The 72,089-nt window shown below is 37.3% G+C and overlaps 3 protein-coding genes, 1 long non-coding RNA gene and 1 pseudogene across 4 annotated transcripts; 4 read left to right on the top strand and 1 right to left on the bottom strand.

Annotated features, from left to right (window-relative positions):
- The first annotated feature begins 17,519 nt into the window (after positions 1-17,519).
- Positions 17,520-20,419, top strand: LOC141594350 (cytochrome P450 76AD1-like). Its single transcript, XM_074414427.1, has 2 exons — positions 17,520-18,380; positions 19,614-20,419. The coding sequence occupies exons 1-2, from the start codon at positions 17,520-17,522 to the stop codon at positions 20,220-20,222; spliced, it is 1,470 nt and encodes a 489-aa protein (XP_074270528.1). The 3' UTR covers positions 20,223-20,419.
- Positions 20,420-32,772: 12,353 nt separating this feature from the next.
- Positions 32,773-33,670, top strand: LOC141596828 (two-component response regulator ORR9-like). The gene is made up of 2 exons (XM_074417080.1): positions 32,773-32,972; positions 33,100-33,670. Exons 1-2 carry the CDS (start codon positions 32,882-32,884, stop codon positions 33,435-33,437), a joined length of 429 nt encoding a protein of 142 aa, XP_074273181.1. The 5' UTR covers positions 32,773-32,881; the 3' UTR covers positions 33,438-33,670.
- Positions 33,671-34,900: 1,230 nt separating this feature from the next.
- On the top strand, positions 34,901-37,344 carry LOC141596829 (GDSL esterase/lipase At1g28590-like; annotated as a pseudogene).
- Positions 37,345-41,040: 3,696 nt separating this feature from the next.
- LOC141596827 (cytochrome P450 76AD1-like) lies at positions 41,041-57,365 on the top strand. The gene is made up of 2 exons (XM_074417079.1): positions 41,041-41,981; positions 56,468-57,365. Exons 1-2 carry the CDS (start codon positions 41,115-41,117, stop codon positions 57,074-57,076), a joined length of 1,476 nt encoding a protein of 491 aa, XP_074273180.1. The 5' UTR covers positions 41,041-41,114; the 3' UTR covers positions 57,077-57,365.
- Positions 48,866-52,099, bottom strand: LOC141596830 (uncharacterized). Its single transcript, XR_012522608.1, has 2 exons — positions 51,586-52,099; positions 48,866-51,502 (listed from the first exon to the last, which is right to left on the bottom strand). It is a non-coding gene; the product is annotated as an uncharacterized LOC141596830 (long non-coding RNA).
- Positions 57,366-72,089: the final 14,724 nt, after the last annotated feature.

Genomic DNA, 72,089 nt, shown 5'->3' with positions numbered 1-72,089 from the left:
GGGATTTATAATCGTGTTTTGGTAAAACCACAAATCATTTCCGCCTCTTCCCGAAACCTAAATGTCGTCTATCATTCTTCCCTTCACCATAGTTCCTTCCTTGGAGGTCCTTGAGGATGCTTATGCCATGGGGGATAGGTTGCTTGAGTCGGGTAGCGGTCTTAACGCCGGAAAGCTATGCGTAGGTATGTCATCGTCATCATCATTGTCGTTGTTGTTTTCAGTTAGGGTTGTAGTGGTTGTGATAGATTATTGTACTGTTTGCATAGGTGTGTTGCGTGGTTGTTTGACACCTTGTGATCGGAAGAGGAATCGTTGCGGTGCGCTAAAGGTAGGTTCGCCTAATCAGTACTGTTGGTAGTCTAGAGTGTGTCCTTTGATGTGGTTGTGTTGTTGTGTCGGTATGGCTGATTGGTAATGTGATTTTATTTGATTATCGTTGTTGTAGTACAGCTGATTGTGGTTGTTTGTCTCTGGTTCTCGAGGTGCGTCCTTGGCTGAGTGGGGTCACTTGCGGGAGTGGCTTCACACCCTAATTTCGACCTCTATGGAACCCGCCACGGGAGGGGATGTTCACATTAATGAGACAAGGTTATCGCTCGGTATGATGAGCGGGGATTTGGTGGGTACGACTCCGGTCCCCCACTGGTAGGGCTGGTCCAGTGGACAGTCGGTGACGGAGTTTGGTTGGAGGTGATGTGATGTGTGTGTATGTTCTGTTGTGCCTGTGTTATATCTGTGGCGGCTAGTGTGCTTCTTCAGATACTGACCTTTTGTAGTTGTTTTGTTGTTTGTTTCTGTTGTGTCTGCCGTGATCCCTTATGGTGAGCAGTCAGTCTTAGCAGGTAATGATCTAGATGTTAGCAGTTTGTTAATCGCTTGTAATGTAACTTAAATGTTCTTTTATCGACTTTTGATTATTACTGTCCTCGGGCAACCGAGATGGTGATGCCTTTATATGATAGGGAAGGTCTTGTTAAGGCTCCTTGGTATATGGGGGTGTCACAAAGTGGTATCAGAGCGACGATTTTGGAACCTGTAACAAATGAGCCTAATGAACGTAGTGAGTCTAATAAAATGAACCTGGTGTATTTGTATTGGGAGCCCCAGCTGATGCTAGATTTTGGGTGGGTAGGCGCCCTCATTTCAAAATCATGGCCCCATTATGCTTAAGCCAGTCACCGGGTATGGGAATGTTGTGTCGGAAAAGTATGTGCCTAGTGTGTATAATAGTGATGTAGGGACATTTGTGATGGAGTCCTTTATGTATGCTAGTGTGTATAATTGTAGTTAGAATTGTGAGAATCTATAGTTGAGTGGCCATGGAAGTGGTGATATGTTTATAACACGTGACAACGTGTATGAGGTAGTGTTGGTAATGTTTGTTTCAAATAGTTGGAATTAATGTTTGACATGAAAGAAATTATGAGTATGGTATGTGGTAATAATGATAGTTGGTAAGTTTTGAATTTGTCGTGATGGCTATCAAAATAGCATTGGAGTGGATGTGATAGATGCATGAATGAACGCTTCCGCAATGTGACAATTAAATTGAGTAAGCTATTTGTTAATTGTTGTGACAAGGTTAGATTATTGGTATGCTTGACTGATAAAGAATGGTTGAATGTTAGCTGTATGATTAGAGTGATGTGATTAGAAGTTATTTTGTCAAAGTTACAAATATGTGATCATAAGTAAAGAAACGTGTTGAAAGTATACGTGAGAAGCTAAAAGTGTAGTCTTCTGGTTGTGCAATGATTGTTATAGAATAAAAAGAAAGGGTTGAATGAAGTAATGTGTTTGTTAGAATTGATACGTTGTATTTGTATGGTAGTAACTGTCATGAATGAGTATAATAATCTGTGACGATTTCTGAATTTACTTTGGAATCGACACAGGTTGCTGTTTTGCAGGATTTCTTAATTGAACTCATAACTTTCGATCATATTCTTAGCCTTACTTGACCGGGTACGAGTGCCTACTAGACCGAGTAGACCTCATTCGATCTAGTTAGGAAGCTGTGATGTCGAAAAAGTTGGAATTGCCAGCGAAGACTCTACCGAGTAGCTCCAACTCGATCGAGTGGAGGCCACTCGATCGAGTAAGTCGCTACAGTGCCGCTGGAACACAGGTCTTATGCCCTTTTTCCTAATTCTTTCCATTCTTTTCTTCTTCATCCTTCAATCAACCAAAACCCTAATCTTCTATATCTCTCTTTTGTGCTTCCAAACATGGTGATTTTGTGCTTAAATCTTGGTATTTTATTTGCTTAATCCGTTCTTTTGCTTATCCATCAATCAAGGTATGAATGCTTATTCTACTTTAATGTTTGCCATTAATTAGAAGCATGTAGGATGTTAGAAATCACTGAAAAATCGGTTTATATGTGCCAAATCTTGTTTATAATAGTTGTAATATGATCTAGATGCTTTCTTTTGTTGATTATTGTGGTTAGCTATGCATAAATCGAATCAAATTGGGGGTTTATATGACTCGAAATTTTTAGGGTTTGAGATTTTGAATTGAATTTTGGTTGTCTTTTGTGTGCACAAAGGAGAAAATTGAGTAATATATGTTGTACATATCATGCTTAGAGTTGATTTTAATGGTTTTCACTCAAAAATTTGTCTTAAAACTCCGTCTTAAAAGTGTCCCAAACTGAAATTCGTTTTATATTATTGTGAAATTTGGTTATGTATGAAGTCATTTTGAAGGTATACTTTTCAGAAGTGATAGTAATGATGTTAATTGGTGCTTTACGTGTCAAAATTTTTACAGCTGTGAGATCGTCTGATAGTAAAAATTGAGAGTTTATGCTCATAATTTCTGGTTTGTTGGTGAAAGTGCGTATTTAGTAGTTCTTTTCCATGACCATCTATGATTGTTTTACATGTTTTCAAGTATATGTGGTTTGTGTATTTAAGTTATGTGTTGAAAACAGATGCCGAGACCAACCGTGGGAACCCGACAAAGTAAGAGGGGAAGGGCTTCTGAGCCCGAGGTAGGAGAGGGGAGTGGACCTACGGTCCCGGAAATTTCCGAGTACCCGTCGGTAGTCTTTGTGGACTTTACACAAAAGGATAACTTTGTGGCCTTGCAGAACCGGAAGATGAGACCTACCCGGTGTATATACACCACTCTCTTGACTGACCTAGGAATTGAAACAGATGTTAGGCATATCTTTGAGACTCTGGGGATGACTGGGTTATACCGACTCCGGAAACATTCGTATGCTTTCTTGACCCTTGAATTCATGAGTTCGTTTAAATACGATGCAGTGGAACAAACTGTGGAGTTCCGCCTTATGAACAAAAGTTTTCTGTTGACAATGGATATGTTTGCAACTCACCTTGGCTTGGCTAAACCCGCCAAGGGAGCTCTCCGTGATATTCCTTCTAAGTGTGGGGTTAGTAGCCTCATGCCATGCCTCACCAGTAAACCAACTCCTACTTCGAGCAACATGTTGATCAATGATATTCAACATGTCACTTTGAAGATCTTTCTCCATGTTATGACATGTCTGCTCTACGAGGGGAAGGATGTGAGTAAGCTGAACTCACATGAGTTGATGCTCCTAGTGTATTATCTTAACCCCGCCCAGTCACAGCCTGTCATCTTTAGTGCCCCTGCTTTTATGTGTGCTAGTTTAGCTCTTATGGCCTCGTTTGACACCCGATTTCTGAGTTGTGGTGCCATTGCCACTCGTTTGGCAGAGAGGTTGACATCCTTTGAGGCCTCGTCGGCCTATACTCCTTTGACCACCACGGTACCTACCCTGGACCGTGATTACTTCCTTGACCAGAAATGGTTGAGAAACTTGGGGGATGGTAGTTTGGCATAGAGGGTATGGGGTTGTTGGGTCACACTTGTGGGGTAATATCCGTATAAAACCCTTAAATTATAGGACTATAACGTAAATTTAATATGCGGTTTATTGTCATAAACGAAAAACAACAAAGAAACGATAAAGCATAAGAATTAACCTCGGGTCCTTTGAGATGCGGCCTAAGAACAGAAATCAATAGAGATTTCCTCCTAATCGTTGCACCCAAGGCCGTCTGAGACTATGCCCTTGTGCTAGAATGTATTCTCTAATTGCCTTGCAATATTGAGAGAATTGTTGTGAGGTTTTGCTAGATGTGAGATCTAGGTTTTGAGAGGAAATGTTCTCCAAAACCCTAATAATTTTTGCAAAATTAATTGATTCCGTCACAAAAGGAGAGGAGCTCTCCTTTTCTTCCTCACTCGGCAAACCGTGAGCATAGGGGGGGAAATGGGCTTTCCATTTTCTCCTCATTTAACTCGTGGTCCGACTCGAAATTCGCTAAATGTATATGACACGATTTTATTATAAATCGTCTTCGGTTATCGGTTATTAAAAATATCAACTAGTAACGTGACTCAGTCGATATATTAATACTTGTCCGACAATGACAATATTGTATAATTATATTCAATATACATTAATTAAATATAATCGTTTATATTTAATTTATGAATTAACCGCTTAATTCGTCTTAGCCATTATTATTTAATCCGTATTAAATAATCATCTCAACATCGGGTTTGACTAATTATTAGTCAATGACTCCGACTAACTGCTTAGTCAACTTTGGCATCAACATGACTGTATTTTCATACCGTCACATCTCTCAAACGTATCCTATAGGTGTGACTTTTAGGGACCAGTTGATCACCGCCATCTGTATGACAATAACGTCAAACTTATCTATCAAGCCAACCGTTATTGATAAACGTGGACCAACTGATAATAATACAAAAGTATACCCTTTGATCCTTTTAGAGATTTAAATGTTATTGCACTACTTGTAGAGGACACCAGCCCCAACAAGCTCCCACTTGTCCGTACAAGTGTATGTGTAATAACGTTATCCGCACTAACTGGAGGACACAGCTCCAACAAACTCCCACTTGTCCGTACAAGTGTATGTGCGATAACCGATTCTCATATTCATTTAAAATTTCTCCCACTCAATGTAAAACAATTTGCAGATCCGGATCCGCAAAGGTCGTATTTTACAATCGATCTGTATCAAGAGTGGTTTCCCCGACTAGAGAGTAACTTAACTGATAAAACGAATCCGCATTCGAGCATGGCCATGCATTTCGATTCTGACTCCTCGAGTGGCCCTGAGAAATATCGAGTACCTGATAAAGGCTGAATATTTCCTTCAACTCGACTCCTTTCGATCTAAGCACAGCATGAAATGACCCAGAAAAAATCTACTTGGCCCCCTGTTATGGATGACCGTGAGAAAGAAACCAAAGTCACCCAAAATCTGCCTTAGTCTCAAGAGACAGTCGATAGTCAAAAGAATCGACTCTTAGGATCACCATGGAGGTCCTATCCACGACCTGGCACCGAATGTTATAAAACATTTAGGACTCCACGTCGATGTCACAATTGTGTCCTACGAGATATCCGTATAAATCGCCTCTGTGATTGGTCAGTCAACTGGTTGACTTATGGCTCGTTGAACCCACCATCAACCAACGTCACAAAATAATTGCCAGAGTTATCAGCTCATGTGGGCAATTAAGGACCAAAAATATAATGTTTGTTCAGTTCACTTTGTGGTGTTCAAAATTGTCGTACAATTCAACATGAAAAACAAAATATATATAAATATCAAAACGATGATGTCGTATAGAGTACAAAAGAGAATGAATCTAATCCATAAAAGAGTACTACAACTCAGGAACACGTTTAATTCCCATGGAATTGACATGCCCTTCATGCTTATCTTGTCGTAATGGTTTAGTGAGAGGATCTGCTATGTTATCATCTGTAGCAATCTTTTCTATCACTACTTCCTTTTGCTCCACGTAATCTCGGATTAGATGAGCTTTCCGTTGTACATGTCTAGACTTGTTGCTAGACTTTGGCTCCTTAGCTTGGAAGATGGCACCTCTATTGTCACAATAGATGGTGATCGGGTCATTCGAACTAGGCACTACAGATAGTCCTTGTAAGAATTGACGCATCCATATCGCTTCCTTTGCAGCTTCAGACGCGGCATAGTACTCGGACTCAGTCGTAGAATCTGTTGTAACACTTTGTTTGGAACTCTTCCAGCTGACTGCAGCGCCATTAAGAGTAAAAACGAATCCAGACTGAGATTTCGAGTCATCTCGATCCGTTTGGAAGCTAGCATCTACGTAACCGGTTGCGCATAGCTTTTGTTCGCCTCCATAAGTCAATGCCCAATCTTTAGTCCTCCGTAGGTACTTAAGAATGTTCTTGACAGCCATCCAATGTGATTCACCCGGATCTTTGTTGGAATCGACTTGTCATACTCAATGCATATGCCACGTCCGGACGTGTGCATATCATGGCATACATGATTGATCCTATAGCCGAGGCATAAGGAATCCGTGTCATGCGCTCTTTCTCTTCCGGTGTCTCTGGTGCCTGAGACTTGCTCAAATGCACCCCTGGAGCCATAGGAAGAAACCCCTTTTTGGAGTTAGTCATGCTGAATCTCTCTAGTATCTTGTCTATGTAAGACTCCTGACTGAGAGATAACATCCGACGTGATCTATCTCGATAGATACGGATGCCCAAAATTCTTTGTGCCTCACCCAGATCTTTCATCTGGAAATGGTTCTTCAACCATACTTTTACCGAAGTTAAGAGAGGTATGTCATTCCCAATCAGGAGTATGTCATCAACATACAATATTAGAAAGACAATCTTGCTCCCACTCGACTTGATATAGAGACATGGTTCCTCGACCGATCGAGTGAATCCATTTTCTTTTATCACTTGGTCGAAACGATGATTCCAACTCCTAGAAGCTTGCTTAAGTCCATAAATGGAACGCTTAAGCTTGCACACTTTCTTAAGATGGTCTGGATCGATGAAACCTTCGGGTTGTACCATGTACAACTCTTCCTCCAAAAAACCGTTTAAGAAGGCGGTTTTCACATCCATCTGCCAAATTTCATAGTCATGAAAAGCGGCAATCGCTAAGATAATCCGAATGGAACGCAGCATGACTACGGGTGCAAAAATTTCATCGTAGTGCAAACCTGGCACTTGGGTGAAACCTTTAGCAACTAGTCGTGCTTTATAGATATCTTGTTGACCTTCCACAGAATGCTTTATCTTGTAAAGCCATTTGCATTGAAGGGGACGAACCTTAGCAGGTAAGTCAACAAGATTCCATACGTTGTTCTCATACATAGAGTCCATCTCGGATTGCATGGCCTCAAGGCATAGCTTTGAGTTAGAACTAGTCATGGCACCTTTATAGGTTGCGGGTTCACTACTCGTTAAGAGTAGAATGTCATCTATGTCATGTTCCTCGACCATACCAATGTATCTGTCCGGAGGAATAGAGACTCTTCCCGACCTCCTAGGTTCCTCAGGAATATTAACCGTAGCCGGGATTGAAGGAACTGGTTCCTCCAATGGTTGCTCGGTATTTGGTTCTGGAATCTCCGACAGGTCGAAGGTTCTATCACTCTTTGCATTCTCGAGAAATTCCTTCTCTAAGAATGTCGCACTAGCCGCAACAAAAACACGTTGTTCGGTTGGCGAATAGAAGTAATGACCAAGTGTTCCTTTAGGATAACCTATAAAGTATGTCTTGACCGATCGCGGGCCGAGCTTATCCTCGTGTCTTCACTTGACATAAGCCTCGCAGCCCCAAACCCATATAAAGGACAAGTTAGGGACCGTTCCCTTCCATAGTTCATATGGAGTCTTGTCAACAGCTTTAGACGGACTTCGGTTAAGTATTAGAGCAGTTGACAGAAGAGCATAACCATATCAAGTAGAGTTCGATTTCTCCGTTCGGACACACCATTCAACTGAGGTGTTCCAGGTGGTGTTAACTGTAAGGCAATCCCACAGTCTTTAAGGTGTTGATCAAACTCGTGAGAAAGATACTCGCCACCACGTGCGAGCGCGGTGTTTTAATCTTTCTACCCAAGAGGTTCCGTACCCTATTCTCGGTATTCTTTGAATTTCTCAAAGGATTCACTTTTGTGCTTCATTAAGTAGACATAGCCATATCTACTTAAATCGTCCGTGAAATTGATGAAATACCTATAGCCTTCTCGTGCGGTGATTGACATAGGTCCACATACATCCGTGTGTATGAGTCCTAATAGGTCGCAGCCGCGCATTCCAACACCTTTGAAGGAAATCCGAGTCATCTTACCGATGAGACATGATTCACACGTGCCAAATGATTGAAAATCAAAGGCCGAGATAGCTCCATTCTTGATGAGCTGTTTTACGCGTTTCTCATTAATGTGTCCCATACGGCAGTGCCATAGATACGTTTGATCTTTGTCACCAACCTTTAACTTCTTATTCATTACGTGTAATATTTCGGTGGTCTGATCTAAAACATAAATTCCGTTCATGGAGACTGCCTTGCCATAAATCATATCGTGTAATGAGAAAATGCAAGTATTATTCTCTATTACAAATGAAAAACCAAGTTTGTCAAGTGCGTAAACCGAAATAATGTTTTTCAAAGATGGGTACATAATAGCGATTATATAAAAATAACTCAAATCCGCTAGGAAGCTGGATCACGTATGTTCCCCTCGAGACGGCAGCCACTCGTGCTCCATTCCCAACACGCAGGTCCACCTCACCCTTTACGAGGGGTTCGATGTTTCGGAGCCCCTGCACATGATTACACAGATGAGAACCACAACCAGTATCTAGTACCCAAGTTCCGTAACTTGCGTGGTTAATCTCAATCATATGAATAAAAGTAGAAGAGAAAGAAGACATACCAACAGGTTTAACGCGACCTGCTTTTATGTCCTCATGGTAAACAGGACATGTACGCCTCCAATGCCCAGTCTTGTGGCAATGATGGCATTCCATGTTTTCGGTCTTGCTCTTTGTCGCGCCTGATGAGTTCCTTGCCTCACCAGGCCCACTCTTACCTGAGCCCGACTTCTTGAACTTCGGTTTACCTACTGCTAGGCCTGGCTGAACTTTGCCCTTACCCTTGCCCTTGTTTGTCACAACGAGAACATCCTGTTTAAGGCTCCCACTAAACTTCATGTCCTTCTCGGTCTGTACGAGAAGGGAGTGTAGTGCGTGAGGACTTTTCTTCAAATCATTCATATAGTAATTGGCTCTAAAGAGCGCAAAACCATCGTGGAGTGAATGAAGCATGCGGTCAATCACAATGTTCTCGCTGATTTTACAATCAAGCGTCTCCGTTTCTCGACATTCTCAATCATTTGAGAATGTGTGGGCTAACGGTTGGCCCTTTCCGAGTTTCGCCTCAAAGAAGCGTCGGTAAGCTCATAGGTCACGATTCTCGGTGCTTTCGAGAATTCCTTAGTGAGCGTAGTGAAAATCTTGTTTGCACTTTGGGCTATGAAGCGTTTCTGCAAATTGGATTCCATTGCAAAAATAAGTACGTTCTTTACCGCACCCGCTTCCATGGCGAAATCGTTATACTTGTCGATCTCGTTAATTCCAGCCGTGGAGCTGGGTTTGGCGGGATGGGCTCAATCGATATTTGAGCTTCCGTCAGCAATGGCGGCATTCCGTAATGCCGCCTCCCATCCGTGAAGTTTGATCCATCATTCTTGATCGAGTAGGCGATTCATCCGATCCATGAAGATCCGAAGCGAACTCACGGTCCAATGTGACACTTGGCATTGGGTCGTCATCACGGCCAGCCATTATGTTATTAGCAGTTTAAATGATCGTGTTCTACACTGAAAAAGGAAGAAAAACAAAAACGAAATAAGCAACTCATCGAGGTGACTTAAGTCTATTAAAAATTCATTTTAATCTTGTAGACTCATTGCACTTGCATAATTGATCTCCCTCAAGAATAATACAAGTGATCCCAAGACTCAATTTCCGTAAATTGATAAGCCAACTGTTTAGCTAGTTCTTCCGTAAGAACTCTTGGTCGATAGATTTCCGTAAATCCTATCTATAGTCCACCATAATCACAGGATCGTACGAGTGACCATGGTGTTGAGATAAAATAAGTCAATCAGTTCCAACTTACCCGACGTAGAAGGGGTCATATTATGCCTACCGACGAAGAAGGGACTCATTGGAGTTTGACCTATAAAGACTATTCTCAATTTTTGTTTATACGAGGAAGATCCCATCAACTCAGTTTTAATTCATTTTAAGTGAACGAATAACTAGCATTACGTGAATGAATTAACTTAGGTGATGGCTTAAAATCGTGTGACATAAGAATGTCATAAAAACTAACGCGTGACCCCTATATGAGTCAGTTTTCATGCAATTATTAGGTGGTTTGGTTTTAGGCGGAATATGATGCAATCTATCGTTACGATAAAATAAATAAAAGAATGCAAAAACGTGAGTAAAAATTCCTAGTGTGGCCTATCCTAGTAAAAACAACATAATACAACTTTGGAATCCACTGTTGGACCCGAGAAGCGTGTCTTGATGTTCCATCTTTGTCCATGCAGCGGGAGTGAGCATCTGATCTCCATCTTTGGTCTTCTCAAAATTACAATTAAAATTTACAAAAATAAACCTATTTACATTCTAAATAAAAACTGTAATTACAAGGGAAAAATCAAAATGGAGATACGAGATCTCAAAATACAACCAAGACCGTGTTCCATCATTACGGTAACACGTTCTACTAAGGCCACACTAAGTTACAACCGTTTGTAAAAAAAATACGTAATAAAAGCATTCAAAACATTCAAAATAACGATAAATAAAATGCATCAACTAAATAAAATTTATTCGTGACATAATTCCGTAATTATGTTAAATTTATCCAAACCACCAAAGACAATTAAAATTATGTGACAAAACCGCTTTAATCAACTTAATTTTAATTCATTACAATCCGTTACTTTAAATCGCTTTAAAATAACTAAATGGTACGTGAGTGAACCGTTTCACTATCAAGCGAATGCATAAAATCCGTATTATGCACATAATATGGCCAAAAACCCGAAATTTTTTTTTATTTTTATTTTAGCTGCTAATGCCGTGAGCAGCAAAAAGGAACAAAACAAAAAATTCTTTCTTCTCACGGTTTGACCGAGAGCAACCAAAAAAAATTTTTTTTTTTTTTATTAAGAAAGATGCTTAAACCGTGAGCAAAAAGGGCAAAAAAAAATAAAAAAATTTGTAGCTACTCAAACCGTGAGCAACAACATCCAACACCAAATCGATTTTGACAAAACCCAATTGCAATTTTAACATAATCCGGATTAAAACTAAATTACAATTGACATGATCTTAACATATTGTAATGAATTTCGATTACAAGAACAATATGCAACGAACAAATCGAAAACAAAACAAAACATACGTGTATATACATGACACGGTTTCCAAGAGAAAAGAAAAAAAAACGAGACAGCCGTGTGCAAAAAAAATTCTGCCGTGATGAATAAAAGGCTGCCGCACGTTTTTTAAGAGAAAAACAATATCGATTCAATTCCGTTTGATGAAAATCACATAGAAAAATTTACGTAACCTGGCTCTGATACCACTTGTGGGGTAATATCCGTATAATACCCTTAAATTATAGGACTATAACGTAAATTTAATATGTAATTTACTGTCATAAACGAAAAACAACAAGGAAACGATAAAGCATGAGAAATAACCTTGGGTCCTTTGAGATGTGGCCTAAGAACATAAATCAAAGTAGATTTCCTCCTAATCGATACACCCAAGACCGTCTGAGACTATGCCCTTGTGCTAGAAAAGTATTCTCTAATTGCCTTGCAATATTGAGAGAATTGTTGTGTGAGGTTTTGCTAGATGTGAGATCTAGGTTTTTCAGAGAAAAAGCTCTTCAAAACCCTAGTTTTGTTTCAAATGAATCATTAGGTTACAAAAGAGAGAGGGACTCCCTTTTGTGAGCTCGGCCAACCGTGAGCCTACATGGGGAAGTGGGCTTCCACTTCCTCTTAATTTTAACTCGTGGTCCGGCTCGAAAAATGCTAAATGTATATGACGCGGTTTTTATATTAAATCGTCATCGGTTATCGGCTATTAAAATATCAACTAATAACACGGATTAGTTAAAATATTAATACATGTCCGACAAAGACAATATTGTATAATTAATTCAATATACATCAATTAAATATGATCGTTTATATTTAATTTACGAATTAACTGCTTAATTCGCCTTAGCCCATTTTATTTAATTCGTATTAAATAAAATATCTCAACATCGCGTTTTGACTAATTATTAGTCAAATAACTCGGACTAACTGCTTAGTCAACTTTGGCATCAACATGACTGTATTTTCATACCGTCACATCTCTCAAACGTATCCTATAGGTGTGACTTTTAGGGACCAGTTGATCACCGCCATCTGTATGACAATAACGTCAAACTTATCTAGCAAGCCAACCGTTATTGATAAACGTGGACCAACTGATTATAATACAAAAGTATACCCTTTGATCCTTTTAGAGATTTATAAGTCCTTGCACTAACTGTAGAGGACACCAGCCCCAACAGAGGTATGAGTTTAATGCGCATACCAGCTTCCGAGCACCTCCCAGTTACTGAGCCCTTACCACCGACAGTTATAGCTGCCGATTCTGACGAAGATGAGGATGAGGAGCGTCCAGCGAGGCAGATGTACCTCATTGATCCAGAGATTCTACATGTGATGCCCGAGCCGAAGAAGGGGGAGAATGTGAGACCGGAGGATGCCCAGCATAGAGTAGGGAGGGGACAACGCCGAGTGAGGGAGAGGGTGGGTGAGACTCAGCCAGAGTAGCCAATACCGCTGCAGTACCAGTTTCCTGGTTATCCTTCGTTCTATAGCCCTGAGTTGAGAATGAGCGAGCTCACAGAGGGAGTGTCTTCTACCTTGACACTCCGGAACCTTCATGAGATGGCTTATGTTCATGGTATTGGGACCACGGGAGCTCAGCCGGTTTGGTGGAGAGGTGTAGGGAACGACAGTGGAGTCTTCCACTCTTATGGTGTGGATAGGTCTACATGGGGAGAGCCTCAGTCGTACCCTTATGGTTGTTTGGCCCCTTGGCGCATGTGAGTAGATGCAGATGTTGGTGGTGATGCGGGTCAGGATGCGGCTGGAGCAGGCACCTCTGGTGGAGGTGGTGATGAGTTCATGGACGAGCAGCATGGGGAGTGATGACACTCCTTTTATTCTTCTTATGTTTCATAGTTTATGGTGGATGTTATTCCGTTTTCGGTTGATACTTTTGGATCTTGGTTTGTATGGCTGGCCATAAGGTCGTACTTTGAATATTGTTAGACTTGTTATACAGGATTTTAGGGTCGGTAGGGCATCCCGACTCGTTCTTATATGATTGCTTAGTTTATGTTTGGCATAGGAGGATTTCAGACCTGTTGGCTACTCGATCGAGTGCCCTTCACTCGATCGAGTAACTACAGGTATGGCAGTATTGGAGTACTCTGATCTCAGCCTACTCGATCGAGTAGCCGATGAGCTCGATCGAGTAAGGCCAACTCGATCGAGTGCCTGACCAACTCGATCGAGTGCCACTGTTACAGGAACTTTACGAGTTAAGAATTATTTGAATCATCATATTTTTGGATACTCTTATATTAATCTTTGTTGTGTGTGTGTAGTAACATGGTTTAGCTTCACTATTGATTACATAGTTGCATGTGGTTGTATTATAGATGAAATTTTCAATTTTATGTATATATGTTGGAACGATAAACCAAATTGCTACAGGTAAGATAAAGTGCGGTGGTGTTGTTCACAGTTGCCATAATTTCTTACACATATGTATCGTATGGGTCATGTCTTTGCAATGTCAAGAAAGTATCGTTACTATCATGAGTCGAATGGTCATCTTGGTCAATTGGTATAATTCTTAGTAATACTTATCTAACTTTGTAGTCTATATTAAGTCGAACTAGATAAGTGAAATACAATGGTGGTAATGTTGTAACGCAATTTATGTGACCGAATAACAAATAATTAGCGAATTGCTGCTTGTATGTAATAATATATCTTGAGGTGTACTATCTAGTTTCAAGGGTTTTCCGTTTATACGAGTTGTAGTTGTGTAATGTCAAAGAATAGGTTAAGGCAGTATGAATCAATGTTGGTTGCGGTTTATGAGTAATGTCAATATGATATGTATCGGTTTGAGGGACAGGGAAGTTGTTTAGTAGTGAACTTCGGGGACGAAGTTCCTTTAAGAGGGGAAGAGTAATGTCGCAAAAGAAAAATGATGCAATTATAGAAATGTTACAGTATCTTTGGTATTTTTGGTAGTATTTTAAAATATATGAATGATTGTTCGAATAACTTTATATGATTGTCTGGATGGTTTCATAGTGGTTACGGTGCAATTGAGTAAGAATTCGTAATTGTTGAATGAAATAGCATGTTGTGTACTTTATTTTCCGTAGTTATGTAGTGTGAATTAGGAGCATGTGTTGCTTTGAATCTGTGATAAGACCGTTGTGTTTTATGTTTTGTAAATGGCAATCGTTGGCCGGTGATGAATGAAAGTATAGTCTCATGGTTGTGTTGGTGCATGTTTGAATAATATGATGTAGTAGTGTAAGTGATAGTCAAGTTGGTCGTCCTTATGATTGGTATGTGTTTAGTAATTTAAAAAGGAAGTTAGTGATTCGTTGATGATCGTGTGTGTGTTGTGTACTAAGGTGGTTGATGGTGATGATGTTTTATGGACATACGTAGTGGGATAGTATTTCTAAACAATCGTGGTGACCTGTGTCGGGTAAACAGTGGTGTTAACCTTGGTTTCTTTGTCGTGCGGTTCGGGAGAGGATGAGTCGAACTTCGGGAACGAAGTTCTTTTTAAGGGGGAAGACTGCAATACCCGTCCTTTTAGGGCTCTGTTGGCCGGCTTTGACCGACCTTAGTGACATGTCTTCACCTTCAGAGATAGTACGAGAGATGTCTTGTGACGGGGTAAGCGTTAATAGTGGGATACTCGATCTAGTCGAGGCTACTCGATCGAGTAGTTTGGGTACTTGATTGAGTAGGGGTCACTCGATCGAGTAAATGAGTTACTCGATCTAGTAGCGTCTTTACAGCGGGGATTTATTATCGTGTTTTGGTAAAACCGCAAATCATTTCCGCCTCTTCCCAAAACATAAATGTCGTCTCTCCTTCTTCCCTTCACCATAGTTCCTTCCTTTGAGGTCCTTGAGGATGCTTATGCCATGGGGGATAGGTTGCTTGAGTCAGGTAGCGGTCTTAATGCCGGATAGCTATGCGTAGGTATGTCATCGTCATCTTCATTGTCGTTGTTGTTTTCAGTTAGGGTTGTACTGGTTGTGATAGATTATTCTACTATTTGTATAGGTGTGTCGCGTGGTTATTTGATACCTTGTGATCGGAAGAGGAATCGATGCGGTGCGCTAAAGGTAGGTTCGCCTACTCAGTACTGTTGGTAGTCTAGAGTGTGTCCTTTGATATGGTTGTGTTGTTGTGTCGGTATGGCTGCTTGGTAATGTGGTGTTGCTTGATTATCGTTGTTGTAGTACAGCTGATTGTGGTTGTTTGTCTCTGATTCTCGAGGTGCGTCCTCGGCTGTGTGGGGCACTTGCGGGAGTGGCTTCACGCCCTATTTTCGCCCTCCGTGGAACCCGCCACGAGAGGCGATGTGCACATTAATGGGACAGGGTTATCGCTCGGTATGATGAGCGGGGATTTGGTGGGTACGACTGCGGTCCCCCACTGGCAGGGCTGGTCCAGTGGACAGTCGGTGACGGAGTTTGGTTGGAGGTGATGTGATGTGTGTGCATGTTCTGTTGTGCATGTGTTATATCTGTGGCGGCAGTGTGTTTCTTCAGTTACTGACCTTGTGTGGCTGTTTTGTTGTTTGTTTCTGTTGTGTCTGCCGTGATCCCTTATGGTGAGCAGTCAGTCTTAGCAGGTTATGATCTGGATGTTAGCTGGGTGCTTGGCGGGATGAGTCTTCCACGTTTAACGACAGGAGTAGTTCACCTAGTGGTCTTGAGTTGTATCTTTTATATATCAGCAGTTTGTTAATCGCTTGTATTGTAACTTAAATGTTCTTTTATCGACATTTGATTATTACTGTCCTCGGGCAACCGAGATGATGATGCCTTTATATGCTAGGAAAGGTCTTGTTAAGGCTCCTTGGTATATGGGGGTGTCACACTACCACGTCAAATTCTATCCAAATTTGAGAAGGTAAAATAATAATCACATCAATTATATAAGTTCCACATATATCTCACTTCAGTTACACGGGTGAAGTTTGACATATAGGAATCCTTATCATATATAATTCACATATTCTCATTTGTGATGGGTATATCCGTCACAAACTTGCGACAGGTCAAGTACTACCCATGTGTTTACTTAAGACAATTAAAACATCGTCACAGTTGAGACTTGCTGATTATAATTAGGGTACAACCTATATAAAGCCACATACTGACAAACACGATCATACATATCTAAGATGACAATAAAAATTTTCATAATATGCCAGTGAAGACTGTATAATACGGAGCAGTATATAACACAATCGTACAAAAGACTAATTGAAATTAGAGAGACTAACTGAAATGAATTCACAATGTCCACTACACTTATTTTCAAAGTCATTAGTTACTTTACGATAGCAAATTTACCGTTCTCACATTGAAGAACTTACATATTCTACCACTTCAGTTAAAAATAAAACATTATTTAGAAACCCATGCAACGCACCGGCACAAAATCTAGTATTTGTTGCCATTGAGTTATCTTCACATATTTTTATTGTACTTGAAACCTGGACTGATAAGTACCATTTTTATTTTGTTATGGAAAATTAACGAGGGAAGATTGCTAAATGAATTTTTAAATTAAATTCATGGATAAATATATTGTTAAAAAATTTAAGAATATCGTTAAAATTACGGAACTTTTAAAGACGAAACTTACATATATAGATTTGGTATGAAAAATTTTCATAAGTTTTGTTTTTTGCAGAAAAAAATCACGTATATATGAAGAAATATACGGTCAAAATATCACTCAAAGTCGAAGACCACCCAACCCAAAATCAAAGGTTACGTTTAGTATGGATCGAGTATGTAATAAGTTGTTAAGGTAGTTGACTTTAGTAGTGTCTCCTCCCACGTTGGTGAAACGTTTAAATATGTATTTTCTAATTGCAACTTGAATGATGTTAACCTTTGTCTCAATAAAATGTTTATGTATGTTAACCTACTCCTCTGTCTCCTCTCCTATAGACTATAGTCTCCGGTCAGACTCTCCTATATATCGCAAATTCTCCCTTGTGACGGGTACTATTCCGTCATAAACACTGTTTACATTTGCGACGGGTCAAATATGACCATTTTATGAGAAAATGTGACCATTTTTTTATAGGTAACATTTTATGAACAGTACTTGAATTGTTACATTTAATCAAAAACTGATCACATTTACCCGTCGCAAATTGTGACTGTCACAAAGGAGAATTGCTGCCTATATATAGTGTCAACGTTACTATTGTGATGTCCTTAATTACACCAATAATGGATTATTACACCATAACTGTTTTTCTATTTGTAATCATAGCTACTCTCTTCCTCAAATTAAAACTTGGCAAAACAAAACTTCCTCCAGGACCAAAACCATGGCCAATAATAGGTAATATTCACATGCTCGGCGACAAGCCTCATCGCTCTGTCGCCCAACTTGTGAATAAGTACGGGTCTATAATGTCTCTGAAGCTAGGAACCGTGACTACCATAGTCATATCATCCTCGGAAGTAGCCAAAGAAATGTTCCTTAAACACGACTTAGCCTTGTCTAGTAGAAAATTTCCGGACGCTTCAAGGGAAACAAACCATGATAAACATTCCATGGTTTGGCTCCCGGTGGGATCCAAATGGCGAAACCTTAGGAAGATCGTCATGGTCCGATTGTTCACTAACCAACAACTCGATGCCAGTCAAGTTATACGGCAAAAAAAGGTTAATGATTTGGTTGAACATGCACGATTGTGCTGTGAAAGAGGGTTGCCTGTTGATATAGGCAAGGCCGGGTTTACGACTTCGTTAAACTTGTTGTCCAACACGTTTTTCTCTATGGATTTGGCTAGCCATGACTCTTTATACTCGCAGGAGTTTAAGGATCTTGTTTGTCATTTAATGGAAGCAGTTGCAGTGCCAAATGTTTCGGATTTTTTCCCTGTACTTAGGCATTTTGATTTACAGGGTATAAGGAAAAAAATCAGGGTTCATTTCCACAAGATGCTTGGGATCTTTGATAAGATCATTGCTCAAAGGGTGAAAATTGAGAGGGTTGGTGCACAAAATGATGTGCTAGACAGCCTTCTTGAGCTTGTTAATGATAATGAGTTGAGTCTTGATGATGTCAAACACTTGTTATTGGTATGAATTAACCCTCTATCTCCCTCATTTGTTTACCTTTTTTTTATTCTATATACTCCCTCTTATTCACCATTTTGTTCCCCTACAAGGTTCTAGAAGAGTGGAATGGATAATTAGGAATTAAATAAGGAATTATGAGTTGGGTGGGGTTTGGTAATAGGAGAGAGGAATGAATAATTAGGAATTAAACAATAAATTGTGAGTTAGTGGGGTTTGATGATAGGAGAAAAGAATGAATAAAATAAGAGTAAAAATTTCTAAAAAAGAAAAGAGAAAAAAACCTGAATAATCCGTTTAAGAAAATAGGGAAGAAAATGACGAATAGAAGAGAGTATCTGATAAGGGTACTTTAATCAAAGATTCAAAGATAATAAAGATTAGGACAGAGGAGTATTATCTATTACAGTACCTCTCTGCTATTATATATTTCTAATTTGTTTGAAATTATCTTTGAGTCGGTGGAGTTTGCAAAATTTAATTTACAAAATCTCATTTAAGACGGGCGATATCCAAATCCTTAATACCGTTTCTTTCTCACAAAATCTTTCATTAAGAGGTGAGTGGGAAGCGTGGGGATGTCGCCCCAATTGTCACTCTCCTTTTTGTGAGAAAGTCAAACTGTCATGGAATTAGCGTCACAAGTAGTATCAAATTGAATTTAATTATTATGAAATGAATAATGGGAGTATCGTCTATTGAGAATGCGTGTTATCCATACGCGATTGGAATATTAGGTTGTTTGAAGTAGTCAATGTACATGTTACCACCAATACTCATTCGGGTTCTTTGGAATACCGCAATATGTGACAAATTCGGTCATTCATATTTATTTATTTATTTTTTTTTGTTTCAAATAAGTCGCAAGGGCAATTGTAATCTACGTAATGAGGTGTTTGAACTCGGGACCAATCATCAACAATTTTTCCACCTAACTAGAAAAATATTTGATGTAACAAGAAACAAGGCCCCATAATTTTCACGATGGTCTTCATCATAGTATGTTGCAACAATCCAAAAGTCCAAAATGGACTTCAATTAAATACTAGGGAGTATGTCCTACTTGCGTATTTTCGTTTGACTTCTTAAAATGAAGTCATGAAGTATGGCAATTGTATACTAAGGTATAGTACTTTACGTTACATTGCTCCAATTAATCGTGATTTATGTAGGGTATACCGGTATAGTACTTGATCATTGTATCACTCTTGATTTATGTGCTCTGGTGTATTTCAGGATCTATTTGTAGGCGGGACAGATACGACTTCAAATGCATTAGAATGGGCGATGACAGAATTATTACGCAACCCAGAAAAATTGGCGAAAGCTCAAAATGAACTAGACCAAGTAGTCGGCAAAAATAACGGACCAATTCAAGAATCAGATATCTCAAAATTACCATATATTCAAGCCGTGGTAAAAGAAACAATGAGATTACACCCACCAGGTCCATTCTTAATACCACATAAAGCGGATAAGGATGTCAAACTATGTGGCTATATTGTGCCGAACAATGCCCAAATATGGGTCAATATATGGTCAATTGGTCGTGATCCGAATGTGTGGCCGGATGCTCTGTCGTTTTCGCCTGAAAGATTTTTAGAAAGTGAAATTGATATGAAAGGAAGAGATTTTGAGCTAATACCCTTTGGATCAGGCAGAAGGATTTGTCCTGGGATGCCTTTGGCATATAGGATGGTACATCTAATGTTGGCCACTCTTCTTTATTCATTTAATTGGAAACATGCTAATGGCCTAAATCCTCAAGATATAGATGTTGATGAAAAATTTGGCTTGACATTGCAAAAGATTCACCCACTTCTAGCTATACCTCTCATTAGGTGATTTTATCTCATGGTTACCCAGGCAAGTTATCGTTATGGTCTCTCTACATGCATTTTTTTCTATGTAATAGCGTTATATGTACACAATAAACTTATTTATTACTCTGTATACGTGTCCTAAAATGAGCCACAGACCCCTGGATGAAACCACTGTATTACGAAAGGGTTTATTGTTTAAGCACATAATTTGATATTGGTTTATGAATGAGTTCAAATTTATGAACAATTATTCTATCAATATTTGATGTAAGGAAGATGTTAAGAGAGAGAACTTACGACATTGGATTACTATGATTAAATATTTTGAAGTTTGTCATACTCCAATAAGAATGTGACCAAAATAATGTCAATATTGTTTCATTTATTTATTTTAAATAGACAATTCATTTTTAGAGTTCGGATTCTTTATCCTATTTACTTCTTCTGCCTTATCATCATTAATTATAAAAAGAATCTCCTCCTTACTTTTAGGTGATCATGGGCCGGGCCGGGCCCATACATTAAATTAATCCCAAGGGTGCGGGTTGGGTCGTGCCGGGCTACAAGTGCGGGCTTATTTTATCAGCCCGAACCCGGCCCATGCGGGCTTAAAGCGGGCTTTTGGGCCAATTTGGGCTAGGTATTTTTCCGCTTGAAATATGTTTAGAAATCTCCATTATGAAGTTAGATACTTTGTGTATTTGTTATCAAAATTTTCGTATAGAATTATGTGATTTTTTCGGGTATCGTCAATTAAGAAGTAGTAAGCTAATGTAGCTTTTATGAACCTACTGCTTGAGGTGATTCATACAAACTAAATATACAATTTTTAGTAGTGTAATAATATATTTTACTGCGGTGCTCACTGTATGTTGTTGTAGTGTTGTAATTGATTTGATATTTGTTGTTCTTTAGGCTCAAAAACATTGACTTATCATGCCGATAATGATAAACAACTAGTTTGGACGCCCGTGCATTGCAACGGGGTAATTAACTTAGTAACAAAAAATGGTTATAAGGTCTTAATATTTACATCTTATGTCTAATCATTTATTTAGATATGATCAAAAGTCAAAACATCTTATTTAAGAGACGCAAAAGATGTTGGGTTGATACCTAAGTTCCAAGGATGCCTCATATTGATAATCATAAGACCACCAAATCTTATGGTAATCTTTCGATGTGGGACAATTCTATTATTTTTATATAACCCTACATTATTTTTCAATGTGTGACATATAACATACTAATAAGTACACAATTTTATATGTACTGATGATAGCATTTTTACCACGAATCAAATTATGTTATTTTCATAATTATCTTAACGATATTTTTTTGCCAAATGAAATGTAAAAGTTTTTATATAAAAATTAGAAACATCATTTGAATATAATATAGGAAATAAATATTATAATAATTAAAAGATTCTCCACTTTATTTTTTATATCAAAAAATATTATTTATGATCCTTTCCTAAATAATTTTTAGGATCACCCACCTTATGATAATTTTCTGTTATGGGACAATTCAATTATTTATATGTAGTATATTTACCACACCTACATTATTTTTCAATATGGGACAAATAATACACGAAAAAATACACCATCTTTTTTGCACCTATTTCGATATCCAACCCGATTTAATAATAAGAAAATATTATACTATCTATTTATATTCATACGTTTTTTTCCATTTTTTGTCATAATTAAAATATGTAAAAATAATATGATTTAAATTACATTTTTTTCCTAACACGGCTTTTAAGATGTAATTGAGGGAGCAATAAAATGTATAAACAAATGCAAAATATTTTCTTTTTATGGTGCGATTTTGATTAATGATTAAAAATTATGATGCGTTTTAGTTACTCAAATGTAATGAGGCATAATAATTACCTATATTTGAATGTTTAAAAGATTTAATTATACTATTTGTCAAAGTAAAAAAGCTCATTATTGATTTGTTTGTGGATTCAAGATCTTTCTATACAACACTTGATTATATTATAATTCATAAATTTTCTATTTTAGTGCAGAGATTATCATTATATATGACACATTAATAACTAATTTATGTATATTTAGCACCCATTTTATTTTTTAATTATGATTTTGTCTTAAATAATATTATTATACTATCGATTGTCTTAAAATAAGCATTATAATATCACTAATATAGTAATATATAAACGCTTTTATAAATATCTACGTGATTAATATTTGTATGGCATTGTTGTAACTAAGGTTTGCCGTTCATACAAACTCTTATAAGAACTCTCTAAGATAATATTTAAGCGATTTAGAAGATTTTGAGTTGATACCCCTAAGTTTCAAATATGACTCCTATTTATAATCATGTAATACCTCACCTCATGATAATCTTCTAATTTGGGACAATTCAACTATTTATATGTAGTATATTTACCACATCTACATTATTTTTCAATGTGAGACAAACAATATACTTAGAAATACACCATCTTTTTCGCACCTAATTGGACATCTAACCCAGTTTAATAATAATAAGCAAATATTATACTATTTATTAATATTCGTATAGTACATTTTTTTTTAACTTTTTATCATAACTAAAATATGTGAAAATAAAATGATACTATTCTAATTTTAGCATTTATTTACCACGAATCTAATTATATAATTTTTCAAAAAAAAAAATATGTTACTTTTTTGCTAAATGAGATTTATAAGTTTTTATATAAAAATTATAAACATCACTTGGACATAATATAAAAAAAATATATATATCATACCGTGGACATAATGATATAAACTCTTATAAGACAATGCTTAAGAGACTCGGAAAGTTTTGGGTTGGTATTTAGGTTCTAAGGATGTCTTCTATTTATAATCATATAATCACCCACCTTATGCAAAACTTTCGATGTGGGATAATTTTATTATTTATACGTAATATATTCACCACACCAACATATTTTTTAATGTGGGACAAATAACATACTTAGAAATATATCATCTTTTTTGCACATAATTTGACATCTAACCCGGGTTAATAATAATGAGCAAATACTATATGCCCTCGATTCAAAACCAAATACAACATTTCTTTTTTTAGACTATTCATGAACGAATAGAATCTTTACGATTCCTTACAATATGTAAGACAAAATATGGTCATGTGTGATCTTATTTGATTCACCTATAAAGTACAATGAGAATATCAATTTTTTTTTATTTTTATAATGTAAGTTTAAAGATATTTACGTTGTAATTTGTATCTTGGCAAGTGTGTAAATAAAAATGTTGTATTTGCACTAGTGTGATACAAAATTATTAGCTCATTTTTTGATCATATAAATACTGGTAAAGGAAATTACTAAGTCTTATCAAACCAATACCTGTAAACAAGTGACTGCGGCTTATTTATAATACAACAATTGATTGGTTAATTATTTTACTAAATGCATGCTTACTAATATTTCTAAATTGTACATATTCGTAAATTTTGCATAGGTTCGGGCCAGGCCGGCCTAAAATTTGGGCCGTAAAGGCGTCCCCAACCCGGCCCTATTATATTGAATCGAGCCATGGGTTCGGGCCGTGGGCTTTTAGGGCCTAAAATTGAGGCCCAAGCCCGGGGGAAATCTGTAATACTACGGTTTTCTATGCCTATGGGTACTCTATCGAGTGGTACTTACTCTGTCGAGTAAGTATGTTTTATACGAAACAGTAGTCTGCCTGATGGGTACTCGATCGAGTACGTGTAACACTCGATTGAGTAAGAGGCACTCGATCGAGTAAGTGTGTTTTACGGGCTTGTTTTGACGGGTTTTGTTAATAATGCGAGATTAATATAAAAGGCTTCCGTCATTTTCTTTAATCACTTTTTCACCTTTCTAAACCTTTCAAAAGAAAAAGAAGTTACGTAGTTCTCTCTCGTTGCGTTGTTGGCAAATCCTAAGGGCTAGAGTCGTTGGATCATTGAGTTCTTTACGCCTGTGAGACTGTCGCATTGTGGGTAAGGTCCTAGTATGATTTTTATATCGTTTAATTGACTTTAGTTGAAACCCTAATTGGCAAATTTGGGGGTTTTGGGGAGTATGGTTGATGTTAGATTGTGATTTTGTGTGTATAGGAGATGATTTCGTTGAAGAACAATTGTGATTAGCTGATTGTGATGATCTTGGCGATTGCTTTTCAGGTAGGGTTTTCCCTACTCAGTATTAGTTACATGATGTGTGTGGTGGTTGTATTGTGGTTATTGATTAATTATATTATTGGTGATTGTGACGGTTGTTGGTTTATATTATAATTGTTGTTGTATAACTGCCTGTGATATTCGGGGCGAGTTCCTGGCTGAGTAGAGTCACTTGCGGGAGTGGCTTCATGCCCTTGGTTCGCCCTCTGTGGAACCCGCCACAGGAGGGGATGTGCACATTAAGGAAACTTGGGTTTATCGCTCAGTGGTGATGAGCAGGGATTTGGTGGGTACGGCTGCGGTCCCCCACTGGCGGTGTGGAGTACATGTTGCGATGGGTACTCTGGTAGGACTACACACTTTAGTGTGTAGTTAGTTGTGTGGAGATTGGTTATGAAGACTGGAGAATTGTTGTGTTGTTGAGCTATTTTGGCATTTGTTTCATTGTGGCATTGTTTTTCCGTAATTAGTACTGACCCTGTTTAAATGTTTTAAAAACAGTGGTGATCCATTCGGAGGTGGTGAGCAGTTATTGAGCAGGTATGAGACGATGCACATGGGATAGCTAGGATGAGTCGTCACGTAGCAGTTTTAGAAGTCTTCTGCTGTGTCGAACTTTTTTGTAGTTGTTTAGTAGTTGACAGTTTTGAGAATCTTGTATTTCCTTTTACCAGTTTTTGGTGTTTGGCTTGTACCACTTAAACTTTATTATCATTTAAATACGTTTCGTTATTGTCTATTTGAGTATCATGACCTCGGGTAACCAAGGTGGTGACGTTCTTATACCTTAAGTGGTCCTGGTAAGGCACTTGGTGTATGGGGGTGTCACAAAGTGGTATCAGAGCGACGATCCTGAAACCTGTAACCAATGAACTTAATGAACATAGGAGTCAAACTAAAATGAACCCGGGTAGAAGTTGTAGGAGCTAATGCAAAGACTTGGGAGACGTCCTAAAGTCGCGAACTCGCCCTACAATTTTGAACCGGTCACTATGGGGTGTCATGGGACCGATATGTGTTTGCTAATGTTCTATTGTGTATGTTTAATGATGTGTTGTATAGAAATGTTGCAAAATGATTGTGGTGGAATGGGGAATGTGGTAAATGATAAAGTGTTGTGAATAGAAATGTTGAATGATAGTTGGTTTACAATGTTGTTTGGAATTACGGGAAAAGTATATGAGAATGATGAATGATGTGGAGGAAAAAGGAAGTAGTCCATATATGATAATATGTGATGAACAATGATGTTGCAGGATGAATGATTTATAATGTGTCTATACTAGTAACATGTGATTAGGGGATGTGATATGATTTTACATAATTTTGTTTGCGTAAACTTAAATAATAAGTTCATATACTTGTCCACTGTTGTGCCATATGCACTTGTTAGATGAAGAATGTCGTTGAAATGGGAAGAATTGATTGGAAAAGATGGAGTGTCAATTGCATGAGAATATGAATTTTGTGATTATGAATATGTTTAGGTGACGAAGTGGATTTGTAATGTTGTTGCATTAGTAACATAGAAATAGGATTTGTAATGTATGAGTATGTTTTGTGTTACGAAAAGTTATAAAATTAAAGCATGCGGGTAGTACATGATTGATAAGTTGAATGTTATATGAGCATGATAGATGTTATTGTTTGGCTTGTGGTAGGTAATAACATGTGGTTAGGGATAGTGGTTTTACAAGTATCGAGCCACTTTTGTTCACCTCGTTGATATTTAAGTTGTTTGAAAGAGAAAATCAAATAGTTATGTCGCCTGATTACAGCAAAGTTGTCTTTAAACTGTTATAACTTGAGATGCATAAATGATTTTTATGTGATTCCAATTATAGGTAATAGCTTGTTCTTTTAAGATTCTAACGATAGGTCACACGCCCAAAACGACCAAGAAACAAGTGAGTTATGACCGTTTTACGAAAATTGGACAATGTTGAGAAATGCGTAGGGTACTCGATCGAGTGGCCCTCACTCGATCGAGTGCACCTCTTATTACTCGATCGAGTAGCCCTGGTAATTTGTTTTACGTGCTTCTGACCTTCACCTACTCGATCGAGTAAGTCACTCACTCGATCGAGTGACCTGTACTCGATCTAGTGACCCCTATTTTGGGTCATATGCTTATCTTTTGACTTCGTTGCCTATTATGTTTAATTCAAAGGTGTTCTTTTGCTTCCTTGTGCATTGCTTTACATGTTTGTCGATCTTTATGCGTAAGTTACCCAATCTTATGATGTAAGGAGTGACACCTGTGGTGAGTATGAGTTCGGTGGGGAGGACATGAGTTATATGTGGTTGTGATAGATAGTGGAAAAAAGAAAAGGAAGATTGGTAAGGCTTATTAAAGGATGGAACATGTTTTGTGAAATGAGATGAACGATATGATTATGTGTTGGGTAATGTAAAAGTAAGTGAATGTGGGCAAGGGATGATGTGAGTCTAAGGAATGTGAGAATGAAAGGGTTGAAAGGAAGGATGTGGATAATGGCAACTTGAGATGTGTAAAGAATTATGGAGGGAGATGGTCAGGAATCATGTGAGTTAAGAATATATGTAGTGAAAGGTTGTTTTAGAGGGATTGAGAAGAGTGGTATATAGTGAACTTAATGGAGACATGTCGCGCCGTGGATTTGTAGATAGTGATTGAGTTTGGTAATTTGTATCATCAAGAGGTGAAACTAATGTGTGATTTCCTTTGGCAAGTAACGTTATGAAATGAGTTTTGGGGATTCCAAAAAAAAATGTGAGTGATAGCATGATAAGAAAAGATCCATGGTAAGAAAGAGGGAGATGATATTAATATGACATAATAGGATTTGAGCTTTGAAGCAATAAGAAGGTAACCGGAGCACTAAAGAGTTAGGTAGAAGTAATAAGGAGTTGAGCTATTAATTGGTATTGTTGAGTATAAAGAGAAAAGAAGGATAAAAGTAAGCTGAGAAAAATGTTGACCGGAGTTATGTGATTATGAAGTAAGGAATCGTCGACATGTATGATACTATCATGAGGATGTTAGTTAATGGTTATATAGGAGTTTCAGGACAACATGATTAGTCATGAGTTTCGAGGAATTAAGGAAAGTAAGAAGTCGGGTAAAGAATTTGCACGATATGAGATCTTGGTGGTGAGTTGGGTGACGATACAATTAAGGATAGAATTGGAAATAGTGTTGAGGTAATTTTGTTAATGGATTTGATGCTCGTTATTTGGGATGTTAGCCAAAGATAGGAAAGAAACCATGATGTTTAGAGGTGAGTGTAAGAGGTTTTTTATACGAGCAGTGGTAGTATTGTGGTGTTGTCACTAGTGGTTAAGGGTGATGATATATAAGAAGGACATCAATTCTAAAGAGGTTGATTTTAGAGAGGCCGGATTAATATGTACGTTTGCGAGGAAGTATAAGATGTGGTCTTAGGAGGCGGTTGCTAGTAGTTGAGTATTAGCTGTATAGTTATAGTTGGCAGGGGGTGAGGGTTATGCGAATGGGAGAATGTGTTGTGAGGGGCATACGAGTTAAGCTCGGACGAGAGGTAACCTTTATCGGGTGGTAACTTACGTGATCAGGATATACTAGTTAGATGTGATTACGGGTCTATGATGTGTATAAATGTTTGTGTGAGGTTCTGACCTCACAAGAAGTGGTATGGTGTGATAGTTATAAAGTTGTTATTTGAATGTTTTGTACTGCATGTTGGGTACGGTAATCTAATGGAATGATGTTCAAAAGTGATAGTTTGGGTAATATGGCATGGCTAGTTATACTGGTATGTGTATTCATGATATATTTTTATTCGGTGAAAAGATATGGATGATATTCATGAGATTCTTGTCTGTTTATTCCGTATAATATGTTGTGTTGTGATCTAGTAAAGCAGTTTTGAGTAAGTTTTCTTGTCCGGAAAGTTATACTGAGTCAGTGCTTATGGGAATTGTATGTGGTTGTGATGTCTATCGATGTGGTTGTTGTGCCTCGAGTGGTGATCCGGACACGGTACTTCGTGTTGTGAAGCGGGTATTTTCGCGCTGCGGTGCGGCTGTTGGTGGCGGTGTTGCGATGCCGACACTGGTTGTGGTGGAGTAGGCAGGATGATTACGATTCGAGTTTCGAAAGTACATACCAGTTATGCGTAAATTGTTGTTTTGTTGCTGCTGTTTCCTGTGAGTTTCAGTGTAGACAGATAGACGGTTGTTTTGTTTATTAATGTTTCTTACCAGTTTCAGCTTGGGAGTAAATGTAGAGTGATGGAAGAGAGTTGTGTATGTTTCCGTTGTTGTCATGGTATAGTGATTCTGTTGATGCGACACAGTTGTGTGAGGTTGTTACAGTAGTTTGACCTTGTTTTAGATTAGGCTTTGGTAGACATGGTAATGGCAAGTGAATTGTGGAACATGTGTTGTTCTGATCTGAAAGCTACAGGTAGTTCATAATTTTTTTTTTTTGAGATAGTGAGTATAAGGTGTTGGTAATTAGTTTCATGTTAAGTTATGGATGAGTTTTGCGGTAATGAAAGAAAAGAACTTGAGGATCTAGTGTGAGTGTATGTAATAATTGTGGATCGTGAGTTATGAGTATGCAGATAGGAGCATGTATAGAGGACTATGTCACTTTGGCGGTAATAGAAATTGAAGTTTTGGTTCAGCTAAAGATTTTGTGGTATAGGTTAGGTGGTGTGCCGAGTGAATTGAAGTATGAGAACTGTTAAGTAAGAGAGCCTTAGATATAGGAATGGTGAGTGTTTAGATTAAAGGCGGCTATCTTTGACATGCAGTGGTGATGAGGATAATGAGAAGATATAACTAAGGACTTAATATTAGTAAGTTACGAGGACGTAACATTTGTCTTAAGAGGAGTAGGATGCTATAAAAGATAGTTTCATGGTTGTGCATGTTGTAGTATAATTGGAAGTAGGGTGTTGGTGTAGCATAAAGGATGGATCTTTGTTGTGGTTGTTTGTGTTAAAAGGTCATGGCCGTGCTTGTAGTAGTTCGATGTTTAGGAATGGGAGAATATTTCGATAGTGTTGACAGTTGGATGGTGATGTTATTGAGTAAACTTCGAAGACGAAGTTCCTTTTTAAGGGTGGTAGAATGTAATATTCCGTTTGATGTTATGAGTGTCTTGATATCGCATTTTCTAGTGGATAATATGTTACGGAGCTAGCAACGTTTGTGGATAGTAGTTGGTAGTGTTTGGAGTTGGTGTCGAGAGAGACTATGATGTATTTGATACGATAACGTGAGCCATGTTGTGGAGGTAGGAATAGTTGGTGGAGTTGATGTTAAGAGTTCATGTTTTATAGGTTGGAGTTTTGTTTTGAGTTCTTAGTTGCGTTGTTGTATCTTGATCGAGTTAGTATGTTTGTTTTTTATGTATGGGTTGAACTTCGGGGACGAAGTTCCTTTTAAGGAGGAAAGACTGTAATACTACGGTTTTCATGTCTATGGGTACTTTATCGAGTGGTACTTACTCTGTTGAGTAAGTATGTTTTATACAAAACAGTAGTCTGCCTGATGGGTACTCGATCGAGTACGTGTGACACTCGATCGAGTAAGTCACTTACGCGATTGAGTAAGTGTTTTTTACGGGTTTGTTTTGACGGGTTTTGTTAATAACGCGAGATTAATATAAAAGGCTTCCGTCATTTTCTTTAATCACTTTTTCACCTTTCTAAACCTTTCAAAAGAAAAAGAAGTTACGTAATTCTCTCTCGTCGCGTTGTTGGCAAATCCTAAGGGCTAGAGTCGTTGGATCGTTGAGTTCTTTACGCCTATGAGACCGTCGCATTGTAGGTAAGGTCCTAGTATGATTTTTATATCGTTTAATGGTTTTTAGTTGAAACCCTAATTGCGAAATTTGGGGGTTTTGGGGAGTATGGTTGATGTTAGATTGTGATTGTATGATTGTGTGTTTATAGGAGATGATTTCGTTGAAGAACGATTGTGATTAGCTGATTGTGATGATCTTGGTGATTGCTTTTCAGGTAGGGTTTTCCCTACTCAGTATTAGTTACACGATGTGTGTGGTAGTTGTATTGTGGTTATTGATTAATTATATTATTGGTGATTGTGACGGTTGTTGGTTTATATTATAATTGTTGTTGTATAACTGTCTGTGATATTCGGGGCGCGTCCCTGACTGAGTAGAGTCACTTGCGGGAGTGACTTCACTTCCTTGGTTCGCCCTCTGTGGAACCCGTCACAGGAGGGGATGTGCACATTAAGGAAACTTGGTATTATCACAATATCTCTTTTTTCGTCATTTTTCCTTGTATTCTAGGGTTAGAACTTTGTCCTTTCTGTACAATAACCCACTTAAGCATTTTAGATTGCAAGTTTATACTTTGATTCGGGTTTTATTCTAGAAATTGTCATCCATTTCATTGTTCTTTTATTTAAGTTCTTAGTTGGTATTTCCCAAATTTTTATTTACCTTTGTTAATTTCATTTCTTGTATATCATCTTGTTATTACGAAACCTTTGTTATCATCCGTGTTATTAGTTAGTTTAATTATACGGAGTAATAATGAGTGAGTAGTTTATTTATATAGGGTGTAGAGGAAGCATGTGTTAGAATCAAGTTTTGTGTTGATCGATTAATTGTGTCTAATCCCTTCTTGTATCCATTGTTAGTCTGTGATTGGTGGAGACAATTAGTTGACTGTACTGTTTAATTTCTCTCCTAAGACCGAAAGTCGGGAAGGGAATTTGGCTAACCATGATTAGTAGTCCGAGCTAGTAAAATCGAAAACCTCTAGAACCTGTTTTATGGTTAGTATCAACCGAGAGGTGTTTGCTATCAACCTAGACAATTACCGATTTCATTTGCCCATTATTTGACAGCGACCCCTTGCTAATCAACATGTGAAACCTATCCCCTAGATTCTTCTTTATATTGTTATTATTATTCTATCTTGTTATTGTTTTTAATTATAAATCAAACAACCATCAATCGACTCGATCTTGATAGAATTCATCCCATGAAAAATATTATGTCATATTGTCATCTCTGTCTCCCTGTGATCGACCCCTACTTACTTATACATTCATTTGTGGTTAGACTAGCACATGGTAATTTATCTTTGATTAAATATGCGATAAGCCTGTCAGAATGTCTCGATCATTTGTTTACCTTCTATTTCGGGAATGCTTTTGATGAACAATTTGATCCTACGCTCAATTTGGTCCATTTGTCATCAAATAATTGGTCATCTCCTTGTTTTTTCGGTCTTTGTGCGCAAACAAGAGGTAAATAAGTAACGGTGATCGCTTTCATGATAAAAGATAAAAAGAATAAAAAAAAAAAATAAGTATACCGTGGGATCATCCATGAAGATTTGTGAATAATTTTAGAATATATTTGTATCAAATTCTATAGATGTATCTACGAGTCAAATTAAAACCAAAGTATGTGCCAATTTTGTTACTCCACATAATTCTATATACATTTTGGATCTTTATTTCCTTTACTATATATACTAGAAAAATCATATCAACATATGATATCATATCACACTTTATTAATAAATAAAGAAAAAAATCATTGAGAGAACTAAATAAAATAAAATAAATCTCTTCTAAAAAAATTATTTCTAACGTTTGAGCATGCACTCGACAGTCCACATTTTCGCAATCCGCATTCGAGAGAGGACCATGTTTGGTCATAACAAAGCATTGCACAAACGAGGACAATCTCCTGACTTATTCAAGGTTTAAGATCAGTCAAACAAAGCCACCTAATTCCAAAAGATTTCATTAACCCATCAATTACAAGTTTACAAGAAAATGCGAAGATTATAATATCGGCTTTTTTAATATCTGTCCTAAAAACACATATGTAAATAATTTAATTAGAGAAAGATAGTTGAAATATCATGAAAAAATGATGCAAAAATTCATATTTACCTTGCCATAATATAAGTGAAATAATCGTTAAGAATATTATTAGGCTAAGAGTTTCCGCATGTGTTAAGGTACACATCAGAACAACCGAAATAGTATCGATCCCCCACAACTGCGATTGGGAGGGAGGGAGGTTTGCGGATCGATCCCCCACAACTGCAATTTGGAGGGGTTTAAATACCGTAATCCTTGAACACGCCCCGAAATCCGGATTAGTCGGCCCAATGTGGTTCGGATTACCGGATGGTTTAGAAAAAAAAAAAAAAACCGAAATAGTAATCCTACGAGACATGCAGAGTTCCACTCCAAATCAATCTCTGATGTAAAGTTCATGCAAATCAAAGATTGTCCCACGAAATATTTTTAAAAAAGTAGACAAATAAGATCTTGAAGATCGTCAAACTGTCCAAATCTCTTGATATCTTGAGTATAATTTTCCAAATCCTTTGCAAACGGGGATTTGGCCAATTTGAATTTGAGCTCCCTGCCTAAATATAAATCAAACCCATCTAATAACTCTTCCTTCCCACATTCTCACTTTCTTATATACTAACTTTCTTGTTCTTCAATTTTTCTCAAATCCCATCATCAATGGATACCCAATTTCATGTTCTAGCTGTTGATGACAGTATAATCGATAGAAAACTAATCGAAAAACTCCTTAAGACATCATCTTTTCAAGGTATTTTCATTTATATTCCATTAGTTTTATGCAAATTTTACAGTAAGACCGCCTTTTCGTATTGCTAAGTTTTCGAGTTTTGTTTCAAACAGAATGATATGACATTGTTTTGTGTATATTTTTGCAGTTACAGCAGTTGATTCACCAATGAAGGCATTAGAATTTCTCGATTTGGTGGGAAATAAGGTGAATATGATAATAACAGATTATTCAATGCCAGGAATGACAGGATATGAACTTTTGAAGAAGGTGAAAGAATCAGAAAGATTAAAAGATATTCCTGTTGTCATTATGTCATCAGAGAATATACCTTCTAGGATTAGTATGTGTTTACGAGACGGTGCCGATGATTTCTTTTTAAAACCTGTGCAATTGTCTGATGTTCATAAGCTTAAGCCTCATTTCTGCAACTTCCAACATAAAAGTTTGTTGAATTGCCACCCTCTTCCTCAAGGCTGCACATAGAAAACATGTGTGGTATGTCACATGATATAATTTCCGGGTTCAGCCGGATGTCGGACTCAAACTGAAATGATAAAACTAAATGGTTCCCATGTACGCAGTCTTATCTTAAATTAGTTGCATTATGACAACAAGTCTGTTGGGTTGATCGCGAATAGCTTGGAAAGGGCCGCAGAGGTGTGGAGAAGGGTTAGATATCTACTATGATCGATCTTTTTCCATAGAAGATTTGTATCTTAATTCATTTTATTTATATTCACATACAATTTTTTGTTCAAATGCGAGTATCTTTATATTTTCGTCAAATAACATGTTATGATACGGAAAACAGTAAACACTTTCATATAAATGTATTGAGATGATAATTGGACATGTGGAGTATAGGAGGTGAGGAAAGTGGTGGTGAAGGAGAACAAGGGTTGTGATAATAGGGTTATGACGGGTATAAGCAGGGAGCCGCGACCAAGGAATATGGAGCTTTAGTCTAGAGGGCGGCTGGTTATGGTAGCTGAGCCTGTGTTTTTCTTCCCTTGAATCAAGCATTTTGTCCTGGTACTGTTTCTCCCTTGAAACATCCCTTTTGTCAGTGAATACGAAAATCATATGCAAGCACTGATATACAACTAATACAAGACTCAGCCCCTCAGTTCCTTCCTACACTGCCTTGTCAGTTCCGAACAACAACAAATACTGCAACAATAATGATGTTGACACAAAGTTCTCTGCAGTTAAAGGCAGAGAATATATCGTGCTGTGGGACACCCACGTTTACACTTTACAGACCCCCTTTCGGAGCAAGATATATACGGAGTACATACATTAGGTCGCTTTGCTATAACTGTATCTAACTAAGAAAAAATATTACCTAGAAAGGGCAGAACCTGACAGGACAGGACCTGGTGGCAAAAATATTACTCCGTATATGAACGACACATTTGTATATCCATATGACCATATTAACCATAGAAGGCGAGAAAAATGGGGGAAAGAAAAAAGAACACAGTATCATCCTCATCGCTTCACTCACCGAGACAACCTATCTTACCAACTTCACCAGTTTCCTCTTCCACCAAGCACCTTGTTGGATACTCCAGTTATAAACATGTTGGCCACCACTTTTTTAACCTCTTCCCCTGCTAGCGTGTCTTGATTTTGCAAATTTTGTATTATGAATTTATGATGGACTTGGGAGGAGGATTGAGGAAGGGGGTGTTGGAGAGGGCCATGGCACATGGTGGGTTCGGCCATACTGTGTGAGACTATTTATGTACAAACCCGCTCTATTTCTCTCTTTATGTGAACTTAACTTAAATATCTCTTCTGTTTTATCTCTTGTTTGAGCATATTTTTCATGGGGCGTACTTTTAAGTCAATAAAACGAAGATAGTTCTCATACTGGCTAATATGACAACAAAATCTAACAAGGTTGGAGTTACCCTAAAACTGTCTACCACTAAATTTTTCGACAGAAACCTATCCCGACTAGGATTATGATTTAGTAGTACTTGAAGGTTAAGTAATACGTTCAACTCCTAATCCGAGTCATAATAGAATTAATTAACATGCAAACCCCTTCAGTATAAATAGACATTGAAGCCATTGCTATTATTCATAATCTTCCCATCAGAAAATCTTCTCAATCATATAACTTGCCATTGCTACTAATCATAATCTCTTCCCATCAGAAAATCTTCTCGATAATAACTTGCAATGACGAAGTCCGGTTTCTTGTTTCTTTCCCTGTTCCTCTTATGTCTTTCTCTACCTCGTACAGCTCACTCAGCTCCCCAAGAAAATCCGCCTTTTAAGTACATGTATCAGTTTGGGGATTCCATTAGTGACACCGGCAACCTCGTGATCGAGAACCCCATTCGTGGGGGCGCCTGTGCCAGGTACCCTTATGGGGAGTCCATTCGGCGTCCTACAGGCCGTTGCTCAGATGGCCTCCTCATGGTTGACGACTTTGCCCTCTCCTTTAACATGCCTCTCCTAACACCTTACCTTGCCAGAGGCGGGAATTTTAGCCATGGTGCCAACTTTGCTGTCGCGGGGTCCACAGCTTTAGACGCTCAAACCCTTCTAACCATGGGTGTTCAAACCCCCGGCACCAAAAGTTCCCTGTCTGTACAGCTGGCCTGGTTTAGGTCCCATCTTCGTGATACCTGCTTGAATCTACCTGAATGCCGAGAAAGGATCAGTAACTCGCTTATATTAATCGAGACAGGTGGCAATGACTTCAACCATGCCTTACTCCAAAACAAACCAATGTCTGATGTCTACCCAATGGTCCCAAGGGTGGTCTCCGCCATCACAGATGCTGCTACAGAACTCATCAATCTCGGTGCAAAGCGGATTTTTATCCCCGGAACAACACCCTGATGTGCGTATCGTTTATGGTGACTACTACTCGGCATTGAGTTGGCTTCTCGAGAATGCTGGTCACTTTGGTTTTGACTTAGCCAGACGTCAAACCGTGTGTTGTGGATCTAATGTTAACGTCTATAATTTTAATCTGAGAAATATGTGTGGAAGTGAAGGAACTCGTGTTTGCTCGGACCCTCACCGACGAGTTAGCTGGGATGGTATCCATATGACACAACGGGCTTACCGGTATATGGCTCAGTGGCTACTGCGGAACTCCTTCCACGGATTGCTGGAATAGTTAATCTTTTGCTAATAGTATCATGTTTGGAGGATGTCTTTATGTAATGGATTTTTTTTAATATTTTTGTACGTTTTTTGTATTTGCTTTATGGGTTTCTTTGATCTTGCATTGTATATAATTGAATTGCACTCTTTTTTATCAAGAATCGCAGCGGCTACCTTGGTTTCGTTCATAGAATACCTCTGTAATCTGTATATATGATAGTTTGCAAATCACATACTTCGTACATCAATTTAGTCAACTAATTACAACGGTGATTTTGAATACGGAAAGTATTACCTCCGACCCAATTGATCCTAAAGATTTTAATAAGAAATCACTTAAAGATGAATTCGTTTCTTTAACCGAGCCAACCCACCCGATTCAGTAATATATGGCTTACATCCCAGTTACTATGGAAAATCAATTTCAGCATAAATAGCAACCTCTTCAAAGACTGTTATCAACTGAAACCTGGATTCTGGGATGTTGAGTGGTGGTCGTGTGCCAAAGATGATGCGGCGTGACCAATATGGGGAAGAATCAAGAACAAGTTCCCAACGGTTGTCGGACGGGTAGTAGGCAAACACGGATTTGATGCTACAGAAGCTGACGAGGATCCGGTTATTCTGGTGGTCGGCGACCACGCATTTATCCTGACAGATTTCGAAAAACTGCACCTGAGGTGGTGGAAGCAATTTCTCCCACTTGTTTGAGATGGGATCAAAAACATTGACCTACTTAGACTTGGTGGTAGTGCTATGAAAGAGAGATAACTTACCAGCAAACGCAGCGACCGAATGTATAATGCTGAGATCTTTGCTCACCTAAGGGACTTCCTTCCAACCCCCTTCACGTGACCGGTACATCCAAGTATCCAACCATCTAACAACTGTAACACACAATCAACAACAACTGAACAGACTACAACAAAGCAGCAGTGACGTCCCTGAAAGCATAAACAATGACCTGATCCAAAATTAATTCCAGAGTTTTAACCAGGTCGCACTGCTTTCGGGTTTGGTGTAGGGGGTCACCACAATCAACAACAATTTGGAGACTTGAGTGTTGATGCATACACGTCAATACTGCAACTAATGTGCTGCTTATTTGTAGGGTGTCCACTGCTGCTTAGGGCGATGAACCTTTGAATCCATTTGGTAACGAGGAAACGGAATTAGACACCCACCTGATCCATTTGGTAACGAGGAACATCTCTCATTAGCAGCCTAGGGCGATCAACCTTTGAATCCCCCTTGATCCTTCGTCTACGATAAAAAAAAAAAAAAAAAAAAAAAAAAAAGTCGGAAACTTTGTCGTCGGGATCATCCTAAAAACTTGAGAATCCTACTTTTAGAATGGAATGCATTTTCCCAAATAACAGAAGGCAGATATCAACAATAATAGAATTAGCTAGCGATTTAGAAAGCAGTATGTTAATTCATTCATTGAGGCAAATCATCAAACAGTTAGAGTGCATACAGAAGCAATAAAAGGAGGCACTATACGTACCACAATCAAACAACAGGCACTCTAAGTTGTCCCTAGAGAAGGGAAAAAACGCTTCAATTCAAGTCGTGTGTAATGTGACTATGTGAGTATTTGTTTATTTATTTTATTCAGGTGTATCTCATTCATTTGTTAGGAAAAAATTTCAAAGGTAATTTGTCAGTCAATACCACCACCTATAAGTATCTTTTCTCATTTTCTTGGTTTTTGTGGCAAAATAAAAGATAAACAAATGACCGGAATGATAGGCCTATTTACTTTCATTATGGAGTTTAGTCATCCATCGCGAGAGGTCATTATTAGGCCACAAGTTAAGCCAAGTCAAGTATCATCTTGCAATATTCAAGGAACAAATATAACAAGGGGTATTTTCAATTTTGTAGTTCATTAAACTTTGTCGATGATTTGAAATAATTTGTCGATATCTTTGGCAACAATAAAGTATACTCCGTATTAATTAGCTCACATAACGATCTTTGGCAACACTAAAGTTGATTGATTTTGATGAAACAGCGTGCTTATATGTATACACAGGGAAATGTTGGGTAACGATAGATTAGCGCAGAAATGTGATAATCTTATTTTTGCCTTGATGATCAGAGTAACGATAGATTAGTTGTAGATTATTGAAAGATGTTGAAATCCTTGATTATCGATTATATTCCTGCTAGTCATGCGTTTAAATACATAGTTAGCTTCTAATTACAAGCCTAATTAGATGGGTGATTGGCTACGCAATAGGCAACAATAAGATACTCCTCCATTCAACTCCACACTATAAATTTACTTTTCACGTTTGTCAACGCTTGTTTTATGCGGTAAATATCGTTAGCTACATATTTTCAAAAATTATAAAATTAGATATTTTTAATGTACTCCTAAAGACGAATCAAACAAGATCTCACGTGAATATATTTTCACTTACGTATTGAGAGAAAATCGGAATTGAAGACTCACTTGAAAATAGTTTACAAAATAGAAATGGGTAGTGTACAGTTAAATGGAGGGAGTACATTGTAACACCCCCTCATACCAAGGTACCTTACCAAGGACTACCCTAGCATGAAAGGCTGTTACCATCTCGGTTTCCCGAGGTTAGTATATCAAAGTTACAAATTCCAAACAACATTTATTAAAGTATAAAGGTTAAAGATTACATTATCTCAGACCAACTCAAACTAAATGTACAAGGTCTCAATACAAAAGACATCCAAGACATCTAAACTCATAACAACGGAAGCTAGACTTGACGTGATGACTTCCCCATGACTGTCCCATAGCTAAACATCTGCATTACCTGTCACAATCTGCTCACCATCCCCGAATGGATCACCGCAGTTTTACAAACAACAACACGGGGTCGATTACTACTCAATCAATATAAGACAACAACAATACAACCGGCTGATCATCGATCTCACACAAGAACCGACTACACACCGAAGTGTGTAGTCCGCCAGATTACCCATCGCAACAGGTAATCCTCGCCGCGATGGGTGACGCAGACCCATCCCCACCTAGTCCGGCTCATCAACGAGCGACTAACAATCCCCGTCCCTTAATGTGCACATCCCCTCCCGTGACGGGTTCCACGGAGGGCGAACCAGGGTGTGAAGCCACTCCCGCAAGTGACTCCACCACAATCACACACACAAAGATCACATTTTGTCACAACACCACAATCGTCACGGCACAACCACACCAATACCGTCACCACAACACCCAACCTCCGATGATCAGCAGATAACAACAATTATAAAACATATGCAATCTCAATCAATTAACAGTACTGAGTAGGAGAAACCCTACCTTTTTCGCAATCCGCTTACGCTGCAATCAACCATACAAATGCATAACAATTACCACATCGTCACCTACAACAACAATCATATAATTCTAATCACTAACTGCAAAATCCCATTTCCCCCAATTCATAATCAAAGACAAACCCTAAATATCAATCATTGATGAGGACTTACCGACGATGAATCAAAGGACAGAATACGATTGCTATGATCACCCAAAGGAGAGATTCATAGATGATTAGAGTGTCGTAGGATGTTTTAGGTTTTGTCAATTGTAATTAGAAACTGCTTATCGTAATATATAACGCCCTAACCATTTCCAAATCAAACCGCGAAAATAACACTCGATTTGGATGGGATACTCGGTCGAGTATAGAGCATACTCGGCCGAGTATCCTCTACTCGGTCGAGTATTCCGCATACTCGGCCGAGTATTCCTCGGCAGAAGCCAAACATATCACACACTTAGCACTACTCGGCCGAGTAGGCTCTACTCGGTCGAGTATTCAACTTAACAAAATCCGTAGTGTTACATACATAGTATAGAGAATATTTGACTAAATATTTACAAATAATTACATATTCTAATACGTCCCAGTGTCAAAACGGGAACACTGGATCTGAAATCGTCGAATAAAATTTTTGTAAGCCCTTTCGTGAAAATATCGGCATATTGGAAACGCGAAGGGACATGGCGCACAACTGCTTCGCCTAAGGCTACTTTTTCCCAAATAAAATAGATATCCATCTCGAAATGTTTTGTGCGTTGGTGGTTGATCGGGTTTTCTGATAAATATATAGCGCTGACATTTATGTGACATTAAAAATTAAAGTAGAAGTAAGAATAAATGAGTGTGGTACATTAAATGTTCAAGGAAAGATACTCCCTCCGATTCACAATAAACCTCCTTATTTCTTTTTTCGGTTATTCACAATAACCTCCCTATTTCCTTTTTTTGTAAGTGTTTGTGTGGTCCAAATTTAATTGTATGGTGGGGTAGTGTATTTGTATGATCCAAATTTAATTATATGGTGGGGTAGTGTGTTTCCTTAATTTTTGTGCCAAAATAAATAGGGGGTTTATTGTAAATTGGAGGGAGTAATTTTTTTAGAATAGGAGGGAATATATTAAGGCTCCATATGGTCATATCTAGAGTTTGCACAGTGGCCCCCAAAATCTCAAGACGGCCCCGATAATATCACATGATAATAATAAAGACAATTTTTTTGGTATTTCCTATGCAATTTGTCATGTGATTTGGTATGTATTTGACTCGTCTTAATCTTAAAAGAGGGATAGTGCCCGTTTATATGAGAATTTGTGAGTAATAATATGTGACTGTTGTCTTTTAGTTCGCTTTAGCACAAATTCTCATTTGTAACGGGAATATTTGTCACAAACTTGTGAGTTATGACGGGTCAAATAAAACCCATTTGGATATATAAGGACAAGTCACTTGTAATTCCCTAGACACTTGTACTTTTGTCTTATCTTCTTTCGATGAGTGATTCTTGATTCGCCACAAGCTTATGACGGTTATACAGGAGACTTGTCATTTAAGAGTGTTCTAACATGTGGTTGAAACGTTAGAGTGTACTGTTCCAAGATGAATGTACGTACATAAATCGTGGGCAAATCCGCAACTTATCCTCCCGGGCCAGACTATCTCTATAAATTATACTATTGTGCAACATTAAGGAAGTAGGAGTCCTACACCAATAATGGAATATTATTATTACACCATAACTTTTTCTTTAATTGTAATCTTAGCTACTCTAGTAATCAAGTCAAAGCTTGGCAAAACCAAACTCCCTCCAGGACCAAAACCATGGCCTATAATAGGAAACATTCACATGCTCGGCGACAAGCCTCATCGCACTATCGCCGAGCTTGTGAAAAAGTACGGGCCTATAATGTCTCTCAAGTTAGGAACCGTGACTACCATAGTCATATCATCCCCGGAAATAGCCAAGGAAATGTTCCTCAAACACGACTTAGCCTTGTCTAGCAGGATGTTTCCGGATGCTTCAAGAGTGGCAAACCATGATAAGCATTCCATGGTTTGGCTCTCTGTCGGTCCGAAATGGCGGACCTTTAGGAAAATCCTCATGGTCCAATTGTTCACTAACCAACGACTCGATGCTAGTCAAGGTTTACGACAAAAAAAGGTTAATGATTTGGTTGAACATGCACGAGTGTGTTGTGAAAAAGGGTTGTCTATTGATATAGGCAAGGCCGGGTTTACGACCTCGTTAAACTTGTTGTCCAACACCTTATTCTCTATGGATATGGCGAGCCATGACTCTTTAAATTCACAGGATTTTAAGGATCTTGCTTGTCGTATAATGGAAGAAACTGCGGCACCAAATGTTTCGGATTTTTTCCCGGTACTTCGGCACCTGGATTTACAAGGCATAAGGAAAAGAATCAGGGGTCATTTCGAAAAAATGCTTGGGATATTTGAGAAGATAATTGATCAAAGGGTGAAAGATAAGAGTGATGATGCACAGCATGATGTGCTAGACAGTCTTCTTCAGCTTATCAATGATAATGAGTTGAGCCTTGATGATGTCAAACATTTGTTATTGGTATGAATTACTAATTACTCTTTTCGTCTTTGTCATTTATTTATCTATTTTATTTATAAGTGTTACATTTATTTGTTTAGCTTTTGGAACAACACAAATTCTCATTTAAGACGGGTAGTATCCGTCTTAAATTTAAAATGGGTCAAATACATACCAAATCATATGATAATTGCCTAGCAAATGCCAAAAGTTTTATCTTTGTTACCACCATGTGGTAGTATTTAAACCGTTTTAAGATTTAAGTCGAATACTCTTTTTCAAGCAAGTATTACAGAACAACAAAAACTAAGAACATGATAGGGTGATTTTCGGCACACAAATCTTCAATCTTCCACTTGCATATTTGAAGGTCACAAAAACATAACAAAAATAGAAATAAATAATTAAGGTATAACACACCTTAAAACGAAAATAAATAACTTTCCACCATGAAGAAGGTTTTATATTTACTGGATTATTTAATTTAATCATCTCTAATTCTCTATAATCTACTTCGTATTGAAAATTTAATTGAGTCGGTCGAGTTCCCAAAAATTGATTACTTCGTATTATCAAATGAATAAAAAATGTATAATGTATTGTCTATTGATTACGAATCTGTGTTATCCAGATGCAATAAAAATGTTTGGTGGTTGTTCAATGTAGTAAATTTTGAGAGATAACGCGGTGCATAATATCTTCAGTAAAAAGAGTCAAAACAGTCAAACTCACATGCCTTCTCAAAGTCAAAACACATGAGTTATTATGTGAATTGAAAAAAAAAAAAGGTTGTTTGATTATCCTTATCATATGAAATAAAATTATCTTGGAATTTCGATCACTTTTTTATAATGGAGGAGGAAGTTGTACAACTAAGTCCCCTTAAGTAATTTCACAAATTCTGACGGGTATTATCCGCTATAAATTTATGACGGATCAAATAAATTTCACTTGAGTAGATAAAGACCACCATTTATGATTCTCTAGACTCTCTTATTTTTGTCTTATCTACCCATACGAGTAATATTTAACCCGTCAAGCCGTCACAAGTTATATCCGTTACAAGCGAGACTTATTGAAATAATTTGGAATACCTACATAAATTCCATTTTCTTACATTCAATCAAAAAAGTGTTTTTTCTCATCATATTTATTAAAAGAACAAACACAAAACTAATGTGTCAGTCTGTGCTTAAAAATATATATTGTTTTTATTTATTTCTAACTTAGTGGCCCACAGCCACTGTCTACCACATTCTTTGGTAATTTTTTTTTTTACAGAAATCAATCTTTTATATACAAAATACAAGCTGAACAAATAAACAATAGTCAGATATGTGAATGGTCACAATGGTGTGAATTTATTCATTAATTAACCTAAATAAATTACTCCTTAGTTATTAATTATCTATATTATTGACTTAATTATGATACAAAAATTAACAATATCAACAACTAAAAATAAAATAAATAAATTTAATACTCGTATATTAACGAAAAAACAGAAATAGAGTATAATGTCGTTATTAAATTTGACAAAAAATTAATTATTCAGTACATTGCTTATAATAAATCATAATCTCAAACATCAGTTGAAAAAAGAAATGATAACTTCAAGAAATTTACAAATACATATATGGTTTTAATTATTTTCCATGACATTAATTATTAATAAATTTTATAATTAAACAAATTAAATAGTAAATCGACAATTAACTAAATGTATATAGTTCATAGTTCATGATATTTTGATGACGGGTTATTTAATTTCTTTTCATTTAAAAAAATACACTTTAAGAAGATTAAAATTAAAAATTGACTAAAAATTAACTAGAGAAAAGATTGGTTCCAAACTACAAATAAGAAAATAAAAATAATATTTTAAAAATAAATCATACCAACACTTAAAACAATCAATCAACCTTGGACACAACTATAATTTTTTCTGCATGTGCTTGGAGTTGATGTACAAAGAAATTTTGTAAAATTAAAAAAAAATGAACTTGATGTACAAAGACTCTTTGTAAAACAAAAATAAAATAAAAGTGCTGTACGTGATTAGCAAAGATGAGATTTGCATTATAAAATCTCATCAATTTTCTATTAAAGATGTTTGTAATTTTAACAATAAAGTTTACTTTAAAACTTAAAGTTTAGAATGTTGTGGTTGGGTGTATGTGAGGCTAATATCAAGAACAAAGAGTTTTAGTTTTTTTTTTTTTTGACAATAATAAACTTTATGTATATCAAACAAAGAAAGCGTTGATTACAGTGAAAAGTCAGCCAGTATCCAGACTGACTGACCAAAGTGCATACATACGTAAGAAACATCGAATTGTCGACAACGAGTGTCGCAGTTCGATTGGTACTGGCTTTGTGGAAGCCAGAACGGAAGATAATTTCTTCGATGCTATCCGGAAGGAAACGGATGGAAGTGAGGCAGAGTGGGCTCTATACATGGTTATCAGTAGCCCTTTTGTTGAGGCTGCAAATAGCGAGGAAGCCCGAACAAGGGAAAGAGCCGGAGTACAACAGGTCGAGTCTGAAGAGGAGACAATGTATTGATCACGAGAAAAAGACCTGCAAACCAAAATTAAGTAAGTAACGGAAAAATCAGGCAGAGCATAATGCAAAGTCGAAAACGCAAAATTATTATGAGGCTTCGAGTAGGATGGCCAAAAAACAGGCAACTGAGAATGAGAGGCAAAAAGATAATCAGATAGATGTAAAATCTAACTCGGATTGACGCTGCAGTTGTCAAAGACCACGGAATTTCGGACCATCCAAATGGCTTTAAAAATACAAAGAAAACGAAGTAAGCACCGGTCTGCACTATCTGTAAACCTGTGAAAATAGCTAATAAGATCAGCAATCCAACGTTGTAAACAAATAGTAGGATTAGCTACGGAATTTAAACCAAGAGACGACGAAAGCCAAACATGTCTAGCAACAGTACAAGTCCTAAAAAGATGATCTAAAGACTCAGTCTGTGAGTGACAAAAAACACAAGTACTAACCTGGATGCCTCGAACAGACAGATTCTCTAACGAAGGAAGAATATTATGTATAATACGCCAAACAAGAAGAGGTAACTTAGTAGAGCTGTGAACACCCCAAAGAACTTTCCATGGAAAGGCAGAGTAGAAAGACGGCGAACAGGAAAAAGATGACTGTGACATCAAGTAATCATAACCAGATCGAACCGTATAAACTCCATCCTCCGTATATTTCCAGTATAGGAAATCATCAATATCAATATGAGGAGGTTCCATAGCTATAATAACTTTAGCACAAGAAGGGGTAAAAAAACGAAAAATAGCAGAATGATCCCAAACACCTGAATTAGAAAGCAAATCAGAAAGAACAAAAGAGGAAGTATTGGAAGATGGGCGCATAGAAGGAGTGCTCCCATTAACCCACCGGCTTGTAAAAAGATCAACAGAGGAACCATTACCGAGCTTCCAGGATAAACCAGGAGAGAAAACACTAGCAGCACGGCAAATGCCGGACCAAACAAAGGAAGGACGAGAGACCTTTGATTTTGCAGCAGGAATAGGTAAATCCTTTCTGTATTTTGGAATCATATACTTTGCTAAAATACCAGATGGTTGATGATGTAGGCGCCAGAAATTCTTCATAAGGGAAGCTTGACTTAGCAAAGCGATGATTTTAAACCAAGGCCTCCATGTTCTCGAGGGAGTTGTAAAGAGTCCCTAGAGAGCCGATGAATCGAGCGGTGGCGAACATCTTTACGCCACCAAAAAGTCGTAATCAAAGAGTCAATCTTCTTACAAACCCGGTCGGAAAAGGAATAGAAGCCGGCAAAAAACGGATTGAACCCAAAAGAATAGAGTTGATGATGATAAGCTTGCATGGCTGACTAAGGTGGAGAGAAGACCAAGCAATAACCCGAGATGTCATCTTATCAACCAGTGGTTGAAATACCAAAGACTTCTTGGATGGAAGATCAACCAAGGACACCCAAATAATTACCAAAGCAAATCGAGGTCTTCATTTTAAGAATAGACGCCATATAGGACTTGAAATCAGGTGGCGCATTTGGGTGAATTTAATAAACGACTTATCAAGATTTATCATCGACCGCAGGCAAGCTCAAAGCATCGAAACAAATCCGGAGAGACTCAAAGGAAGCGGAGTAGCTTTCTGACAAATAAATGCATCAAAGATAAAAAAGATGTGTAATAGGAGGAGCATAGCGAGAAATCTTAAGGCGAGTTAAGGTACCGTCTTCTCATGGTGCGCAGTGACAAGATAGAATTTCCATACACATGATGAACAAATATGGTGAAAGCGGATCCCCTTGTCGCAGACCACAAGAAGGTCTAAAAGGTGAAGAGGGCTCACCATTTATCAAGATATTGTATGTGACCGTTGAAATACATTCCCAGATAATATTTTGCCAGAAGATAGGGAAGCCGAATTTCTTCAAAATCGCCATGAGAAAAGGCCAGGAAACACGGTCGAATGCTTTATGCATATCAAGCTTTAGAGCCGCATAAGAAACAGTTCCTTTTGTTGTTTTATTAAGATAATGCATTATCTCATGAGTAATAAGACATCCATCTGACATAAGCCGGGAGGGAACAAAAGCTTGCTAAGTTTCCGAAACAATCGATGAAATAACAAGTTTGATCCGATTGGCAAGGCACTTGGAAGCCAGCCGATAAATAACATTGCAGAGACTGATAGGACGGAATTGAGAAATCAATTCCGGCTTGTCAACCTTAGGAATAAGTATGATATGGGTATTATTCCATTCCTTCAACATAACCCCTGAATTAAGGAAGCGAAGCAAAGCCATCGTAACTAAATGACCAATCTGGGGCCAAAAAGTCTGGTAAAACTTCGGGGTTATACCATCAGGGCCTGGTGATTTGGAGCCATCCATCCCATTAAGAGCACGGAGAATATCATGTTCAGTGAAAGGAGCAGATAACAAAGAACAGTCAGCCGAGCTTAGTATCGGAAGATCAAGAGAGTCCATCAGAGGGTCAATAAATCCTAGTGGCGAGCCAGGATCACTAGGAGGGGTAGAGCACAGCAGGTCATGAAAGAAAGAAGTAATCTCCAACAAAATCTGATCTGGAGTAAACAACCATTCGCCCGAACGAGAAAGTAGTCCAATTGTCCATCTTTGGACAAGTCATTTTTGTAGTTAATATATTTTGTAAAATCAAGAACACAAATTGTTGAATGAGACGGTCTTATATTATAAGACCAGCCCATTTAACAAGCCCAAAATAACAAATTAAAAAAAAAAAAAACCAACGGAATGCAAGTTGTAAGTTGCTGCAACTAGGGATGGCAATGGGTAGGGTCCGCCTAGACCCGGACCCGACCCGAGATTTTTCCTTTGGACCCGTACCCGGACCAGACCCGCAAGGGTCTAAAATTTGAGGACCCATACCCGGACCCTATGGGTAAGGGTAGGGTCTGGGTCTACCCGCGGGTCCGTGTTTCAGCCACTTTAGTAACAAGATTAACAACAATGAGGTCTATAATATTAAAAAAAAAATTCATACTACTTTAACATTATGAGTTTATTAATCTGCCGTTAATAGTGGTTGTCGGTTGCCGGCTATTAGAGAAGTGGTTGTCAGTCGCGTATCAGTGCTGTGGTGGTGGTTTTCTTGTGTCAGTGGTGGAGTGGTGGTATTGTCAGAAAAGTTTGGTTGGGTTTTATCACTTTATGGGATGAGGGAAGAGAAAGAGACTTTAGTTGGATTTCTACAGTCTGCCAGTATGAATTCAGAAAAGTTGTAATTTTGATTTTTTTTCTTTAATAAAGGGTCTAAGGGTCGGGTATGGGTCTCATAACTTAGACCCGGACCCGGACCCGAAATATTTTCTTAAGACCCATACCCGACCTATACCCATTGGGTCTGAAAAAATGAGACCCATACCCGACCCGTTAGGGTTCGACCCTCAGGGTCTGGGTCGGGTCCCCGACCCACTGCCATCCTTAGCTGCAACTGTACAATAACTCTTGACAAAACCCCATCCGCCTCTCCTATCTATGATCTCCTCCTTGCCGACTTCCATCCTTAACCACCAATGATCAGACCTTCGCCCGCGCGTTTCCCACCATAAATATTCATCTGAGACCCATAATTTTAATTTAAATACTAAGTTGTCAAGCTAAAAATGTTGGTTATCAAACTAAAAACCACATTTTCCAAAAATAAAGTAGAACTTTAAATATAAAGAACTTAAAAATTGAAGTTTTCATTATAATATTTCAATTTTTCAAGGTAAAACCATGGGTTGTAAAGGTTAAACTTGTTAAATTATAGTAAGATTTATGTGCGATTTTGAAATAATTTAAAACATAATTTCCAACTTAAAGTTTATGGTTCTTAACATAAACCATGGATTTTAACTTGAAAACAAAATAGAGTTTTCAATATAAAAACACAAGTATTCAAGTTAAAACAACAAGTTAAAGTAGTATTGAAATTAAGATTCGAAATTTTAAGATCAATTCAAATCAGGTGGTTGGCGTTGGCGGCAGCAGCTATCAACATTCTTTATTTCCGTTTTAATCGTTCGGTTGTGTGGAAGTAGAGAAATGCAACCGCAACAATGGTGAGTTGGGAACGAAAATGAGAATCGCGAATGAAGTTGATGGGGATGTAGATTGTAAAGGAGGCAGATTAGGTGGCGATGGTGGGGATGTGGGCTGCAGAGGTGGCGCGAAGTCGGCATTGATAAGTGGTGGATTGGAGTCGTGACTTGTGGTTGAGGAGGTGGTTTGCAATGGAAATATTTTGGTTGGTTTTTACAATTTCGTTTTTTATATCATCTATTCTTATTGGGCTCCTTTCTCCTATTGGGCCCGTCCTATGCTATAGGACGGTCCTATAGGAGAGTTACTGAATCAAGAATTTTGGTGTTTTTTTTTTTTTTTATGAATTTTAGGTATTTTTGACAATTTTTACATTTTTATTTTTTGCCTTCAAAATTAAGAGATATTACGACATTACATTAAATTATACTCCCCATGTAGTAAATTTAAACAAGATAAGAACTTTTTTAATGGAGTTTGGGCATATATTATAGAGTATCATGCTAACTGATAGGGAAAATGCAGATCATGTTCAAGGGTCACGGGTTAAAATATGGGTTTAAATACATCATTTTTAAGGATCACGGGTCAAAATACGGATTATTGTTAAGAGTGACGGGTTAAAATACGGGTCAAAAAATCATTATTTTAACCATGTCACGAAACTCATAACTTCTACTCCCTCCATTTTCCTATTTTCACCTCATTTGCTTTATTGCGGTCTCCAAGACGTCACTTTGACCGTATTTTTCGATGTCTATATGTGGGTTTTTTTTTCTTGAATTTTTTTTCGTGAAAGATGTCTTGATACTAATTGTAAATGTTTTAGTTTTATAAATAAATAGTTTTTATTCTCCGACTTATTGACGGTCAAAATTCAGAAACTTTGACCTCCAAAAAACAAATGGGATGAAAATAGGAAAATGGAAGGAGTATTATAAAGGAAAGGTTACTACTTATCCATTCCTAAGAGAATCAATTATTGGATTTTCGGTGCCCGGAGGAGAAAAGATTCTTGCATCTATTCATGAGATCCTCGAGTTGTTAAATGAGTATATATTGTCTCTTATTTCCTATCTATTCATGAGATCCTCGAGTTGGTTAATGAGTATATATTGTCTCTTATTTCCATAAGCAATAAAATTTTCTTAAGCTTGACTTCGATTAGCAAAGATGAGATTAATATTGCGATATGTGATTTATATTCCACATGATTGCTCGACACAATTAAGTATGTTAATTTTGTTTGTATATATGACGGTGATTTTTTTTTTTTTCAAATCACATTATTTTTATGCACAACTAAAATCCCCTATCTATAAAAGTCAAAGCATTTAGATGCTTTTTATTGGCTGTTTGATTTTAGGGCAAAAGGGCTCTAAAAGTATTTCTCCCATTTAATTACTCTCTCTCCTCCAATTTCATTTGCTTTCTATTTTACAAACTTTAGATTTCAAAATATTCATATTCATATGTTAAATTTATGATAAAAAGTTTATTTATATAAAACTTTATGCTAAACAAGAAAAAATTCATATGCTTCAACGACTACAAATTAATAAATTTCAAACTAATAATAACAAATAAAATATAGACAAGCAAGTTCATATCATCATTCACCAAATCTAACATATAGACTAAGATTAGATTATAATATCTTGATGAAAAAAACCAAAAAAAGATCCATTAAAATTAATTATCGGAAAAAAAAAAAATTATGAACAATTATTTTACATAAGGAAAAAAATCAACCCCATATATGGTCGGAGTTTTTTGGGTAGTTAGAGGGACAGAGTTTATATTATATAGTCCGATTTTTTGGGGTAGTTAGAGGATCGACCCAATAATAATTTCGGTTAATTACGATGGTTAGGAACTTAGAATTTAAACCTTAAGTATAATTTTCAGATCAATATATATTTTTATCGCCTATTATCCGTTTTAAGTTTAAAACGGGTCAATATCAACCCTTTGGGTATATAGGACAAATATTTTTACTTTCCCCATGCATACTGCTTTTGTTTTGTCTTATTCATCCTACACATATATATTTGACCCGTCTTAAATAATAATTTGTTTATTTTTATAATGTCGAGCTAATGCGTTATTTTTACTTACGTCTAAGTTAAGCGTATAAATTCTATTTACTTTTTACATTGGTATAATAATTGTAATACTAAAATCATATTTTTATTAAATATATTCGCTTTCTTATTGATTTTTTCAATTAAATAAAATTAAACCCGTACATTTTTTGGACGGGCGTAAAACTAATTCATAATTAAATTCAAAATTTCAATTATAACTGATACAAAAATAAGTCATTTTTTTACACTTTTGTTAATAACATAACATATTTAAATCAACATACCCGTGCAATTTGCACGGGTTTAAAACTAGTTCACACCAAATGAAAAATCATGTGAAATAAAATTATCTAGGCATTTTAATTCTTAACTAGTTCGGGTGCCCGTGAAACTCACGGGTTGTCTCCGGTTGTTGGTATTTGTAATTGTGGGGTTGCATTCAGTAGTGTATTTTTTCTTTTTTTTTTTGTTGTAGCGGGTTGTTTTTGAGTAAGTTGTGTCATGCCGTCAAGTTTGTCTAGCATAGAAGTGAACCAAGACATTAATAAGAAGAAACTAAATAAAATTTTGGAGTATTGTATTCAAACATGAAGAACAATTCAGTAATATTATAAGGGAGTAGAATCACGTGAACAACAATTTTGTCAATAATTCTTATCAGAGGTCACGTCTACTAATATATTTTGTTAATAGTGCTAAAATGTATTAAAAGCTCCGTTTTGATTTGTCCCCTTTGTTGTAGTTGGTGGTTTTTGGTGTGTTTTTTTTTTTGCGTCCTCATTGCGTTTTATGGTGATGTCTCCTGTGCTTTTGTGCGCTTGTTGGCGATACTTCCCTCCATCTTGATGTCTTTTTCACCTCTTCTAGGCCTGCAATTTTCAGTTTTTTTTGTTACATCTTTATTTCCGAATGTGTTTGTGAACTTATTATTCAGTCAATAAGCTTTACATACTTTTCCGTATTTTTTCGCTTTTCCTTCTTGTCCGGAGTTTGGGATGAAAATCCTGCTTTCGTAGGTGTCCGTGGGGGTCCCTCCTGCTCTAGGGTTGCCTGCGTTTTTTGTGACATGTAAATATTCCGTCTTTTAAATTCTATATTTCTGGCATTGTGCGTGTTTTTCTGTTGTACCTTTTCTTTGCCTTTATTCATCATGGTTTTGCTCTCTTCGTCTTCCTCTGATGTTATTGTTTTTTGTCCTTTGAGTTCTCGTTCTTCTGCGCAATAATAGATCTTCTAAGGTTTCTGTTATGTGTGGTTTGAGATGGGTGGGGTTTGGCAATTTCTGAAGTAATGCCACAGAATGATTGGTGGGTAGGTTGGGTGAGGATGCTCGGTTGTGGTTGAGCTTTGCTTTTGAAGGTTTTTCTTTTCTTCCGCTTTTCTGCCAATATTCGCTTCCTGACGAATCTATTTATTTTGGCCCAAAACCTGTTTGCCGCGTTATTCTGGAACGCGTGAATTGCTTCTCCCAGGTTTTCCATGTCATAAAAGGCGCCGACTGCAATGCATTGGTTAAGTAAAGAGATTACAAAGTTAGTGTTCGGTAGGTTACTGTAAGGCGGCCTTGTTTGTGGCGCCTTTGGTCCATTTGGTGATAACATGCTTAGCATAAGCAGTGTAACTAATAATGTTCTACGCCACTAATAATGTTCTCCGTTTGCACAATAAAAGATTAAGAAGAATTATTTTAAATAATCAACTACGGTTACAGGAAATAAATATGCAGTAATATGTTTGGGGACAAACTTAACTAATCCAATACAAGATCAGAGCATTTTTTTTTTTTTTTTTTACACAATAACTCCTATGAACTACAATGACAACAATTTTACACAATATGTCAACATAATCAAGTATTTGACCTAATAAACATCAGCATTCACCAGAATCGTATTTCTAACACAATGCGGAAGCCACAAAGAGCTCTCAATTTCCCCTGCCATGACCGATTTTTTCACAATATCTCAACTCGAGTCAAATAGGTGACCTTAAAGTCTGCATAAATTAACCAAAGCGCACTCAAAATTCATGCGAGAAAAGCAATGAAAAAGCGCACATTTGACCCACTAAATTAAAGTCTAATTAAGGATTTCACAAATGTAGAACATAGTCATGATTGATTAGCTTAATCACAGCCAAAAATAATGCCTCATATATTACGGGTGCCGAAAAAGAAGTTTGTTTCTGACTCTTGGCAATCATGGTGAAAATATACTATAGTAGTCGCAATGAGAAGGTCAATATCTAACTATTCAGTATCGTAAAGAAATGAATGATTAGTTGAATATGCATATCAACAAAGAGCAAACATACAGGTTGTTTAAAATTTGAGTTTTTATAAGCCGTTTCATGTATGATGGCATACGGAGTACCAATTGACATACACGGAACACGGAATGATGGAAGAATAAGGTAGTTGTCATACCAAACAATGCAATAGTAAGCCAAACTTTGTGCTCCTACCGATGCAATGCTTGACTCGTTCGGGTGTCGTATTTGTTACCAGTTTGAGCAGTTGTCCCAGGTGCGTTTCTCGAAGCAATCAGGCGGGTCGAAATCGGTGTAGTATTCCACTTAAGTTGCGCCATCAATAATAAAGTATTAGTTATAATGGAGGTGTAATAATGTGTAATAATGGCGCAATTAATTGGCATAGATTAATTCGGGTTTTGCCGTTTCTTTGTTGTCGAGGCATACAAAGAGGGCAATTGGTGGTGTAGCAGATATAGATGAGGCAACAATAATGGTGAATATGGGCAATCAGATTGAGTTATTAAACAATACTTTTGAGTTATTGATTTGGGGTTTCCGTTTTCGAGTGGAGGTATACAGATAGGTTGAAGATGAAGGGTTTTTTGTTTTTTTTTTGTTTTTTGTTTTTTAATCTATAGAATAGATAAGGTGAAGGAGTTAGGCTGTTGCGTAGGATGGATGTGGACAGGTGGCATTGTATGTATGAGCTGATGTGTCGTGTAAATAGGGGCTCAAGAAGCCTTTTTATATTATTATATAGAAGTGACCCAAAAGACACCTAAATATACTACCATTAAATGCCTTATGAAAAGGGTGTTTCGCCTTCATTAAATAAGGAGTTTTTCCTTTTTAAAAGGAGCTTTTTCATAAGCTACTTTCAAAAAATTGTGAACATTTGGCTAAAAAAAAAATTTAATTTTCATTATTTTAATATGTTTGGCCAAAAATTTGAATAAAATTTATATTGAACACATTTGAAAATATTATGTACTATATATCTCTCAAATATTATACCCATCCATTAGACAAAAAATCATAACAAAACTTTGACAAGTGATAGACTCTTGTGTGAAAATAAGAAGTGCAAGTAGAAGCACCAATTTGCTCCCTCTATTCCAATTATTTATTTGTCTTTTTTATTCTTCGTGAACAGTATTTTAATCAACGATAAAATGATTGAAACGGAGAGGGTTGTTATTAGTTTTTGATATTTTAAATGTATTAGCCTAACTTCTATTTTTTTAGTTATAAAACTACTTATAAAGTTGGTTAAATAGCCTCGAATCTTATCTTTATTAATTCAGAAGACAATGTTGGTTGAATGCAGGATGCGCCACGTCATTTGTACAACCTTTTTTTTTTTGGAAATTCAGGTTATGGTGGGACCCGTTGGTGTGCAAAGTATTAATTTCTTCAAATCGTCCACCAATACAAACATGGGACAATTTCCGTCTTAGCAAAAATACTATGAAATAATTTTACATTCGGAATAAATGAAATTAATTGCATATAAGCGGAATGAATTACAAATCGGAATAAATGAAATTAATTACTAATAATCGGAATGAATTACATAATTAAAAAAAATACATAATAATAAAATTACATAATTACGAGAAGAAATTACATTTAATTACGGAAATGAATTACATATAATGCGAATAAATTACATAATTTGCATAATTTTTAAAAACTAGATAGTACGATAAATTTAAAAAAAAAATCATGACGGAGTATTTACTTACAGTAAAAAAACTCGGCAACTTTTCTATCAGCCGCGCACACCGAAAATGGTCGGTGACAATGATATGCGTACTTCTACTACGACTACTAATGTAGCCTATCATGAAATTTTTCAATTTTTAGAATAATTTGCATATGCTAAAGTTGATTATTAAATTATATTTCTTTTTTCGGGGTGTAATGTTTTTATGTATGCAAACTTTATTTACAATAGTATATTACGTTATTTCCTCTTAAACCATTGCATGTGAACACGTATTTGAAACAGGTGTAAATATTAATTATATAGATCGCTGATTTAGACCAACTAGATAATTACAATAGAAATGCAAAAAAAAAAAAAAATCATCCTTAACCATTAATACCGGCCCAAATACATACCCGTGCAATTTTGCACGGGTTTAAAACTAGTAACTCTTTTATATGAGTATACATATCATAATATTCAGTCTTACATTTTAGGAGATATTGAAAAAGGAAATGAATGTCTCAAAAAGTCGGAAAATCATACGCCCTCCAAGTTCCTATTATCTTTCCCTTTCTTTTGGGCACAAAAAATAAGAAATGGGAAGAAAGAATGGAAAGAATTAATATAATAGTGTAAGTTGTAAAGTTTCTAGGAAAGAGAAAATAATAATGAATGAATAATGAATAAAGTAGTGGAAGTTGTTGGTTTTTTAGAACATCTCCATTTCATAAAATTGCAAGCTAGTAGCTCAACCATTGTAGTTACTTGCTTAAATGGACCCACAAGTGGAATTTAACCAATAGGAAAATAGTGATCCCATTAATGGAGTTTTAATTTTTTGTTGGAAATTTGGAAATTGAATAAATTAATAGAGGAGTGTATTAAGTGGGTTCAATCAAGCTAGTAATAAGTTAGCTAAACCATTGGAGTAAATTGTAGCTTGAAATTATTGTAACTTAAGAAAATGATGTAGCAAAGGTAAGTTAGTGACAATTAGCACCATTGAAGATGCTCTTATGAGAGAGAAAATAATAAAGAATAAATAATTTTTTTTTAAAAAGAGGGAAGATAATCAAACTAGTGTGGAAAAGAAAAGAGTGATAATAGGAAATTGGAGGGCATAGAAAACCAAAAGTTCCTCGCAAGTTGTAGGTTCTCTTTTGTATTTTTCAGTATTTTTTGAGGGTTCAGATTTTATTTTGGAGCCATATAATGGTCCACTGTTTTAAAAAGGTGGAGAAAAAAAAATAATATTATATTTTTTATTTTTATATTAAATTAAATGGAAGAAAATGAAGAAAAAAAATATGAAAAAGTATAGAGATAATCCCTTCGAGTAAAATATTTACGTCCTTGACAAGGAAAAACAAAAAAAGTTCATCTTCAATCGTACAGTATGTTGCAACAATCCAAAAGTCCAAATCGACGTCCATTGGTATAGTAGGGACTAGCCGTATAGGATACTCCCTATAGAACTCATTAATTTTTTCGTTTCCACTTTTTAACATGGAGTATAGCAATTGAATAAAGCTTCCTCCATTCAACTCCACTCTACCACTTTACTTTTTTATGTTTGTGAACGCGTATTTTACGCGATAAATATCGTTAGCTACGTATTTGCAAAAATTATAAAAGTTAGATATTTTTAATGTACATGTAAAGACGAATCAAACAAGATCACACATGAATATATTTTTACTTATGTATTGAGAGAAAATCGAAACTGAATGTTCACTTGTGAAAAGTATAGAAAATGAAAATTGTTAGAGTGGAGTTGAATGGAGGAAGTAAAAACTAGTACGTTACGTTCGATTGTTCCTAATTAATTGTGGTGCATCACTTGTGATTTTTGTGTTCTGGTGTGTATCAGGATTTATTTATTGCCGGGACAGATACAACCTCAAATGTGTTAGAATGGGCAATGACAGAGTTATTATGTAACCCAGAAAAAATGGTGAAAGCTCAAACTGAATTAGACCAAGTAGTTGGCAAAAATAGTGGAACAATACAAGAATCTGATATCTCAAAATTACCATATATTCAAGCAGTAGTAAAAGAAACAATGAGATTACACACACCAGGTCCATTCCTAATACCCCACAAAGCCGATAAGGATGTCGAACTATGTGGCTATATGGTGCCAAAGAATGCCCAAATATGGGTCAACACATGGTCAATCGGCCGTGATCCAAATGTGTGGCCGGATGCTCTATTATTTTCGCCCGAAAGATTTTTAGGAAGTGAAGTTGATACGAAAGGAAGAGATTTTGAACTAATACCATTTGGATCAGGCAGAAGGATTTGCCCTGGGATGCCTTTGGCATATAGGATGGTTCATCTAATGTTGGCCACTCTTCTTTATTCATTTGATTGGAAACATGCTAATGGCCTAAATCCTGAAGATATAGATGTTGAGGAAAAGTTTGGATTGACATTACAAAAGACTCAGCCACTTCTAGCTATACCTCTCACTAGATGATCTTATGACTATTGATTAGTTAAGCAAGTTATCATTTTGGTCTCTCTACACACATTTTTTTCTTATATAAGAGCATTATATGCATACGATAAACATATTTCATGCTCTTGTATCTTGTCTCGAAATGAGCTCCAGACTCCCAAATAAAACCCTTGTATATGTACAAGTCTAAGCACCCAAGTTGATATTGGTTTATGAGTTTAGATTTCGGAACAATTATTCTATCAATATTTCATGTAACGGAAGATCTTCAGGCAAAGGAAAATATTAATTGAAAATTTTGAAGTTTGCCACTCTCTAATAAGAATATGACCAAAATAGTGTTAAGATTGTTTCATTAATTTTAAAGAGACATTTCACTCTTAGAGTTCGCATTCTTTGTTCAATTTACTTGTTCAGCCTCGTTATAAATCATAAAAAACAAATTAGTTTGCCATAACTTTTTTTTTGCTAAAATGTAAGTTTTTGATTAATGATCAAAATCCGCAATACAAACAACTCCAAGTTCACAATTTAGTGCTAATATTACATCAATTGCACTCTAGACAACCAAAGCTTATCTTTGTTGTTGATAAACTTTGGACATACAACTCTAAGCCTAGTTTGGACTGTACGCCAAGCATGAGCAGCTACTAGCTCAGGTCTTAACACCCTAGCAAATAGTCTGGCTTCATTTCGTTGATTCCATATCAGGTACCAAGCCGCCAACAGAATGGCAGTAGTAACCTGCTTTCGCAGCTTGTTCCATCTCCTCTGTCTGATTTGTTGTAGCTGATTATTAGCATCCAGACTAGAACCAATCTTCACAGCAAGGACACTATAAACTTCCTGACTGTATATTTATTCTTGAAACAGATGAGCATGACTTTCAAAAGCAAGAGCACATATACAGCACCTATCATCAGATGAAACCTGAAATTGGAACAGTTTCTCCTTCAGCATTAAAGCGTGGATAGCAATTAGCCAGGCAATGAAGCAATGCTTAGGAGGGGAAATAGATTCCAAACAGATCTATGGAAGTCGACAACTAGCCTCTTCACTCTCAGCCACGAATAGCAAGCCTTCACAGAGTAGTCCCCAACACCAATACTCCAACTCCCATCAATAAACCCTTCCTTGATAATATCTCTAACATGACAAACTTTCCTCCAATGCCAACTGGTATCAGAGGAGGGAGAATATGACTGCCAGGACCGCCCCTTTAAATAAACGTGATGCACCCACTGGACCCATAGCTTATCAGGCTTCAATGACAGCCACCAGACCAGTTTGCCAATTGTAGGAGTATTCCATATTGAGCTCACTCTGAGGCCAAGCCCCTTTCCTTCTGAGGTACACAAACTTTATGCCAGGTAAGCAAAGGAGTTTTATTATGCTCTGTACTTCTTTCCCACAAATAGTTCCTGCAAATGGCATCAACTCTGTTCATGACTGTGGACATGGCCCACCTGCAAGCCCACTTCGATCTGTGGACATACAACGGTCTTTTTGAAAGCCACGCTCGGCGGCGTAAAGATGCTTTCGACCGGATCGTTTTAGATCGGTCGGTTTCGTCTCGGTTAGGGTCTCGAAACGATTAGAGATGTTCGGAGTCGCCAACAAGAATTTGTGGGATGCCTGGAACCCGTTCGAATTCCACTTTATACCTCGGTCAAATCGAAGCACAAAGCAGCGTTTGACATAGGTACTAAAGATAAGGAAATCGTCCCTCTTTAGCATCCTATCTCTTGAATGACTCTAAACGCCCGGATAAGGTCGTCCACTATCCAAAGTTTCGAGTAATAGGTGAAGGTACGTATTGGGAAGCCCTTTAATCGGACACCAATCCCCGCGCGTTAGCGCCTCTCGATCGATCTTGGTTGGTTGAATGCAAAAGTTGATAAAACGGTTTAAATGCATGAATGCGCATTCAATAATTTAAACCTAACATGTGAGAGCTTTCTAAGTCGGTTGATTTAATCCAAGTATCAAGTATAAGATGTCGAGTTTGATTAATGGTTGATTTGCATGCAAGACGGAAATTAAACATCCATTTACCGTATTAGGTTTAGGGTGCATAACATGATCCATTTGTCTTAGTAAGGCATTTTGCAAATATGGTTTTGGATAATCAAATAGTCATCTGATCCGTCCTATATCTGGGCCAACCGGAGTCGGGATCGTCCTAGACTAATCTTTGGAAGGAACAGGACCACATGCAGGACGGCCATATGAGGCGCGAGCCAGCCGGCGATACAAGGGGCCTCCCTCTGGTTTTGAAAATTAGAAATGGGGAGCCTGTTTAAGCGCGGGTTAGCCCACGGTTTATGTACCGTGTTCTGACCTTTTTGAAAACGTTATAAAACGTGTTGAAAATGGGTATTTGAACCCGGTATGATTTGAAGGGGTCGTTTAGACCGCATTTGTTGATTTGAAGAACTCGACTCGATAATCATCATTATTTTGATAATATTCGGTGTCGGGTTCGATTTGACAAACTTGACATGAATAGTTTTGAAAATGATTATGGACTAATTGTTTTAAGTCCATTTGAATGTAATTAGTCGATACTCATCATCGTACCCGGGTTAAAATCCGGCATGGTATGTAGAACCAAGGATGACTTTGTGTTGGTGACTAATATGTTTGTTTGAAAATGTAAAGAAATGAAATAAAAGGCTTTAAAATACCTTTTAAATGTCATTAACCAAATATTATCACCGAAACACGGATTTAACCGTCATGGTATGAGGAACCAAGGGTGAAAAATGCTTTATGGTTAAAACATGTGAAATAAAATGACAATGGTTCATAAATACTTGAAATGGTGAAAACCGATTACAAATATGAAAAATGGATTAAGGGAAATGACGAGAACAAATACGGTTGATCTCTGGTCTGAATACCCCATTTAGGCGCGGGTTAGTTGGCGACCTAAGGGGCTTCTGCCTCAGACCAAAAATCAGTTTTGGCTCGTTTATTCCATGTTTTGGTTCATGTTATGCATGTTTTAGCATGTTATAGTCATGAAACAAATGAAAACATAATAAAAGAGGATTTTTACACCCTCATACTTACATGCTTGGTTATGGCGAGTGACCGACGTAAGTGTAACAACTCGTTTGATCGGAAAAAAACTCGGTTTAAAACCGTTTTGGTAAGTAAAAAGAGTGTTTTAAGTTTAGTGATAGTGTAGTGGTCGAAGTGGTCGGTTAAGTGATTTAATGCACGGTGACGGTACCAAACAATGTGTAAGGCTCGTGTTTACGATCGGTAGGTCGTAAATACGCGTCGGATTGTGACTTAAGAAGTCGAGTCGGGAATTTTAAGGGAGAAAAGAGGGGGCGGACACTCGCGTAAGTCTCAAATGGGTGGCATTTGAGGGGTATTTATAGGAGAATGAGTGGTTGTGTGAGTTTTGAGTGACGTGGCCACTTGGGCTGCTCAAAGAGGCGCGAGCCACGTCGTGGTTCTTCGAGTTGTGTTGTCACTTTCACAACAAACGCAATCATGATTTGTTCTATCCTAGGTTTTGTAGTCACATGTTTGGTACTTGACCAACATGAATCCGGGAAAACTTAAGGTAGAAGGTTTGGAAAGTTTTGTTTTTGGTGGTTGACTCGGTTTGACTCGTTGTTGGAGTCGGGATTTGAATTTTTGAGTCGGTTTTTGGTCCGGTGTCGATTTTGACTCTAGTTAGTGTCATTGTGACCCCGTCGTCGTGCATTAAACACTCCAGGTATTTTTGAAATGTTTTGAAATGTTTTATTTTCGAAATCGTTTTAAGTTTTCCGACGTAAAGTTGTACACAAACTGTCGATCAAACGCCGCGATTCCAAGACATGTTGTAGTCCAATAATCATCGGGTGTTTGTTGGAGTCTCAGCAGATACTGGGTATCTACAATGACACCCTTAGGCAAAACAAACAAAGAAGCCCAGTAGATATACATGGTAGACAGTACAGCTCTAACAAGGGCAAGCCTCCCTGCAAAAGAGAGCTTCTTAGCTCCAAGACACCTGATCCTCTCAACTATCTTATCAATAAGCACCCCACAATCACTCTTTCTTAGTCTGCCTCATGTAATAGGGACACCTAAGTATTTAAAAGGCAAGGAGCCTTCTTTTATACCAGAGACAGATAAGATATCCTTTTTTAACCCAACTGGAACACCATTGAAATACGCACAGGACTTTTGTGGGTTTATTTTGAGTCCAGAAGCCCTGGAAAAGGATTCATATGCCCTCATCAAGACCATAATAGACTGTGCATCCCCTTTACAGAACATCAATAATTCATCTACAAACATCAAGTGTGTTAGTTTCATAGGTTTGCATAGAGGATGGAAGTGAAATTTCAGTTTCTCTGTGGCACAATCAAGTATTCTTGTTAGGTATTCCATACACAGAGTGAAGAGTAGTGGAGACATTGGATTCCCTTGCCTCAGACCTCTTTTCCCTTGAAATAAACCAAAGTTATCCCTATTGAGACTAAGTAAATAAGTAGCACTACTCACACATTCAATGATAAGTTTTCCAAAGTGAGCTGGGAAGTGAAATGCATCCAAGAGCTCTTCTAAAAACTTCCAGCTAACAGAATCATAGGCTTTCATTAGGTCCATCTTAAACATACAACGAGCAGAGCAAGCCTGTCTATTGTAGAGCCTCACCAAGTCTTAACAGACCATTATATTCTCTAGTATACTTCTCCCCTTGAGGAAACCTCCCTGGTTCTTACTTACCAACTCAGGCAAGACTAGATGCAAGCCATAAGTATGAATGTGACATTAGTAGCCACGTCCCGTGCAATGTTTGCTAAGTGGTTTTTCAAGTAATGGCTGCAGTTTCTATTCTTGAAATTTGCATTGATTGATCCCTTACTTAACTGCTTCACATGATTCGGATTCTAATCTCATATCTATGTTGTATTTCCTTGAAATGCGTGCTTTGGTGTAGATTACCGTATTCTCGTGTTTCATATTATTTAATTGTCTCACATGAATAGTTTAATCGTTATCATGCTAAGGTTGATCTATCTTGTTCCATCTCATTTAATTTCCGTGTTTAAATATAAACTTGATATCCTTATCTTTTGTAAGTATCCTATATGACTTACCTGTTTTAGCTCTTTGTTATGTTCGTTTCGACATTTTGTGGCTGAGAGAACCTTGAGTTACTCCCCACTGACTGTGGCGTTCATGTTTACATGAATGACAGGTGGTGAAGATGCTTACGTGGGGAAGACGTGTGGGCTAGCGAGAACTAAACCCTTGGACCTTAGTTGCTAGTTTAGAAACCCCTTATATGTTTATTCGTGGGATATCTTTTCCCCGTTTTCTAGACTTGGGTTGTAATAACCTAAATTTGTCTATTGTTGTTTTTGTTTCATTTCTTTAGTGGCACCCGCGTCCTATTCTTTAACTAGTAATTTTAAAAGTTTTAAAAATATCACAAATTTCCGCTTTAATTTAGTAGTTATATTTTCCGCTTTATCGCAGGGTGTCACAGTTGGTATCAGAGCCTATGTTGCTCCCGACGGACACACGTGTACCCCAATTTAAATTTGAACTTTTGAATAATGAATGAGAGATGGGTAGAAATAAGGACCTAAGTTGGTAGTCTCTTTGTGTATGCTTCGTGGTAGGTTCTAACATGTTTGTTGATTGTCAATTATTTGTGTGCCCTTGGTTCAACAACCGTGAGCTTACCCGCGTTGCGATCAAGACTTGGTACCTATTGCTGAAGATTGAAGATTTGTTCAAGTTTCGGAGAATGCTTCTACTCCCTCTTCATCGTTCTTGTGTTCCTTGCCTTATTCTTTACTTCTTAATGTGTACTTCTTCTTCTTCTTCTTCTAAACACTCTTTTCTTTTTCCTTGGAAGTTACTCTTGTACCTTCCAACTTGTCCTTTCTTCCTTACTAATCCTCCCTTAACGCCTTTTTTATGGTTCTCTTTCTTTTGTGAAATGTTAGTTTTGGTTGGATAATTTGGCTTGGTGGAGTTTATTTGTGGTTGACCCATAACCCTGGTTATGAGAGGTTGCGATGTTAGAAAGGCTTAGATAGTGTGTGTAGATACCTCATTTTTGCACCTCCTGCAAACCACCCGGTGATGATTGGGCCGCATGTTTGGTACGCGGAACGATTTGTGACAGTTCGTAAGTTTATCAAGTGATCGCTCAAACATTTGTGTCTACCTCTTAATTGTCATCTACGTGCCGATACGGTCGTTTTGGAAGTAATTAGAGTACATTTGGAGTTCGGGTCAAAAAACCGTCTTCATTTTCTAAAACCGAGCCAGGATGTTCTGGAATGTTCCGGATATTTCTATTCCATATTTTGCAATCTTTTAATCTTTGGTAAAGATTTCCCGTAATATTCACACAAAATATTAAGGAAAATATGATTAATTCGTTATTCCATAACCAAAACACGGAAATCTTTCTTCCGCAGGAGGAAACCACTTGGGAAAGGACGCAGCAAGTGTTGCGCCTCTTCCAAGAGACGTAGTGCCTACTGCGCCTCTTCCCAAGTCCTTTTTTGCGTATTTTTCGTATCTTTTCATATCTTTTCGAGATTCACTTCCAAAGTTTCTCCGAAAAAACCCTACGTCCTCCGTGTGATTAGTATAAATAGAGACCTTCGGTCTCACATATTTCTCACGCGAGTGTCCGCCCTTCTCTTCTCCCTTTGCATTCTAGACCACGTTCCTACTTTTTGGCGTCTACGTGCTTGAACTTTCGACCACGTAAGCTCGGATCTTTCTAAGTACTAGCCTCGTTTGCATGACCGACCAATTTGACCAACTCCACATCAATCAACCTTAATCAATCTGTTTAATTCCTCTTAGAGGGCACTTTCGTCGTACATTCGAGTCGAGCATCACTAAACGTTAACTTAGTTCATCTCGTTTCGTCAAACATGTAAGTCTGAGGGTGTAAATCCTTCTTTTATTTATTGTTGTTTTATTTTTTGTACCATTATTGTAAGATTTATGTCGAAAGTATTCTTAAAACCGATTTGTAAAACCTTATTTCAAACCCTTTTTACGGATTATCAGAAGACAACCGTCGAGAAAGGACGCGACAACTGCTGCGCCTCTTCGAAGGGACGCAGTACGTGCTGCGCCTCTTCGTGAGGCTGCCGCAGTTCCTGCTTCCTTTCTTCTTCCTTCGTCTTTTGTTCGTCCTATTGTTTTTCGCTTTGTTTCCAATTGTTCATATTTCTTTAACATGATAATTTGAGTATGATAATTCTAACATGTAAATAATTCATTGTTGATTAATTCGTCATTAAATCCCGACTTAAATCCCTTATAATTCATATTTGCGGGTTTTCGTCATTAAAGTCAATCCGGTTTTTGGAGATTCGATTCATTAATATTGAGTCTCTGGAATTCGATCTTTGACATATTCTCATCTGTTATTTATCATATCCATCATTAATTCGTCATTAATAGTTTGTTTAACCTAATTAATTTGTCATTAATAATCTTATTAATCTTGTAGATAATTTGTTCTAATTAGTTTTTTTATTCGTGTTTTATTGTTCTTATGACCCCTTTCATATGTTAATAATCTATTAATCACTTTCATCCGAGTCAATTATTCATAATCGATCATTAAAATCACCAACGAATATTAACAATTTGCAATTCCGGCTTCACAGCCAGAACTGAGCCAAGGAACGGACGCAGCAAGAATATTGCGCGCTAAATCAAGGGACGGCTCTGCATTGCCTTTGTTCTTGGTTGATTTCTCAGAATCGAACTCCCGTTTTGCCTTGACCTAGTTTATTAGTTTACGTATTAATTAACTACTAATCGTATTATCACCCTAATAATCTGTTCGTTTGTTTATTTATTCTTTCTCAAATTATCCGTTTTGAAATTATTTTCGACATAAATCATTAATCCATTGTAATTATTGTAATTTTCATTATTTTATTTATTATTTTATTTCTTTTATTGTATCACTTGTATGCCTTCACATGTAATCAATTATAAATCTCTACTTCGACCCTCTTGTATGATTAAATTACGTGTTAACCGACTTAGTCTAATTCTTCACATGCTAGGACTAATCTATTGGATGTTGCATTGCATGCATATAAATCGACAATATATCAAGTATAGACAATTTCCCTAATCATTAGTAGAGGCCACTATCGAGGCGGACGGGATTAGGTGTTCGATCAAAAAAACTTCCTAATACGTACCCTCACCCCTTACTCCAGATCTCTGTGAACATCCGTGTTCATTGGCATCCACGAGAGTCATTCTAGACATAGGATGCTAAGGGTAACGAGTTCTTGGTGTTCATGTCATTACTTTGTGTCTTGACATGGCACGAGGTATTCGAACGGTTTCCAATTTTCCACAATAAATTGGTGGCGACTCCACAAATGCAAACGCTTGTTCCCAAGCGCCCTCGTGGGCTCGCGTCCACAGTTTGCGACTCCGCTGGGGATAATACAGTTACGTGTAGCCAAAAGGGTGAAACTTGAACAAGGTTAGGGAATATTTTGTACGAGACTATTGTCGATTTTCATAACTCGGTCTTCCTAGATCGTTTCACTCGGCCTTCCTAGGCCAAACCCAACCCATTCGACTAATCGCCCCGTCTAAACGGTCCAAATTCTTATTTGGGCTTAAAGATGGATAGCGATTGACGTCATCCATACCATGGAACTTACTCTTATTTATATCAAGGACTTTCACTACTTAAGTAAATGGACTAGGAATCGGCCTTACTCTTGTTTGGTACGAACCTCTCCACAGACTTCGGGTTTGATTGTTCGGTATGGCAACCCACCCTTTAAACCAAAACCCTTTTAAATGCACTCAGCATCCCGTTATAATGCTTGTATAATGTTTGTACCATATGTGATCACCATTTCTAAAACAAACCATGACGATTTTTGTAATATCAAAATCCTTCTCTAAAAAGTAAAAATTTCGAAACTTGGGCCTAATATTAGCGCAAAACCAGTCGAAACTCTGTCCAATTGTCAAGTCAAAATCCGGGCCTTAAAACCCATTTCAAAACCTCACTTCGAGTCCACTCCTACAACTACACTAAAGTTGACTAGGATCAACATTTTTCAAACTTTGTCATTTTCTCAAAACTCACTTGACACAAGTGGCACACTCCCACTTCATAAGTCAAAACATTTCTTTTCGACTAAGTGTGCTAGAATGGTCGATAATATTTTGATTCGTCGTCAATCTCTTATCCAGTTTCCAAGATGCCTGAAATAAGCGACGTGAAGTTCAACCAACTCCAGAATGGTAATGATCAAATCCTAACCGTTCTAGCTCGTCTCCAAGTTACTCAAAACCAAGTGTATGATCGCCTTGACACCATTGAGGGCCGAATATATGCAGTGGAAACGAGGATGCCTCCTCGAGAAAGTGAAGTGTCTGATGAATTTGTGAACAACTTCGGGGACGAAAACCCTCCCATAGGTATGACTGCAACTGAGAAACGACTCAAATACTTGGAGGAGCAATTGATGTATCTCAAAAGGGATGACATTTATAGGGAAAACAATCGCAAATATGAGGTCGTGAGTTCCAAGTTGCCAACCAACTTCAACATGACGGATATCCCTAAATTCAAGGGGCACGAGAACCCTTTGAACCATATCCGTGCTTTCAAGGATTATATGTCTATCAAAGGCATTAAACCCGAGATGTTCTTAAGGATCTTTCCTTCATCTCTTGACACCATCCCAAAATAATGGTTCTATTCGCTAGAGCACAAGAAAATCGCTACCTGGGATGATGCCGCAATCGAGTTTGCTAAACAATATGCGGATAATGCTGAAATCCAAGTCAACATGCGCACCTTAGAGGTTCTTACCCAAAATGACAAATAAGGTTTCACCGACTTCCTAAGTCGGTGGAGGAAGACTAGTACTCAACTTGTTGAACGTCCGGATGAAGCTACCCTCGTGGAGAAATTCGTAGACAACCTAAAGCCCATCTATGCAAATCATTTGAGGTATCAAAACATTAAGAACTTCAAAGATTTAACCGTACTAGGGAGAAGGATCGAAGATGACATCCGTAAAGGGCTCTTGTCCAAAACGATAGGTCGTGGATATCAAGGCTCAACAAGTCGTTCTTACGGCTCTACTAGCTAAACTGATGAAGTTAACCTTCTCGAGCCATCTAAGAAGAGTACCCCTCCAAGGAAATTCACAAATCTAGGGGACACATATTCCAACGCTCTGAAAAGGTTGATGAAGCTGGGTAAACTTCAACCCATAGGCCCTACACCTGAACCAGAAAAGAAATCCAAGTTCTGGGATGAGAATTCGTACTGCGAATACCATAGAGGCAAGGGACATGATACAGAAAAATGCTACAAACTGAAAAATGTGCTTCAAGACATGATTGAAGACGGTCGCCTACCAATACCGCCTGGAGGTAAGCCTAACAATATTCAGAATCCTCTTGGAGTTCTGATGATTACAAGTGATGAATCTACCTTAGATTTCTCACATCTTATCTCCCCAAAAGAAGAGGTGATCAACGGGATATGGACAGATAGCGAGGAAGATGTCTACCTCCAAGATCTTCCCATAATCAAGAGCGCCGAAAGCATCATAGATGAGATCATTGCCACACTGGGCACAGAAACTAACACCAATCAGCAGAAAGGATGGAAAAAATCGATCAAGTGGACAAACAATCAAGGAAGACTCTTCAAGCTCACCACTGGAGAAGGAGAGATGTTCAAAGGAGAACCAGAAGACGATGACACTAGTAGAAAAACCCCCTACGATGGCGGTTATAAATGACCTTTTATGGCGGTTTTTAGAGATTTAGGGTGCGTCGTTTATCGCGGCGTCGTATAAAGTTTACGGCGGTTATAAGTAGTTTTTGAACCGTCGCAATAGCTCTCCTATCGTGGCGGTTGTTATACAAAACCGCCATTATAAACTTATATAATACGACGTTTGTTAGACAAGAACCGCCACCGTTACTCTTCTATAGTGTCGTTAATTTTTGAAACCGCCACCATAGGTATTTCAATAATAACTTTCCACCACTCCATGTTCTCTATAACATCAGTTGTTGTTAAAGAACCGCCACTAAAGGTAATTATGACGTCGTTTGTTAGTAAAGAACCGCCACTAAAGGTGAACTAATAGTGGCGTTTCATACTTAGTAACCGCCACCATAGATAAATATTTTTTTTTAAAAAGAAATTATTTGCTACCAAAATTTCGGCAGCAATGTCGACATTGATTTGATAAGCCAAATAGCAAAATAAACAAATAATAGATACAAAAAAAAATGTGAACTAACGAACTAGCATATCATCCGACGGCGGCACAATAATGTCGATGTTCAAAATTATACATCAAAGTGTATAAATAAATAATCACATACACCTCTAGTGAATAAACTAATCTAACATTTCATGTTCTCTAAACATTTATATCTCACACGTCTTTAACATCTTTCATCTCGTCAATTAACATAGTTGAATCTGCAATAATACATTTAGCAAACCAATAGTTAGAAAAACAACCTAAACATTATTAAAATCAACATAAGACACTATAGAACACTCCCGAGTTTGATTGAAAGCTTTTGCATAAGTGAGACAAAACCATTACAAGTAATAACTAATAATAAGACCTTTAAAAAGCATTTTTGATAAGCCACCAACAAAAAAAGGACAAGGGCAGTAGCCAAAATTCCCAAAATTCGACAATCACACTATAATTCTATAATCACACAAAACACTGCATTTTTTATAAGCAATAAAGAACAACTTGTAAATAAAATGGGTTTAATTCTTAATTAAAAAAACAACTCAGGAACACTAGGTTTTCTTAGGCACTTGTGTTTGGAATTGTTTGTCCACACTCCACACACCTTAGTTTGAAAAGGCGCGCCTCAAGTGCGCCTAAGGTGCGCCTTGGATGAGGCACTATCCGAAACGCCATGGTGCACTTTAGGTGCGCCTTTTGGACAAGGCTCACTAAGCGAGGTTCATTAGCACGTCTAAATCTTTAGATCTAACTAATAATTGAGAGCTTTACCAGCTAATTACCCTTGTCTTTTTACTTGTTTTGGTATGAATTTTGAAAATTTAGCATAATGACAAAAAAAAATTTGAAAAAACATTTCCCTATTATTTTGTTAGCTACTTAACCATTCCGAGCATATTTTAATCTCCCCCATAATTTTTTCTCGGGTTCTCATCCATCCATTCTGAAAACAAAATTAACAGAACGGACATAGCAAACTCGCTTTATCCAAACTGGCTAGCTCACTTTATGAAGCCTTAACATAACTACCTAATATTGTGGGCAATATGATAGAAATACAAGTCCAGGAAAGCTCATAAATACTTAAAATAGACAGTGATTCAGTAAGAATACATACCATATTCCACATTCTCGAATACTGATGCAAAGTTATCAACGTAGTAAGCACATGCAACAAAACAGAGTTCACAAATGAAACGCCACCACCACCATAATAGGTGGCTATGCGGAGAATCCATGGTGGGACTATACAGTCCAAATTAGAAGAGCAAAAAACATTATAAAATCATTTCAATGAACCAGATGAATAAGCTAATGTAATGACTTCTTACTTGCACTGGTTTTGTCTCACTTAGCGATGTGCTATATAGATTGATACTTAGGTTCGTCAACGCGGTGCTGTGTTGTTGAAATAATGTTCACTAAGACCTTAAAAAAGCATGAACTAGATCTAAATAGAATTCAGGAGATAACCAGAGCTCGTAAAATCCAGAAAAAAAGGACCTGTCAGGCTGTCACACATAGCACTAATTCTTGAAAAGCATTTCACAAATATTATAATAAATAGAATTAGGGTTTGGGAAATTGGGGAAAAATGAAAATTCGAAACTGAATTGGGTTTGTAAACTTACCAGAGAAGAGGAAGTCGTGGCAGACAACGGTTGTTGATACTTAATGAGGTTGTTCGATACTTAATGAATGAATAATGCTTCAGCTCCTTTGAGCAGCTGTTTGCACCAATAAGTTTGCCAAACTAAGACTAGATGAAGGGTTTGACGTATCCGACATTGAACTAGGACTAGAAACAGAAGTTGCAGTAGCAGGTTGCGTAGCAGGTGCGGATCCATTACTACAGTTGTTTCCAGAGGGAACCTCCACGAGAGCAGAAGTCCACGCGTCACCGTCAACTGATAATGAGTTGCCAATAGACATGCTTTGGATACCCCTGCTAAACCCAAGAGATGAGACTCTTACTACGTCCGGAGTTTTAGGCCTCTTGTCAACCCACGGCATAGGAAATTCTCTTTCAGATGACCCCTTTTGGAATACCAGTAACACCGACTCCAGAAGACTGATTACCATTGCCAGTACCATTTTTATAGACCCCATTTCTCATATCTACAGGAATTCTCCGCGAGGGAGACTCATCCTGTCTCCTAGAAATCAATGACTGAGGACGCCATGCTCTTCCACCAAACACTCCTTTCAAGAGATCAGAGTATTCTGATTCCCAACTATCAGTAATTACTGATCTTTCTCTATCCCTATCACGATGACTTCTAGAATAACTACTATAAGGCCGTGTGTACGTGTTCTTATTATGCTTATGAAACCCGTTCCTATTGGAACTTATCCTGGAATTAGAAGAACTACTACGGTCTAGGAGAGGAGAATGCAATGAATCAAAATTTCTGATGTTCTTCGAAGATCTAGTTCTTCTCGGCAATGCCAGGACAGGACCATCCACAACACACACACAAAAGAATGTTCACAAAAACATTCAATAAAATTCAATAATGAAGTAAATGCAAAACCAAAGATATTTTTATATAATCACCTGCTTGTGATGTTTTAAATTGGTGACCCGAACCGCCACTTCCATTAATTCTCAACCATTCTGGAACTAAACTGGGTTCACTTCTTTCCATGGCGATTCTTGAGCATGATAATAATTGTACCAGGACGATGTTTAAAACAACCTACCCACAACCTCTTCCACGAATTACACCACCTAGAATCCGATATTACCTATCTCAAACTTATCTATCGACTTTAAACCCGATTTCCAACCCATCCGATCTCATCAATCTGCCACAAGTCTCGTTATCCCAACAATATTCTCGAGGAAATAGTCTATCAGAGTATCAACCCTCATCGTTTCGACCATGCTCGAATCAAATTCAACACTCATATCAAACACAATCACAATATTAAACCTAAACCCGTAACGGGCATCCAGAAACCCTATTTCCGGAAAAATCACAAACAACTCCAAAATTCAACAAACCAATTAATTACGAAACCATAATGCACACTTAATCAGAGTATCGACACCACAATTAACAACTCTTAATTCCTAATTCCAAAATCCAATATAATTATAACATCATCTAATCAATAACAACGGAAAATCATCAATTAAACAGCAAAGATAAATTCGAAGCGAACCTCGAAGAAAAGAAAATTCAAAGATGAATTTGGAACCGTAAGAATCGAAAACTATGGCGTTTCGTAGCGCAGCTCTGTGGGAGTTTAATTGTCGGTTTTAATTGCTGAAATCGAATGTCAATTGCGACGCGTAATGTGAAGAGAGTTGAAAATTGAATTGAAAAGAGGAAAAATGAAATTGGCGGAGGAATTTAGGGTTTCACGAGGGTAAAATGAAATTGAATTCAGGGGATTGACTATTGAGGGCTTTACGCTTTTTTTTGTCTTCTATTAAAGTCGGTTGTAATTAAAAACCGACACAAAAACCTATAATGGCGGTTTTTTAGCCCAAAAAATTGCAACTTAGCATTAATTTTAGCGTCATTTTTAACGTCGGTTGTTAATATAACCGCCACAATTGACTTATGGTGACGTTTTTTATTTGAAACCGCCGTAAAAAGTTTCAATTATCACGTCGGTTCTTACTTAAACCTCCACAATAAACCTCCTACATACATAAAATTTGTGTTCCCGCCAATGTTTTAGGCATTTTGCGGCGTTTCTATTAGAAACGCCACGATAAAGGCGTCACAATAGGG

This window comes from Silene latifolia, chromosome 8, assembly GCF_048544455.1.
Source record: "Silene latifolia isolate original U9 population chromosome 8, ASM4854445v1, whole genome shotgun sequence".
Classification (NCBI taxonomy): Eukaryota; Viridiplantae; Streptophyta; class Magnoliopsida; order Caryophyllales; family Caryophyllaceae; genus Silene; species Silene latifolia.
This window is presented reverse-complemented; position numbering and strand designations above follow the sequence as displayed.

What these genes read in the sequence shown, in the direction of transcription:
- LOC141594350 (XM_074414427.1), top strand. Translation starts at nt 17,520, where the DNA reads ATGGATTATTACACCATAACTGTTTTTCTATTTGTAATCATAGCTACT. An exon ending in ATGTCAAACACTTGTTATTG is followed by an intron (nt 18,381 to 19,613) that starts GTATGAATTAAC and finishes GGTGTATTTCAG; the next exon opens with GATCTATTTGTAGGCGGGAC.
- LOC141596828 (XM_074417080.1), top strand. Translation starts at nt 32,882, where the DNA reads ATGGATACCCAATTTCATGTTCTAGCTGTTGATGACAGTATAATCGAT. An exon ending in TAAGACATCATCTTTTCAAG is followed by an intron (nt 32,973 to 33,099) that starts GTATTTTCATTT and finishes ATATTTTTGCAG; the next exon opens with TTACAGCAGTTGATTCACCA.
- LOC141596827 (XM_074417079.1), top strand. Translation starts at nt 41,115, where the DNA reads ATGGAATATTATTATTACACCATAACTTTTTCTTTAATTGTAATCTTA. An exon ending in ATGTCAAACATTTGTTATTG is followed by an intron (nt 41,982 to 56,467) that starts GTATGAATTACT and finishes GGTGTGTATCAG; the next exon opens with GATTTATTTATTGCCGGGAC.